This window comes from Zea mays, chromosome 1, assembly GCF_902167145.1.
Source record: "Zea mays cultivar B73 chromosome 1, Zm-B73-REFERENCE-NAM-5.0, whole genome shotgun sequence".
NCBI classification, from domain to species: domain Eukaryota; kingdom Viridiplantae; phylum Streptophyta; class Magnoliopsida; order Poales; family Poaceae; genus Zea; species Zea mays.
This window is the reverse complement of record NC_050096.1, coordinates 271099453-271168041: the sequence shown is the minus strand read 5'-3', so window position 1 is coordinate 271168041 and position 68589 is coordinate 271099453. Positions and strand designations below refer to the sequence as shown.

The 68589-nt window shown below is 48.7% G+C and overlaps 8 protein-coding genes across 12 annotated transcripts; 4 read left to right on the top strand and 4 right to left on the bottom strand.

The window, feature by feature from the left end:
* The first annotated feature begins 32420 nt into the window (after positions 1–32420).
* LOC100194078 (uncharacterized) lies at positions 32421–35555 on the top strand. Of its 2 annotated transcripts, NM_001349844.1 has the most exons (7): positions 32448–32564; positions 32635–32979; positions 33747–33861; positions 33979–34184; positions 34296–34323; positions 34908–35016; positions 35267–35543. In NM_001349844.1, the coding sequence occupies exons 2-7, from the start codon at positions 32689–32691 to the stop codon at positions 35346–35348; spliced, it is 831 nt and encodes a 276-aa protein (NP_001336773.1). In that variant the 5' UTR covers positions 32448–32564; positions 32635–32688; the 3' UTR covers positions 35349–35543. The 2 variants fall into 2 exon arrangements, with proteins under 2 accessions (XP_023157051.1, NP_001336773.1); XM_023301283.2 differs by having other exon boundaries at positions 32421–32979; positions 35267–35555.
* Positions 35556–47280: 11725 nt separating this feature from the next.
* LOC103643860 (DUF1764 domain protein) lies at positions 47281–48320 on the top strand. The gene has a single exon (XM_008667037.4). It carries the CDS (start codon positions 47410–47412, stop codon positions 47908–47910), a length of 501 nt encoding a protein of 166 aa, XP_008665259.1. The 5' UTR covers positions 47281–47409; the 3' UTR covers positions 47911–48320.
* A 1848-nt stretch (positions 48321–50168) lies between these two features.
* LOC103643861 (elongation of fatty acids protein 3-like) lies at positions 50169–51541 on the top strand. The gene has a single exon (XM_008667038.4). It carries the CDS (start codon positions 50533–50535, stop codon positions 51367–51369), a length of 837 nt encoding a protein of 278 aa, XP_008665260.1. The 5' UTR covers positions 50169–50532; the 3' UTR covers positions 51370–51541.
* A 512-nt stretch (positions 51542–52053) lies between these two features.
* LOC100276422 (uncharacterized) lies at positions 52054–52883 on the bottom strand. Its single transcript, NM_001364091.1, has 2 exons — positions 52816–52883; positions 52054–52682 (listed from the first exon to the last, which is right to left on the bottom strand). Exon 2 carries the CDS (start codon positions 52632–52634, stop codon positions 52464–52466), a length of 171 nt encoding a protein of 56 aa, NP_001351020.1. The 5' UTR covers positions 52635–52682; positions 52816–52883; the 3' UTR covers positions 52054–52463.
* Positions 52884–55750: 2867 nt separating this feature from the next.
* On the bottom strand, positions 55751–60684 carry LOC103643859 (uncharacterized). Of its 2 annotated transcripts, XM_020546885.1 has the most exons (3): positions 60201–60684; positions 59708–59912; positions 55751–56363 (listed from the first exon to the last, which is right to left on the bottom strand). In XM_020546885.1, the coding sequence occupies exons 1-3, from the start codon at positions 60324–60326 to the stop codon at positions 56260–56262; spliced, it is 435 nt and encodes a 144-aa protein (XP_020402474.1). In that variant the 5' UTR covers positions 60327–60684; the 3' UTR covers positions 55751–56259. The 2 variants fall into 2 exon arrangements, 1 of the variants encoding a protein (XP_020402474.1); XR_002749700.2 differs by lacking the exons at positions 59708–59912; positions 60201–60684 and adding an exon at positions 56721–57146.
* LOC100285719 (tRNA-specific adenosine deaminase) lies at positions 56172–59027 on the top strand. Of its 2 annotated transcripts, none has more exons than NR_174687.1 (8): positions 56172–56340; positions 56469–56919; positions 56994–57031; positions 57128–57194; positions 57312–57463; positions 57555–57660; positions 57864–57967; positions 58617–58994. NR_174687.1 is itself a non-coding variant. In NM_001350971.2 (8 exons), the coding sequence occupies exons 2-8, from the start codon at positions 56542–56544 to the stop codon at positions 58655–58657; spliced, it is 894 nt and encodes a 297-aa protein (NP_001337900.2). In that variant the 5' UTR covers positions 56172–56340; positions 56469–56541; the 3' UTR covers positions 58658–59027. The 2 variants fall into 2 exon arrangements, 1 of the variants encoding a protein (NP_001337900.2); NM_001350971.2 differs by having other exon boundaries at positions 57304–57463; positions 58617–59027.
* A 113-nt stretch (positions 60685–60797) lies between the features above and the next one.
* Positions 60798–62814, bottom strand: LOC100278309 (uncharacterized). Its single transcript, NM_001350972.1, has 3 exons — positions 62372–62814; positions 61555–61696; positions 60798–61049 (listed from the first exon to the last, which is right to left on the bottom strand). Exons 1-3 carry the CDS (start codon positions 62698–62700, stop codon positions 60966–60968), a joined length of 555 nt encoding a protein of 184 aa, NP_001337901.1. The 5' UTR covers positions 62701–62814; the 3' UTR covers positions 60798–60965.
* A 2269-nt stretch (positions 62815–65083) lies between these two features.
* Positions 65084–68374, bottom strand: LOC100217049 (phosphatase). 2 transcript variants are annotated; one of them, NM_001143421.2, is made up of 7 exons: positions 67657–68110; positions 67395–67558; positions 67237–67274; positions 67040–67127; positions 66711–66926; positions 66340–66405; positions 65111–65611 (listed from the first exon to the last, which is right to left on the bottom strand). In NM_001143421.2, exons 1-7 carry the CDS (start codon positions 67691–67693, stop codon positions 65411–65413), a joined length of 810 nt encoding a protein of 269 aa, NP_001136893.1. In that variant the 5' UTR covers positions 67694–68110; the 3' UTR covers positions 65111–65410. The 2 variants fall into 2 exon arrangements, with proteins under 2 accessions (XP_035820256.1, NP_001136893.1); XM_035964363.1 differs by having other exon boundaries at positions 65084–65611; positions 67040–67274; positions 67657–68374.
* Between the last annotated feature and the right edge of the window lie 215 nt (positions 68375–68589).

The following is a 68589-nucleotide window of genomic DNA, read 5'->3' as shown; positions in this document are numbered from 1 at the left end:
TCGCCCTATTCACCCCCCCTCTAGGCGACTTTCAATTGGTATCAAAGCCCGGTGCTTCATTAGAGCCTAACCGCTCGAAGTGATGTCGGGAGATCACACCAAGAGGGAGATGGAGACCGGCGACAAGCCCACTACAAGCCAAGGGAGCACTTCATCGGAAGAGTCCCGCACCAAGAGGAAGGAGAAGAAGAAGGACTCCTCCAAACGGAAGGAGAAAAGATCTTCCTCTTCTCACCACAAAGAGAAGAAGGAAAAATCTTCTTCTCACAAGTCGCATCGGAAAGGCGACAAGCACAAGAGGATGAGGAAAGTGGTCTACTACGAGACCGACACTTCATCAACATCGACCTCCGACTCCGATGCGCCGTCCGTAACTTCTAAGCGCCAAGAGCAAAAGAAGTTTAGTAAGATCCCCCTACACTATCCTCGTACATCTAGATCTACTCCATTACTTTCCGTTCCATTAGGCAAACCGCCAACCTTTGATGGCGAAGACTATGCTAGGTGGAGTGATTTAATGAAATTTCATCTAACCTCACTCCACAAAAGTATATGGAATGTTTTTGAGTTTGGAGCACAGGTACCATCCATAGGGGATGAAGACTATGATACGGACGAAGTGGCCCAAATCGAGCACTTCAACTCTCAAGCTACAACCATACTCCTCGCCTCCCTAAGTAAGGAGGAATACAACAAGGTGCAAGGGTTGAAGAATGCAAAGGAGATTTGGGACCTTCTCAATACCGCGCACGAGGGTGATGAACTCACCAAGATCACCAAGTGGGAAACGATCGAGGGGGAGCTCGGTCGCTTCCGTCTTCGCCAAGGGGAGGAGCCACAAGATATGTACAACCGGCTCAAAACCTTGGTGAACCAAGTGCGCAACCTCGGGAGCAAGAAGTGGGACGACCACGAGGTAGTTAAGGTTATTTTAAGATTGCTTATTTTCCTTAACCCTACTCAAGTACAATTAATTCGTGGTAATCCAAGGTATACACTAATGACTCCCGAGGAAGTAATCGGGAATTTTGTGAGCTTTGAATGTATGATCAAGGGCTCAAAGAAGATCAACGAGCTCGACGATCCCTCCACGTCCGAAGCACAACCGGTGGCTTTTAAGGCGATGGAGGAGAAGAAGGAGGAGTCTACACCAAGTAGACAACCAATTGACGCCTCCAAGCTCGACAATGAGGAGATGGCTTTAATCATCAAAAGCTTTCGCCAAATCCTCAAGCAACGGAAGGGGATGGATTACAAACCCCGTTCCAAGAAAGTTTGCTACAAGTGTGGTAAGCCCGGTCACTTTATTGCTAAATGTCCATTATCAAGTGACAGTGACAGGGATAATGACAAGAAGGGCAAGAGGAGAGAAAAGAAGAGGTACCACAAGAAGAGGGGAGGCGATGCCCACGTGTGCCGCGAGTGGGACTCCGGCGAGAGCTCCACCGAGTCCTCCTCCGACGAGGACGCCGCCAACATCGCCGTCACCAAGGGACTCCTCTTCCCCAACGTCGGCCACAAGTGCCTCATGGCAAAGGACGGCAAAAGGAAGAAGGTTAAATCTAAATCCTCCACTAAATATGAATCCTCTAGTGATGATAATGCTAGTGATGAGGAGAATAATTTGCGTACCCTTTTTGTCGATCTTAACATGCAACAAAAGGAAAAATTAAATGAATTGATTAGTGCTATTCATGAGAAGGATGATCTCTTGGACTCACAAGAGGACTTCCTTATTAAGGAAAACAAAAAGCATGTTAAGGTTAAAAATGCTTATGCTCTAGAGGTAGAAAAATGTGAAAAATTGTCTAGTGAGCTAAGCACTTGTCATGAGACCATTAACAACCTTAGGAATGAAAATACTAAATTAATTGCAAAGGTTGATTCTCATGTTTGTATTAATTCAACTTCCAATCCTAAAAATGGTAATGTTGATTTACTTGCTAGGATTGATGAGTTGAATGTTTCTATTGCTAGCCTTAGAAATGAGAATGAGAAATTAATTGCTAAGGCTAAAGAATTAGATGTTTGCAATGTTACAATTTCCGACCATAGAACTAAGAATGATATGTTGCATGCTAAGGTTGTAGAATTAAAATCTTGCAAACCCTCTACATCTACCATTGAGCACACTTCTATTTGTACTAGATGTAGAGATGTTGATGTCAATGCTATTCATGATCACATGGCTTTAATTAAACAACAAAATGATCATATAGCAATATTAGATGCTAAAATTGCCGAGCATAACTTAGAAAATGAAAAGTTTAAATTTGCTAGAAGTATGCTCTACAATGGGAGACGCCCTGGCATCAAGGATGGCATTGGCTTCCAAAGGGGAGACAATGTCAAACTTAATGCCCCTCCTAAGAACTTGTCTAACTTTGTTAAGGGCAAGGCTCCCATGCCTCAGGATAACGAGGGTTACATTTTGTACCCTGCCGGCTATCCTGAGAGCAAAATTAGGAGAACTCATTCTAGGAAGTCTCACTCTAGCCCTAACTATGCTTTTATGTATAAGGGTGAGACATCTAGCTCTAGGCAACCAACCCGTGCCAAGTTGCCTAGAAAGAAAACTCCTATTGCATCAAATGATCATAGCATTTCATTTAAGACTTTTGATGCATCTTATGTTTTGACTAACAAATCCGGCAAGGTAGTTGCCAAGTTTGTTGGGGGCAAACACAAGGGCTCCAAGACTTGTGTTTGGGTACCCAAAGTTCTTGTTTCTAATGCCAAAGGACCCAAAACCGTTTGGGTACATAAAGTCGAGAACTAAAATTGTTTTGTAGGTTTATGCATCCGGGGGCTCAAGTTGGATACTCGACAGCGGGTGCACAAACCACATGACAGGGGAGAAGAAGATGTTCTCCTCATATGAGAAAAACCAAGATCACCAATGAGCTATCACATTCGGGGATGGAAATCAAGGTTTGGTCAAAGGATTGGGTAAAATTGCTATATCATCTGACCATACTATTTCCAATGTTTTTCTTGTAGATTCTTTAGATTACAATTTGCTTTCCGTATCCCAGTTATGTCAAATGGGCTACAACTGTCTATTTACTGATGTAGGTGTTACTGTCTTTAGAAGAAGTGATGATTCAATAGCATTTAAGGGAGTGTTAGAGGGTCAGCTATACTTGGTAGATTTTGATAGAGCTGAACTCGACACTTGCTTAATTGCTAAGACTAACTTGGGTTGGCTCTGGCACCGCCGACTAGCCCATGTTGGAATGAAGAATCTTCATAAGCTTCTAAAGGGAGAGCACATTTTAGGACTAACAAATGTTCATTTTGAGAAAGACAGGATTTGTAGCGCATGCCAAGCCGGGAAGCAAGTTGGCACTCATCATCCACACAAGAACATCATGACAAATGACAGGCCACTGGAGCTCCTTCACATGGACCTATTCGGCCCGATCGCTTACATAAGCATTGGCGGGAGTAAGTACTGTCTAGTTATTGTGGATGATTATTCTCGCTTCACTTGGGTGTTCTTTTTGCAGGAAAAATCTCATACCCAAGAGACCTTAAAGGGATTCTTAAGACGGGCTCAAAATGAGTTCAACTTAAGGATCAAGAAAATAAGAAGCGACAACGGGACGAAGTTCAAGAACTCTCAAATTGAAGGCTTCCTTGAGGAGGAAGGCATCAAGCATGAGTTCTCTTCTCCCTACACCCCACAACAAAATGGTGTAGTAGAGAGGAAGAATCGAACTCTATTGGACATGGCAAGAACCATGCTTGATGAGTACAAGACACCGGATCGGTTTTGGGCCAAGGCGATCAACACCGCCTGCTACGCCATCAACCGGTTATATCTTCACCGAATCCTCAAGAAGACATCCTATGAACTCCTAACCGGTAAAAAGCCCAATATTTCATATTTTAGAGTTTTTGGTAGCAAATGCTTTATTCTTGTTAAAAGAGGTAGAAAATCTAAATTTGCTCCTAAAACTGTAGAAGGCTTTTTACTAGGATATGACTCAAACACAAGGGCATATAGAGTCTTTAACAAGTCCTCAGGACTTGTTGAAGTTTCTTGTGACGTTGTGTTTGATGAAACTAACGGCTCTCAAGTAGAGCAAGTTGATCTTGATGAGATAGGTGAAGAACAGGCTCTGTGCATAGCGCTAAGGAACATGTCCATTGGGGATGTGTGTCCTAAGGAATCCGAAGAGCCTCCACATGCACAAGATCAACCATCCTCCTCCACGCAAGCATCTCCACCAACCCAAAATGAGGACGAGGCTCAAGTTGATGAAGGAGAAGATCAAAGAGATGAGCCATCTCAAGATGACGACAACGATCAAGGGGGAGATGCAAAGGATGAAGACAAGGAGGATGAACAACCAAGGTCGCCACACCCAAGAGTCCACCAAGCAATCCAACGAGATCACCCCGTCGACACCATCCTCGGCGACATTCATAAGGGGGTAACCACTCGATCTCGTGTTGCCCATTTTTGTGAGCATTACTCTTTTGTTTCCTCTATTGAGCCACACAGGGTAGAGGAAGCACTACAAGATTCGGATTGGGTGATGGCGATGCAAGAGGAGCTCAACAACTTCACGAGGAACGAGGTATGACATTTGGTTCCACGTCCTAATCAAAATGTTGTAGGAACCAAGTGGGTCTTCCGCAACAAACAAGACGAGCATGGTGTGGTGACAAGGAACAAAGCTCGACTCGTGGCCAAGGGGTATTCACAAGTCGAAGGTTTGGATTTTGGTGAAACCTATGCACCTGTAGCTAGGCTTGAGTCAATTTGCATATTATTGGCCTATGCTACTTACCATGGCTTCAAGCTTTACCAAATGGACGTGAAGAGTGCCTTACTCAACGGACCGATCAAGGAGGAGGTCTATGTTGAGCAACCTCCCGGCTTTGAAGATAGTGAGTACCCTAACCATGTTTATAGGCTCTCTAAGGCGCTTTATGGGCTCAAGCAAGCCCCAAGAGCATGGTATGAATGCCTTAGAGATTTCCTTATTGCTAATGGCTTCAAAGTCGGCAAGGCCGATCCTACTTTATTCACTAAAACTCTTGACAATGATTTGTTTGTATGCCAAATTTATGTTGATGATATCATATTTGGGTCTACTAACGAATCTACATGTGAAGAATTTAGTAGGATCATGACAAAGAAATTCGAGATGTCGATGATGGGGGAGTTGAAGTATTTTCTAGGATTCCAATTCAAGCAACTCCAAGAGGGCACCTTCATTAGCCAAACGAAGTATACTCAAGATATTCTAAGCAAGTTTGGAATGAAGGATGCCAAGCCCATCAAGACACCCATGGGAACCAATGGGCATCTCGACCTCGACACGGGAGGTAAGTCCGTGGATCAAAAGGTATACCGGTCGATGATTGGTTCATTGCTTTATTTATGTGCATCTCGACCGGACATTATGCTTTCCGTTTGCATGTGTGCAAGATTCCAAGCCGACCCTAAGGAATCACACCTTACGGCCGTAAAACAAATATTGAGATATTTGGCTTATACTCCTAAGTTTGGGCTTTGGTACCCTCGGGGATCCACATTTGATTTGATTGGTTATTCGGATGCCGATTGGGCGGGGTGTAAGATTAATAGGAAGAGCACATCGGGGACTTGCCAGTTCTTGGGAAGATCCTTGGTGTCTTGGGCTTCAAAGAAGCAAAATTCGGTCGCTCTTTCTACCGCCGAAGCCGAGTATATTGCCGCAGGCCATTGTTGCGCGCAATTGCTTTGGATGAGGCAAACCCTGCGGGACTACGGTTACAAACTAACCAAAGTTCCTCTTCTATGTGACAATGAGAGTGCAATCCGCATGGCGGATAATCCCGTTGAGCATAGCCGCACTAAACACATAGCCATTCGGTATCATTTTCTTAGGGATCACCAACAAAAAGGGGATATCGAGATTTCATACATTAACACTAAAGATCAATTAGCCGATATCTTCACCAAGCCTCTTGATGAACAATCTTTTACCAGACTTAGGCATGAGCTCAATATTCTTGATTCTAGGAATTTCTTTTGCTAATTTGCACACATAGCACACAAGTATACCTTTGATCATGTCTCTTTTATATATGCTATGACTAATGTGTTTTCAAGTGTATTTCAAACCAAGTCATAGGTATATTGAAAGGGAATTGGAGTCTTCGGCGAAGACAAAGGCTTCCACTCCACTCTACTACTCACTCTTCGTCGTCACTCCGAGCATCTCTCCAACTTTGGTATAATCTTCACTCATTTATTTTATGACCAAAGGAGGAGAAAGTATTTCTTGGGCTCTAATGATTCCGTTTTTGGCGATTCATGCCAAAGGGGGAGAAAATATGAGCCCAAAGCAAAAGGACCGCACCACCACCTAATTTTAAAAATTTCGAGATTTTCAATTGGTCAATTTCAAATTGGTATCTTATTATGTTCTAAAGGGGGAGGAAGTAGTATTTCAAAAATGATATATCAAAACCCTCTTGAACACTAAGAGGAGAATCTCATTTAGGGGGAGTTTTGTTTAGTCAAAGGAAAAGCATTTAAAACAAAGGAAGAAAATTTCAATCTTGAAAATGCTTCGCAAAAATCTTACTCATTTACCTTTGACTATCTTGCAAAAAGTCCTTGAAAAGAATTTACAAAAGAATTTACAAAACAAAACTTGTGGTGCAAATGTGGTCCAATATGTTAAAAATAAAAGAAACAATCCATGCATATCTTGTAAGTATTTATATTGGCTCAATTCCAAGCAACCTTTGCACTTACATTATGCAAACTAGTTCAATTATGCACTTTTATATTTGCTTTGGTTTGTGTTGGCATCAATCACCAAAAAGGGGGAGATTGAAAGGGAATTAGGCTTACACCTAGTCCCTAATTAATTTTGGTGGTTGAATTGCCCAACACAAATCTTTGGACTAACTAGTTTGCTCTAGTGTATAAGTTATACAGGTGCAAAAGGTTCACACTTAGCCAATAAAAAGACCAAGTATTGGGTTCAAACAAAGGAGCAAGGGTCAACCGAAGGCACCTCTGGTCTGGCGCACCGGACTGTCCGGTGTGCCACCAGACATGTCCGGTGCACCAGAGGACTCAAACTTCGAACTCGTCACCTTCGGGAATTTCCAGAGGCGACTCCGCTATAATTCACCGGACTGTCCGATGTACACCGGACATGTCCGGTGCTCCAAGGAAGAGCGGCCTCCGGAACTCGCCAGCCTCGGGAATTTATTGAAGCTGCTCTACTATAATTCACCGGACTGTCCGGTGTACACCTGTCGGGGACCATAATTAGGGGTACCCTCAAGACGCCTAATTCTCAGCTGGTAACCCCCATCAGCATAAAGCTGCAGAGGCCTGATGGGTGCGATTAAGTCAGGGATCAGTCCATACGAGTGACTCGATCACGCTTCGCCCGAGCCTAGCCTCGGCCAAGGGCAGCCGACCTCGAGGGACTTCCGTCTCGCCCGAGGCCCCCCTTTTAACGGCGTACGCATCTCCGGCTCGCCCGAGGCCTTGACTTCGCTAAGAAGCAACCCTGACTAAATCGCCGCACCGACTGACCGAGTTGCAGGAGCATTTAACGCAAAGGTGGCCTGACACCTTTATCCTGACGCGCGCCCCCCGGCAGTGCCGAAGTGACCGCCGTCACTCCGCCGCACCACTGACCGGTCTGACAGAAGGACAGCGCCGCCTGCGCCACTCTGACTGCAGTGCCACTCGACAGAGTGAGTCTGACAGGCAGTCAGGCCTTGCCAAAGGCGCCATGGGAAGCTCCGCTCCGCCCGACCCAGGGCTCGGACTCGGGCTCAGCCCCGGAAGACGGCGAACTCCGCTCCGCCCGACCCCAGGGCTCGGACTCGGGCTAAGACCCGGAAGACGGCGAACTCCGCTCCGCCCGACCCCAGGGCTCGGACTCGGGCTAAGACCCGGAAGACGGCGAACTCCGCTCCGCCCGACCCCAGGGCTCGGACTCGGGCTAAGACCCGGAAGACGGCGAACTCCGCTCCGCCCGACCCCAGGGCTCGGACTCGGGCTAAGACCCGGAAGACGACGAACTCCGCTCCGCCCGACCCCAGAGCTCGGACTCGGGCTGAGGCCCGGAAGACGACGAACTCCGCTTCGCCTGACCCCAGGGCTCGGACTCCGCCCTGGCCTCTGCCGAACGACCTCCGCCTCGCCCGACCCAGGGGCTCGGGCTCGGCCTCGGCCACGGAAGACAGACTCGACCTCGGCTTCGGAGGAGCCCCCACGTCGCCCGACCTAGGGCACGGGCCCGCCACGTCAACGGGAAGCGCCATCATCATCCTACCCCGAGCCGACTCGGGTCACGGAGAACAAGACCGGTGTCCCCTCTGGCTAGCTCCGCCAGATGGGCAATGATGGCGCCCCACAAGCTCTGTGACGACGGCGGCTCTCAGCTCTCTTACGGAAGCAGGGGGACGTCAGCAAGGACTCGACCGCTCCGACAGCTGTCCCTCCGCCAGGCTCCGTTGCTCCTCCGACAGCCACGACATCACGCCAGCAGGGTGCCAAGATCTCTCCGGCTGCCACATTGGCATGTACTTAGGGCGCTAGCTCTCCCTCCGCTAGACACGTAGCACTCTGCTACACCCCCATTGTACACCTGGATCCTCTCCTTACGCCTATAAAAGGAAGGACCAGGGCCTTCTTAGAGAAGGTTGGCCGCGTGGGGACGAGGACGGGACAGGCGCTCTCTTGGGGCCGCTCGCTTCCCTCACCCGCGTGGACGCTTGTAACCCCCCTACTGCAAGCGCACCCGACCTGGGCGCGGGACGAACACGAAGGCCGCGGGATCTCCACCTCTCTCACGCCCGTCTCCAGACACCTCGCCTCTCCCCCCTTCGCGCTCGCCCACGCGCTCGACCCATCTGGGCTGGGGCACGCGGCACACTCACTCGTCGGCTCGGGGACCCCCCGGTCTCGAAACGCCGACAGTTGGCGCGCCAGGTAGGGGCCTGCTGCGTGCTGACGAACAGCTTCCCGTCAAGCTCCAGATGGGCAGTCTCCAGCAACCTCTCCGGCCCGGGACGGCGCTCCGTTTCGGGAGTCTTGAGTTCATGTCCTTCGACGGCAGCTACGACATGATACTCCTTCCACCGCCGCGCGACAACGACAATGGCGGCCGACATCCCGCCCGCCGGCGGCGGAACCGACGACATCTTCCCCGCGCGATGGAAGAACAACATTCGAGCTCGCCCCGTCCTCTCCCCCACCAACGGAGGAGGAGGCGGGGCAACCAAGGCCAAGCGGGAGGCCGCGCTTCGTCGGCTGTCAAGCGAATCGACGTCCCCAGCGCCCCGACGGAGGGCACGCCGGGCGTCGACCTCGCGTTCGAGACGAAGGCAAGCACCGTCCCCCCGCGACACGCTGATCCCGAGCAAGAAGACGACGCCAGCACGCTCGCGGAAAGCCTGCAGGACGTCGCCCTCGTACCTGAGATGACAGTGCAACCAGTCCCCGATGTGACTACGTCGCTCCGCGTCGACCAAAAGGTACTAACTAACTCCCATCTTACGTCATTTCGACTCGGCCTCGACCCGCCAAGCGACCTCGCTTTGGCGGGCGCTCTCATTGAGGCGAGTGCAACCCCACTGGGGTTTCGTATGCGGTCGCCTCGGGGCCGATTGACGGACGTCTCGACCTATGGGCCCTCTGGGTCCGAGGAAGATGACGATCCCAGCATCTGTTGGGGTTTCTCTGGACTTGGCAACCCTAGTGCCATGCGGGACTTCATGACCGCATGTGACTACTGCCTCTCCGAGTATTCCGACGGAAGCCGCAGCCTTGACGACGAGGACTGCGGCCCAAGCCGCGAATGTTTCCACGTCGAGCTAGGGGATCCCTCCGAAGGCAACCATCTTGGCATGCCGGAGGACGGTGATTTTCCTAGGCCGGTGCCTCGCGCCGACACCCCGCGGGAGCTAGCTGTGGTCCCCGTTCCGGCGGGGGGTCACGACCCACAGCTCGAGCAAGTCCGCGGGGCGCAGGCCAGGCTCGACGAGGGAACAGGGGCGCTTGAGACGATCCGCCGGGACGTCGGGCAGGTATGGGCGGGCCAACCCCCGGCCGGAGAAATACGTCACCTGCCCCAAGGTCTCCAGCACCGCGTCGCCAATGATGTCAGGCTCAGGCCGCCGCCCGCATCCAGCGGGGTTGGTCAGAACCTGGCAGCCGCAGCGATGCTCCTCCGCACGATGCCGGAGCCATCAACCACCGAGGGTCGGCGAATCCAGGGAGAGCTCAAGAATCTCCTGGAAGGCGCTGCGGCCCGACGGGCCGAGAGCACTGCCTCCCGGAGGCAAGGATACCCCTCGGAACCTCACGCCGCGACTTCCCGATTTATGCGGGAAGCCTCGGTCTACACCGGACGCACGCGCAACACCGCGCCTGCGGCCCCGGGCCACCTCGGCAACGAGCACCATCGACGCGACCGTCGGGCCCACCTCAATGAAAGGGTGCGCCGAGGCTACCACCCCAGGCGTGGGGGGCGCTACGACAGCGGGGAGGATCGGAGTCCCTCGCCCGAACCACCCGGTCCGCAAGCCTTCAGTCGGGCCATCCGACGGGCGCCGTTCCCGACCCGGTTCCGACCCCCGACTACTATCACGAAGTATTCGGGGGAAACGAGACCGGAACTGTGGCTCGCGGACTACCGCCTGGCCTGCCAACTGGGTGGAACGGACGACGACAACCTCATCATCCGTAACCTCCCCCTGTTCCTCTCCGACACTGCTCGCGCCTGGTTGGAGCGCCTGCCTCCGGGGCAGATCTCCAACTGGGACCTGGGACCTTCGGAGCTGCCGGCAACAGCCAGGAGAGTCGCTCCGGGACTACATCCGGCGATTCTCGAAGCAGCGCACCGAGCTGCCCAACATCACCGACTCGGATGTCATCGGCGCGTTCCTTGCCGGCACCACCTGCCGCGACCTGGTGAGTAAGTTGGGTCGCAAGACCCCCACTAGGGCGAGCGAGCTGATGGACATCGCCACCAAGTTCGCCTCTGGTCAGGAGGCGGTTGAGGCTATCTTCCGAAAGGACAAGCAACCCCAGGGCCGCCCATCGGAAGAGGCTCCCGAGGTGTCTACTCCGCGCGGCGCCAAGAAGAAGGGCAAGAAGAAGTCGCAATCGAAACGCGACGCCGCTGACGCGGACCTTGTCGCCGCCGCCGAGTACAAGAACCCTCGGAAGCCCCCCGGAGGTGCTAACCTCTTCGACAAGATGCTCAAGGAGCCGTGCCCTTACCATCAGGGGCCCGTCAAGCACACCCTCGAGGAGTGCGTCATGCTTCGGCGCCACTTCCACAGGGCCGGGCCACCCGCGGAGGGTGGCAGGGCCCACGACGACGACAAGAAAGAAGATCACCAAGCAGGAGAATACCCCGAGGTCCGCGACTGCTTCATGATCTACGGTGGGCATGCGGCGAATGCCTCGGCTCGGCATCGCAAGCAAGAGCGCTGGGAGGTCTGCTCGATGAAGGTGGCGGCGCCAGTCTACCTAGACTGGTCCGACAAGCCCATCACCTTCGACCAGGCCGACCACCCTGACCATGTGCCGAGCCCGGGGAAATACCCGCTCGTCGTCGACCCCATCGTCGGCGACGTCAGGCTCACCAAGGTCCTGATGGATGTGGGCAGCTGCCTCAACATCATCTACGCCGAGACCCTCAAGCTCCTGCGCGTCGATCTGTCCTCCGTCCGTGCAGGCACTGCGCCCTTCCACGGGATCATCCCTGGGAAGCGCGTCCAGCCCCTCGGACGACTCGACCTCCCCGTCTGCTTCGGAACGCCCTCCAACTTCCGAAGGGAGACCTTGACGTTCGAGGTAGTCGGGTTCCGAGGAACCTACCACGCGGTACTGGGAAGGCCATGCTACGCGAAGTTCATGGCCGTCCCCAACTACACCTACCTAAAGCTCAAGATGTCGGGCCCCAACGGGGTCATCACCGTCGGCCCCATGTACAAACACGCGTTCGAATGCGACGTGGAGTGCGTGGAGTACGCCGAGGCCCTCGCCGAGTCCGAGGCCCTCATCGCCGACCTGGAGAACCTCTCCAAAGAGGTGTCGGACGTGAAGCGTCATGCCGGCAACTTCGAGCCAGCGGAGACGGTTAAGGCCGTCCCTCTCGACCCCAGTGGCGACACCTCCAAGCAGATCCGGATCGGTTCCGGGCTCGACCCCAAATAGGAAGCAGTGCTCGTCGACTTTCTCCGTGCAAACGCTGACGTCTTTGCGTGGAGTCCCTCGGACATGCCCGGCATACCGAGGGAGGTCGCCGAGCACTCGCTGGATATTCGGGCCGGAGCCCGACCCGTCAGGCAGCCTCTGGCCGATTCGACGAGGAGAAGCGCAGAGTGATAGGCGAGGAGATCCACAAGCTAATGGCAGTAGGGTTCATCAAAGAGGTATTCCATCCCGAATGGCTTGCCAACCCTGTGCTTGTGAGGAAGAAAGGGGGGAAATGGCGGATGTGTGTAGACTACACTGGTCTCAACAAAGCATGTCCGAAGGTTCCCTACCCTCTGCCTCGCATCGATCAAATCGTGGATTCCACTGCTGGGTGCGAAACCCTGTCCTTCCTCGATGCCTACTCAGGGTATCACCAAATCCGGATGAAAGAGTCCGACCAGCTCGCGACTTCTTTCATCACGCCGTTCGGCATGTACTGCTATGTCACCATGCCGTTCGGTTTGAGGAATGCGGGCGCGACGTACCAGCGGTGCATGAACCATGTGTTCGGCGAACACATCGGTCGCACAGTCGAGGCCTACGTCGATGACATCGTAGTCAAGACAAGAAAGGCTTCCGACCTCCTCTCCGACCTTGAAGTGACATTCCGATGTCTCAAGGCGAAAGGAGTCAAGCTCAATCCTGAGAAGTGTGTCTTCGGGGTGCCCCGGGGCATGCTCCTGGGGTTCATCGTCTCCGAGCGAGGCATCGAAGCCAACCCGGAGAAGATCGCGGCTATCACCAGCATGGGACCCATCAAGGACTTAAAAGGCGTACAAAGGGTCATGGGATGTCTCGCGGCCCTGAGCCACTTCATCTCACGCCTCGGCGAAAGAGGTCTGCCTCTATACCGCCTCTTAAGGAAGACCGAGTGTTTCGCTTGGACCCCTGAGGCCGAGGAAGCCCTCGGGAACCTGAAGGCGCTCCTTACAAAGGCGCCTGTCTTGGTGCCCCCTGCTGATGGAGAAGCCCTCTTGGTCTACGTCGCCGCTACCACTCAGGTGGTTAGCACCGCGATTGTGGTCGAGAGGCAAGAGGAAGGGCATGCGTTGCCCGTTCAGAGGCCAGTCTACTTCGTCAGCGAGGTACTGTCCGAGACCAAGATCCGCTACCCACAAGTTCAGAAGCTGCTGTATGCTGTGATCCTGACGAGGCGGAAGTTACGACACTACTTCGAGTCTCATCCGGTAACTGTGGCGTCATCCTTCCCCCTAGGGGAGATCATCCAGTGCCGAGAGGCCTCGGGCAGGATCGCAAAGTGGGCGGTGGAGATCATGGGCGAAACAATCTCGTTCGCCCCTCGGAAGGCCATCAAGTCCCAGGTGTTGGCGGACTTCGTAGCCGAATGGGTCGACACCCAGCTACCGACGGCTCCGATCCAACCGGAGCTCTGGACCATGTTTTTCGACGGGTCGCTGATGAAGACGGGAGCCGGCGCGGGCCTGCTCTTCATCTCGCCCCTCGGGAAGCACCTGCGCTACGTGCTACGCCTCCATTTCTCGGCGTCCAACAATGTGGCTGAGTACGAGGCTCTGGTCAACGGGCTGCGGATCGCCATCGAGCTAGGGGTCAGACGCCTCGACGCCCGCGGTGACTCGCAGCTCGTCATCGACCAAGTCATGAAGAACTCCCACTGCCGCGACCCGAAGATGGAGGCCTACTGCGATGAGGTTCGGCGCCTGGAAGACAAGTTCTACGGGCTCGAGCTCAACCACATCGCTCGGCGCTACAACGAGACTGCGGACGAGCTGGCTAAAATAGCCTCGGGGCGAACAACGGTTCCCCCGGACGTCTTCTCCCGGGATCTGCATCGACCCTCCGTCAAGACGACGACGCTCCAGAGCCCGAGGCACCCTCGGCACAGCCCAAGGCGCCCTCGGCACAGCCCGAGGCACCCTCGGCTCAACCCGAGGCACCCTCGGCTCAGCCCGAGGCGTCCGCGGTTCAGCCCGAGGTACCCTCGGCCCCCGAGGGTGAGGCACTGGACATCGAGGAGGGGCAGAGCGGGGCCACGCCTGATCGAGATTGGCAGGCCCCGTACCTGCGATATCTCCGCCAGGGAGAGCTACCCCTCGACCAAGCCGAGGCTCGGCGGGTAGCTCGACGCGCCAAGTCGTTCGTCTTGCTGGGCGATGAGGAGGAGCTCTACCACCGGAGCCCCTCGGGCGTCCTCCAGCTATGCATCTCCATCGCCGAAGGTCAGGAACTCCTGCAAGAAATACACTCGGGGGCTTGCGGCCATCATGCAGCGCCCTCGAGCCCTTGTCAGGAATGCTTTCCGGCAAGGCTTCTACTGGCCAACGGCGGTGGCTGACGCCACTAGAATTGTCCGCACCTGCGAAGGGTGCCAATTCTATGCGAAGCAGACCCACCTGCCCGCTCAGGCTCTGCAGACGATACCCATCACCTGGCCCTTTGCTGTATGGGGTCTGGACCTCGTCGGTCCCTTGCAGAAGGCGCCCGGGGGCTACACGCACCTGCTGGTCGCCATCGACAAATTCTCCAAGTGGATCGAGGTCCGACCCCTGAACAGCATCAGGTCCGAGCAGGCGGTGGCGTTCTTCACCAACATCATCCATCGCTTCGGGGTCTCAAACTCCATCATCACCGACAACGGTACCCAGTTCACCGGCAAAAAATTCCTGGATTTTTGCGAGGATCACCACATCCGGGTGGACTGGGCTGCCGTGGCTCATCCCATGTCGAATGGGCAAGTAGAGCGTGCCAACGGCATGATTCTACAAGGGCTCAAGCCTCGGATTTACAACGGCCTCAACAAGTTCGGCAAGCGATGGATGAAGGAGCTCCCCTCGGTGGTCTGGAGCCTGAGGACAACGCCAAGCCGGGCCACGGGTTTCACGCCGTTCTTCCTGGTCTACGGGGCAGAGGCCATCTTGCCCACTGACCTGGAATACGGCTCCCCGAGGACGAGGGCCTACAACGATCAAAGCAACCAAGCTAGCCGAGAAGAATCGCTGGACCAGCTGGAGGAGGCTCGGGACAAGGCCTTACTACACTCGGCGCTGTACCAGCAGTCCCTGCGACGCTACCACGCCCGAGGGGTCCGGCCCCGAGACCTCCAGGTGGGCGACCTGGTGCTTCGGCTGCGGCAAGATGCCCGAGGGAGGCACAAGCTCACGCCCCCCTGGGAGGGGCCATTCGTCATCGCCAAAGTTCTGAAGCCCGGAACATACAAGCTGGCCAACAATCAAGGCGAGATCTACAGCAACGCTTGGAACATCAAACAACTATGTCGCTTCTACCCTTAAGATGTTTTCAAGTTGTTCATATACCTCGCACCCACGCAAAGTTTAGTCATCAAGGAAGGGTCGGCCTCACCTCGGCAAAGCCCGACCCTCCCTCAGGGGCTAAAAGGGGGGAGACCCCCTCTGCGTCGAATTTTTCCTCGAAAAAAGATCTCTTGTTAGCAGAATTTCTTTCGTGCTTTTTTACTACTTCGAAAAGCGGATCCTGGAAACGACGGAGTACACGTAAGCAGCCAAGGCTGACCGAGCCGAGGGACTCCTACGCCTCCGGGATATGGATACCTCACTCATCACCTTCTGCGATAAGTAACTCGTGTTCGGATAAAGCGACTCCGTGGACCGAACAAGTCTTCACGTTCGGAAGCTCTTCTGCCAAAGTGGTCCTTCAAGCTTTCTCGACTAAGTCGGAGACAGGGCCTCATGGACGGGCGAAAGTACGCGTAAGCGGCAAGGCCGACCGAGCCGAGGGACTCCCACGCCTCTAGGATACGGATACCTCACTCATCACCTTCCGCGAGAAGCAACTCTCGCCCACACAAACATCCCTGTTACCGACGGAAAGTCCAGATGCTCGGAACAAGAGGAAAAGAGACGCAGCTTTACAAGCGCAGCGAGGGTGTGTTTTCTGGCCTCAGCGGCCGCAGAAGGCACACGCTACAAGACAATCTGATCCTGCAGGCTCGGGTCTTCACGCTGGAAGGGGGCTGCAGCACCCTCGGCATCGACGACGCCTTCAGCGAGGTCCGACCCAGCCTCGGACGGCGACGCGGTCCAGGGACTTCTCCGGGAATCCGGCCCGAGCAGGCGGCTCGACCGGTTACCCCTGGGGCCTCGGCCAACCATCTTCCAAGGGCGCCAGCCCGACCCGAGGCCTCGGCTGATCGACTCCGGCGCCGGCCCCGCTGACGGGCAACCCGGCTAGGCTCCGGCCAACCAGGTTCCCATTTTCGAGCCAACTCCGCCTCTGTTTATACTGATATCGCTACCCCTGGCCTCGGCTCATCGAAGAGCGGCCAAGGGGTCCCTTTAACTAAGCTAGAGGAGCCTCAGACAACAAGGCCGATCGAGCCGAGGGACTCCTACGCCTCCGGGATACGGATACCTCACTCGTCACCTTGACACGGGGCGACTCATGCTTGGTGAAGCGGTTCAGATAATCGACAAGCGAGACTTAGTGCTCGAAAATAAAGAAAAAACACGGCTCCGTGCCGAAATTACATACATGTTCAGGCCTCGACAGCCACAATGAACAAAAACACTGGCATTCGAAGTGCCATTACAAACGGAACTCCGGTTCCCCCTCCGCAGGTACGAACAACCCCACTCCATGGGGGAAGGCCTGCGGAGCGATAGAAGACTGACGAGCGGCTCGCCGCCGCCCGTTCTGATTACGACGACAACCACCCCCGCCCCGGGCGGCGAAGCGGCTTCGGCAGCAGCTTCGGGGCAGGTGTTACGACAGGAGGGCTCTCACCCGCATAGGACGAGAACCAGCCATTCAGGCCGGGAGACGGAGACCCAGGGCTACTGGCGCCCTAGCTGAGTGACGGCGGCCTACCTATCCCGGCATGGCTGGAGGAAGTCCCCGTGAGACTGAAGGATGCCATTCTCCCCCAGGCGTCGGGGGAAGAAAAGGGCAGCCGACCCATGCGGGGGCAGCCCCCCGACTCGCCTCATCCTCCATCTTGGCCTGGATGACGAAAATCCTTGAGGCCGAGGGAGGGGTAGAGGCCGCAGCCTGGCTCGCTTCCCCCACCATCAAGCCGGAGGTCACCATCTTGGGTGACCGCCGGTGGAGGGGTGCGGCCGGGCTGCATGATGAAAATCCTTGAAGCCGAACGATGGCTGAAAGGTACCAACTCCCACGGAGTTGCGTTCCTCCAACGAGGAGGCGGAAAGACGGCGGATACCCCCCATCCGGGGGCTTGGAAGATGGAAAGACACGACGCATAAGGGAGGAAGAAGACATGGTTGCCTTCCGAAAGGGGTCGCCCTCCTTTTTAAAGGCGACTCTCCCTACGTGCGCCCCCAAACGCCACGGGCCGAGTCATCTCCAACACGCTCCAAGGCCCTTCCCTGCGGCGCGGGGGCTGGGTCTCGCATGTCATGCAAACCGGCTCAGAGCAGAAGAAGCCAAACCGCCGCGCGTGGTGCACGCAACCGCCCAGCGGTTACAAGCGACCCCCCACTTTTGCCCAGACCAACGGGCGGAAGGGGCGGGCAGCCATGCAGGCGGCGTGCAACCGCGCCAGGTGGACGCGCTTCTCCGACTTCGGACACGCTAGCTTGGAGGCCCAGGCCCACGCGTCACGCAACCAGCGCGCCAGTTGCTGCATGCAAGCAACCGCACCGCCACTTGTACCACCGTCGCACCTCTTCGGTTGCGGAGCCTATGCCGCGACTCGAGGCGACCCAGCGCACGACCCAGCAGCGCCAGCCTGGCGCAACGGTCAATGCGGTCGAAAGTGGGCCGGCAGTAATGACGGTGGCAGGCGGGCGGGAGCAGCGGTCACGTCGTCAGCCAGGCTCACGTCCCATCCAGGGACAGCAAGAGAGCCTCCTCCCACGGCGTGAAGACGGTGCGCCCGTGACCCGTTCCTCGAACGGCTCGCGCACGCGAAACGGCCGCCCCGCCAACCACTCGCCCCGTCGCATTAACTCCGCGGCGGGACAGGCGGCGCCTCTGGCAGGAGAAGCGGACGACGCTTCGCCTTCGCCGTAATAACCGCGCCAAAAAAGGTACGCCACATCGTTCGATTTCGTATCCTTTTCCTTTTTCCTCTTTCTCTATCTCTTGCAACAGGGACCGGGAAAGGGGGATACCCCGAAAAGGATCCTTCTCTGCGAAGGAACCGGGCTCTGAGCCCCCCTACTGATCAGAGGTTCGAAGGCTGGCCCTCCGAAGGGTTCAACAGTCGCCTCAGATCGCGTGGGCCCGACACCCACTACTGGTCAGGGGTTCGAAGGCCAGCCCCCCGAAGGGCTCCATGGCCGCCTCAGGCTACTCGGGCTCCGCGCCCATTACTGATCAGGGGTTCGAAGGCTGGCCCCCGAAGGGTTCACAGTCGCCTCAGACGCCGAGCGAGGGATGACCGGGGGTACGTTCGATACATAACCGAGGCTCGGGCTGCGCTCCCGAGGTACCCTAGGACATTTCTGAGACCAGCGGGAACGATCTTGTAACGGAATCCCATCGGAGGGAGGCATCGAGCCCTCGGACCCCGTCGCCAGGGGACCGGGTCCGGCAGATCACCCACAGGTACTTTTGGGCGTGCCTCTGGGCCCCTAGCCGACCCCCAACGAACGGGGCACAGACGTCCACTCGGATCACCCGCTTGCAGCTCACCGGAGACACCATGTTCGGTGCCCATCGAGGGTAACATGGCGCTCTCCCCCCTCCTCCTTGCGGAAAGGCGACGCAGGGGCGTATGTAAAAAAGCCGAGTCTGTCCCTGATCGTCCTCTCGCCCTGTGCGGAGGCTCGGGGGCTGCTCTCGCAAACCCGGCTCCGGCCAGACCGTTGACAGCGTCAACATACCAGCCCGAGAGCTTGGGCCCCGACCGTGCACCCGGGCTACGGCCAGTTCGCATGAGGGAACAACCAGACCAGCCGAAGCATTACGCAAGGCATTAAGACCTCGAAGGAGTGAAACCACTCCTCCGAGGCCTCGGGGGCTACACCCGGCGGGTGCGCTCGCGCGCACCCACCGGAACAAAATGCAACCGAGAAAGGCTGGTCCCCTTGCAAAAAAGTGCGACAAAAGCCTCCAAGCGAGTGCTAACACTCCCTTCGAGGCTCGGGGGCTACTGTCGGGGACCATAATTAGGGGTACCCTCAAGACGCCTAATTCTCAGCTGGTAACCCCCATCAGCATAAAGCTGCAGAGGCCTGATGGGTGCGATTAAGTCAGGGATCAGTCCATACGAGTGACTCGATCACGCTTCGCCCGAGCCTAGCCTCGGCCAAGGGCAGCCGACCTCGAGGGACTTCCGTCTCGCCCGAGGCCCCCCTTTTAACGGCGGACGCATCTCCGGCTCGCCCGAGGCCTTGGCTTCGCTAAGAAGCAACCCTGACTAAATCGCCGCACCGACTGACCGAGTTGCAGGAGCATTTAACGCAAAGGTGGCCTGACACCTTTATCCTGACGCGCGCCCCCCGGCAGTGCCGAAGTGACCGCCGTCACTCCGCCGCACCACTGACCGGTCTGACAGAAGGACAGCGCTGCCTGCGCCACTCCGATTGCAGTGCCACTCGATAGAGTGAGTCTGACAGGCAGTCAGGCCTTGCCAAAGGCGCCATAGGAAGCTCCGCTCCGCCCGACCCAGGGCTCGGACTCGGGCTCAGCCCCGGAAGACGGCGAACTCCGCTCCGCCCGACCCCAGGGCTCGGACTCGGGCTAAGACCCGGAAGACGGTGAACTCCGCTCCGCCCGACCCCAGGGCTCGGACTCGGGCTAAGACCCGGAAGACGGCGAACTCCGCTCCGCCCGACCCCAGGGCTCGGACTCGGGCTAAGACCCGGAAGACGGCGAACTCCGCTTCGCCCGACCCCAGGGCTCGGACTCGGGCTAAGACCCAGAAGACGACGAACTCCGCTCCGCCTGACCCCAGAGCTCAGACTCGGGCTGAGGCCCGGAAGACGACGAACTCCGCTTCGCCCGACCCCAGGGCTCGGACTCCGCCCTGGCCTCTGCCGAACGACCTCCGCCTCGCCCGACCCAGGGGCTCGGGCTCGGCCTCGGCCACGGAAGACAGACTCGACCTCGGCTTCGGAGGAGCCCCCACGTCGCCCGACCTAAGGCACGGGCCCGCCACGTCAACGGGAAGCGCCATCATCATCCTTCCCCGAGCCGACTCGGGTCACGGAGAACAAGACCGGTGTCCCCTCTGGCTAGCTCTGCCAGATGGGCAATGATGGCGCCCCACAAGCTCTGTGACGACGGCGGCTCTCAGCTCTCTTACGGAAGCAGGGGGACGTCAGCAAGGACTCGACCGCTCCGACAGCTGTCCCTCCGCCAGGCTCCGTTGCTCCTCCGACAGCCACGACATCACGCCAGCAGGATGCCAAGATCTCTCTGGCTGCCACATTGGCATGTACTTAGGGCGCTAGCTCTCCCTCCGCTAGACACGTAGCACTCTGCTACACCCCCATTGTACACCTGGATCCTCTCCTTACGCCTATAAAAGGAAGGACCAGGGCCTTCTTAGAGAAGGTTGGCCGCGCGGGGACGAGGACGGGACATGCGCTCTCTTGGGGCCGCTCGCTTCCCTCACCCGCGTGGACGCTTGTAACCCCCCTACTGCAAGCGCACCCGACCTGGGCTCGGGACGAACACGAAGGCCGCGGGATCTCCACCTCTCTCACGCCCGTCTCCGGACACCTCGCCTCTCCCCCCTTCGCGCTCGCCCACGCGCTCGACCCATCTGGGCTAGGGCACGCGGCACACTCACTCGTCGGCTCGGGGACCCCCCGGTCTCGAAACGCCGACAACACCGGACTGTCCGGTGTAACAGCGGGGCAACGGCTATTTCGGCGCCAACGGCTACCTGCGACGCATTAAATGCGCGCGCTGCGCGCGCAGAGGTCAGGCACACCCATACTGGTGCACCGGACACTCTACAGTACATGTCCGATGCGCCACCGGACATCCAGGCGGGCCCAGAAGATAGAGCTCCAACGGTCGAACCCAACGGCTTTTGGTGACGTGGCTGTCGCACCGGACATGTCCGGTGTGCACCGGACTGTCCGGTGTGCCATCGAACAGACAGCCTCACCAAACGGCTAGTTTGGTGGTTGGGGCTATAAATAACCCCAACCACCCACCATTCATAGCATCCAAGTTTTCCAGCTTCCAACCACTATACAAGAGCTAGCATTCATTGCAAAGCACACTAAAAGAGATCAAATCCTCTCCCAACTCCACACAAAGCCTTAGTGACTAGAGAGAGTGATTTGTAGTGTTCATTTGAGCTCTTGCACTTGGATCGCTTCTTTTTCTTTAGCATTCTTTCTTGTGATCAAACACTCACTTGTAATTGAGGCAAGAGACACCAATCGTGTGGTGGTCCTTGCGGGAAGTTTGATTCCCAAGTGATTTGAGAAAGAGAAGCTCACTCGGTCCGAGAGACCGTTTGAGAGAGGGAAGGGTTGAAAGAGACCCGACCTTTGTGGCCTCCTCAACGGGGAGTAGGTTTGAGAGAACCGAACCTCGGTAAAACAAATCCGCGTGTCTCACTTCATTATTCGCTTGCGATTTGTTTTGCACCCTCTCTCGCGGACTCTATTATATTTCTAACACTAACCCAGCTTGTAGTTGTGTTTATTTTTGAGAATTTCAGTTTCGCCCTATTCACCCCCCCTCTAGGCGACTTTCAGAAGTCCATAAAGGACATGGTCTCTTTCCACCCTTTCCTCACTCAAGTGATCACCAAGATCAAACTTGAGCTCAATTTCTCTTTGCTTAATGGTGAGACAGTCTCTACAAGGCTCTCCATAACTTAGAGACTCTTGTCTGCTTTATAATCTTGGTGGGAGCTTGAAAGGGAAATGTGCCCTTGGGCCATTTCTAAGTATTTTGGTGATTGAGTGTCAACACAAGTGCTTAAATGTGAATCAATACCCATGGATGAACAAAGTGCAAATCTAGAGCAAAGGTATGTTTCTAAGTTTTAGTACAGTGGTTTTGTGTACTAATATACTTGTCTAAGTATTAGAAACAGGAAGAAGAAGAAGAAGAGAAGAAAGTTGGCTGTGTACAGCCAACAGGCTGTTTCGGTCTGGGGCACCGGACTGTCCGGTGGTGCACCGGACAGTGTCCGGTGCGCCAGGCTATCTCGGCCGAAGAGGCCGCTCTCGGGAATTTGCTGACGGCGTACGGCTAAAATTCACCGGACTGTCCGGTGTGCACCGGACTGTCCGGTGAGCCAACGGTCGGCCAGGACCAACGGTCGGCCGCGCGATCAGCGCAGGACACGTGGCCGAGCCAACGGTCGGAAGGGGGCACCGGACTGTCCGGTGTGCACCGGACATGTCCGGTGCGCCAACGGCTCCCGCATCTGCAACGGTCGGCTTCGCCATTTAAGGAAAGGAATCGGGCACCGGACACTGTCCGGTGTGCACCGGACTGTCCGGTGCGCCCGACGACAGAAGGCAAAGATGGCCTTCCAGATTTGTTCTCAACGGCTCCTAGCTGCCTTGGGGCTATAAAAGGGACCCCTAGGCGCATGGAGGAGAACACCAAGCAACTCTTGAGCATTCTTGATCATCCACACTCAGTCTTTGCGCATCCATTTGTGATTCTAAGTGATTCGAGCTCTGTTCTTGTGAGAAACTGTGAGATAGTCTTTGAGCTCGAATCTTGGCCGTGTGTGTGCGCGTTTCGCTGTGGATTTGTGTGTGTTGCTTCCCTCCCTCACTCCGTGCTTCTTTGTGAATCTTAAGTGTAAGGGCGAGAGACTCCAATTTGTGGAGATTCCTCGCAAGTGGGATAAAGATAAGCAAGGCAAAATACTGTGGTATTCAAGTGGGTCTTTGGACCGCTTGAGAGGGGTTGATTGCAACCCTCGTCCGTTGGGACGCCACAACGTGGAGTAGGCAAGTTTTGTACTTGGCCGAACCACGGGATAAATCACCGTGTCTCCTCTGTGTTGAATTCTCTGTGATTGTCGTATTGTGCAAGATCTTCTCTTTAGCCACTTGGCAATTATTGTGCTAACCTCTAACAAGTTTTTGTGGCTATAAGTTAAGTTTTTACAGGATCACCTATTCACCCCCCCCCCCTCTAGGTGCTCTCAATTGGTATCGGAGCCGTTCTCTTCACAAAGGGACTTACCGCCCGAAGAGATGGATCCTAAGGGGAAGGGAATCGTGATCAACGACAAAGAGAAGGAATCCTTCGTCAATGAGCCGAAGGACGACAAGCCTACCGACTCCGGCTCGGGGCATAGACGGAAGGAAGGGAAGAAGAAGAAGACAAGGCGCATAAAGGAGATCATCTACTACGACGATAGTGATGAGTCTACTTCTTCCCAAAAGGATGATGACAACGACTACAAAAAGACGGTCAATTCGAACTTTTCATTTGATTATTCTCGTATTCAACATAGTTCGAATTCGCATTTGCTTTCCATTCCTCTTGGCAAACCTCCACACTTCGATGGGGAGGACTACGGATTTTGGAGTCACAAAATGCGTAGTCACTTATTCTCTCTCCATCCAAGCATATGGGAGATTGTGGAGAATGGAATGAAATTTGATAGCTCGGATAGCCCTATGCTTATAAATGAACAAATTCATAGAAATGCACAAGCTACTACTGTTCTCTTAGCGTCTTTGTGCAGGGAAGAGTACAATAAGGTGAGTGGCTTGGACAATGCCAAGCAGATATGGGACACCCTCAAGATCTCTCACGAGGGGAACGACATCACCATGCTCACCAAGATGGAGTTGGTGGAGGGCGAGCTTGGACGATTCGCCATGATAAGGGGAGAGGAGCCAACTCAAACTTACAACCAGCTCAAGACTCTTATCAACAAAATAAGGAGCTACGGAAGCACACGTTGGACGGATCACGACGTCGTCCGCCTAATGCTCAGGTCCTTTACCGTTCTTGATCCTCATCTCGTGAACAATATTCGTGAGAATCCCAGGTACACGATGATGACGCCCGAGGAAGTACTTGGAAAATTCGTGAGCGGGCGGATGATGATCAAGGAGGCAAGATACGTCGACGACGCATTGAACGGTCCACTCCATGAGCCTCAACCCATTGCTCTAAAGGCAACGAGGAGCAAGGAGTCGCTTCCTAGCAAGGTGGCGCAAGTTGAGGCGGCCGGGCTCAATGATGAAGAGATGGCTCTCATCATCAAGAGATTCAAGACGGCGCTAAAAGGTCGAAAGGGACAGCCAAGCAAGGCCAAGACCAAAGGAAAGCGATCATGCTTCAAATGCGGTAAGCTTGGTCATTTTATTGCTAACTGTCCCGAAAATGATAGTGACCAGGAGCAAGGGAAAAATGGGAAGAGAGAGAACAAGAAGGCTTACAAGAAGGCCAAAGGCGAAGCACACCTTGGAAAGGAGTGGGATTCGGATTGCTCTTCGTCCGACTCCGACGACGAAGGACTCGCCGCCACTGCCTTCAACAAATCGGCTCTCTTCCCCAATGAGCATCACACTTGCCTCATGGCAAGGGAAAAGAAGGTAATCACTCGTAATGCTAATACTTATGAGTCTTCTAGTGATGATGAATCTAGTGAGGATGAAATTGATTACTCTAGTTTATTCAAGGGATTGGATAGAACTAAGATAGCTAAGATTAATGAGTTGATCGATGCCCTAAATGAAAAGGATAGAACCTTAGAGAAACAAGAAGACCTCTTATATGAAGAACATGATAAATTTGTTAGTGCACAAAATTCACTTGCTCTAGAAGTTAAAAGAAATGGAATACTTTCTTGTGAACTTTCTACTTGTAATGAAACCATTTCTTCTTTAAAAGGTGAAATTAACGATTTAATTGCTAAACTAGAAGTAGCAAGTAACTCGTATGTTGAAAATATTACAATTTGCACTAGGTGTAAGGATTTTGATGTTAATGCCTGTAGTGAACACTTAGTTTCAATTTCAAAACTAAATGATGAAGTGGCTAGTCTTAATGCTCAACTTAAGACTAGCAAGAGTGAAGTTGATAAAATAAAATTTGCAAGGGATGCCTACACAGTGGGTAGACACCCCTCAATTAAGGATGGTCTTGGCTTCAAGAGAGAAGCCAAGAACTTAACAAGCCATAAGACTCCTATCTCCACCAAGGAGAAAGGGAAGGCTCCTATGGCTAATAGTGTTAAGAAGAATCATGCTTTCATGTACTATGATAGGAGATACTCTAGAAATGCTTTTAGAAGTAATGATGTTTTTGATTCACATGCTTATGACTCTTATGCTATGACTGCTTCTAGTTCTCATGTTATGCATGGTAGAAATGTGTTTAGAAGAAATGTTGTTCACCAAATGCCTAGGAGAAATGTAGTTCATAATGCTCCTAGGAAAGTAGTGAATGAACCTTCCGAAATTTATTGTGCTCTAAATGCTTCCTTTGCTATTTGTAGAAAGGATAAGAAAATTGTTGCTAGAAAGTTAGGGGAAAGATGCAAGGGAGATAAAACTTGCATTTGGGTTCCTAAAAATATTTGTGCTAACCTTGTAGGACCCAACATGAGTTGGGTACCTAAGTCCCAAGCCTAAATTTGCCTTGCAGGTTTATGCATCCGGGGGTTCAAGCTGGATTATTGATAGCGGATGCACAAACCATATGACGGGGGAGAAGAAGATGTTCACCTCCTACGTCAAGAATAAGGATTCCCAAGATTCAATTATATTCGGTGATGGGAATCAAGGCAAGGTAAAAGGGTTAGGTAAAATTGCGATTTCTAATGAGCATTCTATCTCTAATGTATTTTTAGTAGAGAGTCTTGGATATAATTTGCTATCTGTTAGTCAATTATGTCATATGGGGTATAACTGTCTATTTACAAATGTAGATGTGTCTGTCTTTAGAAGAAGTGATGGTTCACTAGCTTTTAAGGGTGTATTAGACGACAAACTTTATTTAGTTGATTTTGCAAAAGAAGAGGCCGGTCTAGATGCATGCTTAATAGCTAAGACTAGCATGGGCTGGCTGTGGCATCGCCGCTTAGCACATGTGGGGATGAAGAACCTTCACAAGCTTCTAAAGGGAGAACACGTGATAGGTTTGACTAACGTGCATTTCGAAAAAGATAGACCTTGTGCAGCTTGTCAAGCAGGTAAACAAGTGGGAGGAGCGCATCACAGCAAGAACGTGATGACCACTTCAAGACCCCTGGAGCTGCTGCATATGGACCTCTTTGGACCTGTCGCCTATCTGAGCATAGGAGGGAGTAAGTATGGTTTAGTTATTGTTGATGATTTTTCCCGCTTCACTTGGGTGTTCTTTTTGCAGGATAAGTCTGAAACCCAAGTGACCCTCAAGCGCTTCCTCAGGAGAGCTCAAAATGAGTTTGAGCTCAAGGTAAAGAAGATAAGGAGCGACAACGGGTCCGAATTCAAGAACCTTCAAGTGGAGGAATTCCTTGAAGAGGAAGGGATCAAGCACGAGTTCTCCGCTCCCTACACACCACAGCAAAATGGTGTGGTAGAGAGGAAGAACAGGACGCTAATCGATATGGCGAGGACAATGCTTGGAGAATTCAAGACCCCCGAGTGTTTCTGGTCGGAAGCCGTGAACACGGCTTGCCACGCCATCAACAGGGTCTACCTCCATCGCCTCCTCAAGAAGACTTCGTATGAGCTTCTAACCGGTAACAAACCCAATGTATCTTACTTTCGTGTATTTGGGAGCAAGTGCTACATTCTAGTGAAGAAAGGTAGAAATTCTAAGTTTGCTCCCAAAGCTGTAGAAGGGTTTTTGTTAGGTTATGACTCAAATACAAAGGCGTATAGAGTCTTCAACAAATCATCGGGTTTGGTTGAAGTCTCTAGCGACGTTGTATTTGATGAGACTAATGGCTCTCCAAGAGAGCAAGTTGTTGATTGTGATGATGTAGATGAAGAAGATGTTCCGACGGCCGCTATACGGACCATGGCGATTGGAGAAGTACGGCCACAGGAACAAGATGAACGAGATCAACCTTCTTCCTCAACTATGGTGCATCCCCCAACCGAAGATGACGAACAGGTACCTCAAGTGGAGGCGCTTGATCAAGGGGGAGCACAAGATGATCAAGTGATGGAGGAAGAAGCGCAACCGGCACCTCCAACCCAAGTTCGAGCGATGATTCAAAGGGATCATCCCGTCGATCAAATTCTGGGTGACATTAGCAAGGGAGTAACTACTCGATCTCGATTAGTTAATTTTTGTGAGCATTACTCCTTTGTCTCTTCTATTGAGCCTTTCAGGGTAGAGGAGGCCTTGCTAGATCCGGATTGGGTATTGGCCATGCAGGAGGAGCTCAACAACTTCAAGCGCAATGAAGTTTGGACACTGGTGCCTCGTCCGAAGCAAAATGTTGTGGGAACCAAGTGGGTGTTCCGCAACAAACAGGACGAGCACGGGGTGGTGACGAGGAACAAGGCTCGACTTGTGGCAAAAGGTTATGCCCAAGTCGCAGGTTTGGACTTTGAGGAGACTTTCGCTCCTGTAGCTAGGCTAGAGTCCATTCGTATCTTGCTAGCATATGCCGCTCACCATTCTTTCAGGTTGTACCAAATGGATGTGAAGAGCGCTTTCCTCAACGGGCCAATCAAGGAGGAAGTGTACGTGGAGCAACCCCCTGGCTTCGAGGATGAACGGTACCCCGACCACGTGTGTAAGCTCTCTAAGGCGCTCTATGGACTTAAGCAAGCCCCAAGAGCATGGTATGAATGCCTTAGAGACTTTTTAATTGCTAATGCTTTCAAGGTTGGGAAAGCCGATCCAACTCTTTTTACAAAGACATGTGATGGTGATTTGTTTGTGTGCCAAATTTATGTCGATGACATAATATTTGGTTCTACTAACCAAAAGTCTTGTGAAGAGTTTAGCAGGGTGATGACACAGAAATTCGAGATGTCGATGATGGGCGAGTTGAACTACTTCCTTGGGTTCCAAGTGAAGCAACTCAAGGACGGCACCTTCATCTCCCAAACGAAGTACACGCAAGATCTGCTAAAGCGGTTTGGGATGAAGGACGCCAAGCCCGCAAAGACTCCGATGGGGACCGACGGACACACCGACCTCAACAAAGGAGGTAAGTCTGTTGATCAAAAAGCATACCGGTCAATGATAGGTTCTTTGCTTTACTTATGTGCTAGTAGACCGGATATTATGCTTAGCGTATGCATGTGTGCTAGATTTCAATCCGAACCTAAGGAGTGTCACTTAGTGGCGGTGAAGCGAATTCTTAGATATTTGGTTGCTACGCCTTGCTTCGGGCTCTGGTATCCAAAGGGGTCTACCTTTGACTTAGTTGGATACTCAGACTCCGACTATGCTGGATGTAAGGTCGATAGGAAGAGTACATCGGGGACGTGCCAATTCTTAGGAAGGTCCCTGGTGTCATGGAACTCTAAGAAACAAACATCCGTTGCCCTATCCACCGCTGAGGCCGAGTACGTTGCCGCATGTCAGTGTTGCGCGCAACTACTTTGGATGAGGCAAACCCTCCGGGACTTTGGCTACAATCTGAGCAAAGTCCCACTCCTATGTGACAATGAGAGTGCTATCCGCATGGCGGAGAATCCTGTTGAGCACAGCCGCACAAAGCACATAGACATCCGGCATCACTTTTTGAGAGACCACCAGCAAAAGGGAGATATCGAAGTGTTTCATGTTAGCACCGAGAACCAGCTAGCCGATATCTTCACTAAGCCTCTAGATGAGAAGACCTTTTGCAGGTTGCGTAGTGAGCTAAATGTCATAGATTCGCGGAACCTGGATTGAATTGTAGCATACATGTACTTATGCTTTTGATCATGTTCCTTTTTGCATTTTGTTGCTTATTATGGTGCTCAAGTTGTACAAACACTCCCTGGACCTCACAAGTCCGTTGCAAAGTGATGCACATGTTTAGGGGGAGATGTGTTACAACTTGACCCTTTGAGACTAACCATGTGCTTGAGTTTGATAATTTAGTCTCGAAGGAGGATTGAAAGGGAAAAGGTGGACTTGGACCATGAAAGACTTCCACTGCACTCCGATGAGAGGGTAACTAATTCCAAGTTCATCTCATGAAATCTTATTGCCATTTGCTCTTAATTGAAGACTTTGGTGAGGCAATGGGGTTAAAAGGCCAAGATTGATCCCGTTTTGGTGCTTCATGCCAAAGGGGGAGAAAATAAAGGCCAAAGTGATAAATGGATCAGCTACCACTTGAGAGATTTTGAAAATAGTAGAATAGAGTTTTTGTTGTGTCAAAAGGCTTTTATTATCTCGTATTGTCTCTATTGTCAAAAGTTGGCTTCTTGTGGGGAGAAGTGTTGATTATGGGAAATAGGGGGAGTTTTTGAAATCTTTGATCAATCTCTTTTGGAATGACTCTCTTTATGCCTCAACATGTGTGTTTGACATAGAAATAGAGATTTGAGTTTGATTTGCAAAAACAAACCAAGTGGTGGCAAAGGATGATCCATATATGCCAAAATTGAATCAAAACCAATTTGAGTTTTTATTTGAAGTGATTTTGCACTTGTTCTAGTTGCTTTATGTTGTGTTGGCATAAATCACCAAAAAGGGGGAGATTGAAAGGGAAATGTGCCCTTGGGCCATTTCTAAGTATTTTGGTGATTGAGTGTCAACACAAGTGCTTAAATGTGAATCAATACCCATGGATGAACAAAGTGCAAATCTAGAGCAAAGGTATGTTTCTAAGTTTTAGTACAGTGGTTTTGTGTACTAATATACTTGTCTAAGTATTAGAAACAGGAAGAAGAAGAAGAGAAGAAAGTTGGCTGTGTACAGCCAACAGGCTGTTTCGGTCTGGGGCACCGGACTGTCCGGTGGTGCACCGGACAGTGTCCGGTGGTGCACCGGACAGTGTCTGGTGCGCCAGGCTATCTCGGCCGAAGAGGCCGCTCTCGGGAATTTGCTGACGGCGTACGGCTAAAATTCACCGGACTGTCCGGTGTGCACCGGACTGTCCGGTGAGCCAACGGTCGGCCAGGACCAACGGTCGGCCGCGCGATCAGCGCAGGACACGTGGCCGAGCCAACGGTCGGAAGGGGGCACCGGACTGTCCGGTGCGCCAACGGCTCCCGCATCTGCAACGGTCGGCTTCGCCATTTAAGGAAAGGAATCGGGCACCGGACACTGTCCGGTGTGCACCGGACTGTCCGGTGCGCCCGACGACAGAAGGCAAAGATGGCCTTCCAGATTTGTTCTCAACGGCTCCTAGCTGCCTTGGGGCTATAAAAGGGACCCCTAGGCGCATGGAGGAGAACACCAAGCAACTCTTGAGCATTCTTGATCATCCACACTCAGTCTTTGCGCATCCATTTGTGATTCTAAGTGATTCGAGCTCTGTTCTTGTGAGAAACTGTGAGATAGTCTTTGAGCTCGAATCTTGGCCGTGTGTGTGCGCGTTTCGCTGTGGATTTGTGTGTGTTGCTTCCCTCCCTCACTCCGTGCTTCTTTGTGAATCTTAAGTGTAAGGGCGAGAGACTCCAATTTGTGGAGATTCCTCGCAAGTGGGATAAAGATAAGCAAGGCAAAATACTGTGGTATTCAAGTGGGTCTTTGGACCGCTTGAGAGGGGTTGATTGCAACCCTCGTCCGTTGGGACGCCACAACGTGGAGTAGGCAAGTTTTGTACTTGGCCGAACCACGGGATAAATCACCGTGTCTCCTCTGTGTTGAATTCTCTGTGATTGTCGTATTGTGCAAGATCTTCTCTTTAGCCACTTGGCAATTATTGTGCTAACCTCTAACAAGTTTTTGTGGCTATAAGTTAAGTTTTTACAGGATCACCTATTCACCCCCCCCTCTAGGTGCTCTCAGAGCTTAACTCCAAATCACAATGATCACATCACACTCCACACTTCATCTCAACACAAGTGATCAACCAATTTTCTCTCAAAGGATGTCTCTCACTAAGCACACTACTCAATTTGAGGCACTTGAATCATTTGGATGTATTGTTCTAGCTTGTATGTTTTATTTATTTGTTCATGGATTGCATATCAACATGTTGGTGTCGTATTTATAGGCTCCTAATGCTCATATAGATGTTTGAAGTCCACTACTAAAGTTGCACAGATTCTAGTCACCAGACACGTCCGACGTGCACCGGATATGTGAAAGAGAAATGTGCCCTTGACCTATTTCTAAGTGTTTTGATGATTAAGTGTTCAACACATCACTTTGGTCTAGCATGCCTACTATAAATATGAGCACAGACATAAAGAAAGGCAAATTGAGAAGTATAGAAGCACATTGCAAATCCTATTGAAATGGAAGAACAAAGGTATGGACTCAACACTTAGTCAATTGTTTTAGTTGCTAACAATGCTCATCTAAGTGTTAGGAATCTCTCCAAGTCAAGACAAATTAGAGTAAGGTTGCGCCAGCCTGGGCGCACCGAACTGTCTCTGATGCTCCTAAACCCCCTTAGCTTGGCTTCATTTAAACTTTAGTCTCTGGATTAAAGGAACCAAACATGCCCTTAGTCTATCTATTTTTATTATATTTTAGTTTCTAAATTGACAAATACAGAAAACTAAAATAGAAGCAATTTAGGGACTAAAGGGACTAAAATAGAGGGACTAAAAATTAGTTTCTAAAAACCAAACATACCTTAATCTAGATAAGTCTAAGATTGAGCGGTTATGCACACCTATAAAACCAATGTTAGATCTCGGGCTTAGAAATGTTTGTGGGACGCACCCGGACGTGACTGAATGCCCAATTTATGCACACCTACACATTGTCTTTAACTGTATTTATTATTCAGAATCTCAGGATTGTATTATGCAGTCTACTTGTCTTTTGTATTTTGAATACCGAACTGAAGTCTCAGTTCTTTGGGCATGTACAACCCCATTTAATTTGGGGTCTCTTGAGAGGTCTCTAAGGAGCTAAGTGGAAAAAATACAAGAGACGAGAACTAGTATCTTCACAATTCTCTATACATGTTGTCTCTTAACTATACTTATGATACTTAATCTCAGAGTTGTATCATACAATACTTAATCTCAGAGTTGTATCATACAAGGAGGTTCAGAGTTAGCAATGACTAATATGTAAGCAATCATTAGATGTAAATGTGCCAGCAACTCTCTTGGTTCGTTAGATCTAGATATAGTCGTATGTGTAATCATGGCTTGTTAGAGCAAGATGCTGGCGTGAGGATTTAAACACTAAATATGAGATATATATCTATATGTAACGTACCAAGATACCTTGCATATTACTCGCATATGAGTCGTTGCCTCGCAGTTTATATCCCTACTGTTTCGGACTTTCGGGTTTTGGCCGACACCCGACAATCTTAACATCAAACTCGTCGTCCACGCCTCCTCGGCAAGGTTGCGTACGGCGTGGCCCTAAGGTTCATCTCGCCGCCTCCCTCAACCTCTTGATTCCGCCTCCCTCAACCTCTTGATTCCGCCTCCCTGAAGGCATACCAGCGGGATCAAGCTATTTTGCTGGCCAACCGAACGGTCAAGCCGACGATGACGCTCGGATCGGCGGCACACAAGATCCCGCTGGAGGTTGCGCACACCCTCGTCGAGATCGCCGAGGTCGCGCGCTACGCCTACCACCACCGCCCCGGCCGCCCTGCAACCCACGAGGGGGACCCGACTGCGCCGCCCGCAGGGGCTGATAGCAGCGGGGGCACCAACGAGGATGCCGCGCGGCTGCTGGAGGAGAACGCCATGCTCCGCGCCCGACTCGCAGATGACCTCGCGCTCCTGCGTGAGCTCCACGGCGCGCCCTGCGTCTCCAAGGAGTGCCCTCCTGATGTAAGCATACTTCCTACCTCTGACATATGTTGGCATGACTATCAATTTTTTTTCCCGTAACGCCCCGTTTGGATCTTTGGGGTTGAATTTCATTATAATAGTAGTAATTTAGACAAAGATCAATTAATATAATATGGTTTTATACGAAATATTTGTATATTATTATTAGCAATATATGAGAGATATTTATGTGCTACATTTTTACTATAGAGGTCTCTTATATCTGATCTTTGGAAAGTGGTGAAATGTCAAATTCTAAGCTAAATAGACTACTTTATTAAGTAAATTCCAATTCTTCCAAATTCAATAGATACAAACGGCCCTAATGGAAATCGACAATATTTTATACAATTATTGTGGTTACAACGGCATGTATGTTGACAATTCGATCCGCTAGGACTAAATCGTGTCCCAAAGGATGTGAGCCTTATTCTTGTCTATAAATTAATTCGTAGTGTATCAATGTGATATTGAACTTCTGTCCCAAAGGATGTGAGCCTTATTCTTGTCTGTAAATTAATTCGTAGTGTATCTATGTGATATTGAACCTCTGAGTCTGAGGGTTACAACCATCAATTCATCATGATACATTAACCTTACGGTGTGACACTTTCTAATATATCAACTGGAGTATTGCAGATAAGAATAAACAAAACATAATTAGAATTGATTTTGTGTATTCTCATGCCTTTTCCACTTTATAATTACATGTTTCTTGTATATTGGTTTGATTTTTTGTTGCTCATCGATATTATTTTACGATGTAGCTATACAACCGATTGATGGCGGCGGTCAACAATGTTAGCTTCCTTGCTCATCTCGAGAAATTACAGGATGAGTCAGCACGTCAACTTAATGAACTAACTTCTGGCGACATGACAGGTTCATTCCTCGTTAAGTATTGTGAAGTTTGTTTCTAGACTACATTTTATGGTCACTGTTGGTTCTTCTAATACATTTTGCGAAGTGCTATTCCATTTTCTGCTTCAATGGAACTAGAGGTGGAAGCTGCAGACATTCCGGACAAAGCGGGTAACGGGAAGAAAGGATTGTGGGTCTTGGTCCCTTGTGATACAGCTGGAGCTAATTTGGAGGAAATTAGTGGGATTGATGATGAAAATTATGTCATAGTAAATGAAGACGATATAGTCGATGGTATTGCCGCCTTTGTTGCTAGGTGCATTCTTGAAGATCCAAAATCCAAGGTACTTACCTCTTTAAGACTTTTTTAGATGCTATCAATGGTTGATGAGCATTCTCATTAGCATCTCTAATTTTCTATGATGTCTAACTATTTCTCATTATGTTCCCTCCAGTCGTTATCGCCAATGCAGCTCCAAAAGGGTTCGTCTATCCTCCATGCAACCATGCTGCACTCAAACATTGCACCGTTAAATAGCTAGCTGTCTGGGTTTCTGGGGTTCATCATTTCTGAATAGTTACATAAATTCTCAACTCCGCTACTATATATCTTACTATGCATTGATGATGATTGTAGCCTTTTGTTTTATTTATCTAGTTTTCTGATTACTTGATGATATGTGAGATATAGTGTATTGTACAAGATGTTAATCCTTATGGTACCTGAGAGTGTACACCTATGGTGTATGATGGACAACGTTGCTAAGTTTTGCCACTGTTTAAAGATCCATTGCTGCTTTGACGAGGTTGCATATGTGATGATTGATTAAGTTGATTTTAAGATTGCTATTTGATGAAGTTGTACTGTGTAGGACATGTTGGGTACTTTTTTCTTTCAATTTCTCATTAAATTAACCCCACTGGGGGTGTAACATGAATATTAGACAGTATACATGAGGTTGAACTTTGTATTTTTTTACTCGCCAACATCAGTTTCTTATTCATGGCTGAGCTTGAGCTGTGTTCATGTGCAATCTGATATTTTGTTGGATTTAACTTGTAAGCAGCTGTTGCAAAGGCATTAGATAGCATGAAAGCTCGATGGAGATGGTCAACCTTTTGGGAGGCTGGACAGATTATATATATCTTGGCTACTTGGGGCATCACATTAGCAGGGTAAAACTCTCATCATTCATGTTTGCAGTTGCACTTCAAAAGTTTATCCCGCTCTACCTCTCTTTTTGTTTTTGTTGTATCATTGCTCAAAACTTATATTTCTCTTTGCCTCAACTGCCTTCTAATGTACTGTAGCTATGTGCTTAAGTGACTTGGAAAAAATACTCCCTTTACATTTACAAACGTAAATAATGTGCGCAAAGCATGTTTTGGTGGTTCTTTTCACTGATACCTTTTGAACTGGATGCAGGTTGTACAAGAGCCGCCATGTCCTGAAGGTGGCAGCAAAGGGTGCTGCTGTGTCTGCCAGATTTGTTATGAAGGCCATTTGAGTGTAAGAGGCACTCATGTGGGATCAGCAATTTGCAAAATGTAAATACAAAACTCGTCCCGTCAGTTGTGCATATGGTTGTGGCATGTTTATCATGATGAAGTTATGATCATCCAGACATGAAAAACTGTTTCATTTATTTTCGTTGTATGGACGGTGGTGTGATTGCAGAAAAAAAAAAGATACATATGTGATTACTTGTAGGATCGATACTCGGGCCATGTTTGTTTCCCTCCTAAATTATACGGAGTATAAGCTAGACTATGGAGCTAGACTATGGTGCAAAGGTAGTCCTAAATTATACGGAGTATAAGCTAGACTATGGAGCTAGACTATGGTGCAAAGGTAGGAGGGTAAAATATCAATTCGAAACATAAATAAGCTAGTATTAGTTCTAGCAGGGAAACAACACACCCTCAGAAGATGAGTTACGATCAAACTTGCATGTTTGGCATTCTGCTGTTGTTGGCTGCAGTTCCCCTTAGGGTTTGTTCGGTTAGGGGTAGATTGAGGGGGATTAAATCCCCTTCTATACAAATTTAAATAGAAAGAGATTTAATCCCCTCCAATCTCCCTCAAACCCCTTCAAACCGAACAAGCCCTTAGTGGTTACTGTGGCAGCAGCTGATGTAGCCGCAGGACTGGCTCCAGCGAATGGGGCCTCGACGTATGCTAGAGTTGGGGCATTAGTTTGGACTTTAATTTACATGGAAAACTCAACATATATGTATTTTTTTGTTTTAGTATTAGAGAGGTGTGTTCCCTCGTGCTTGTCAGATTTCTTATACTGATTCTGTTTTTTTTATTTGTTGCCGTTTAGTTTAAAAATAAACCAGCGTGTGGCAAATATTTAAGAACGGAGGTAGTACTAGTCTGGTTTCTACTGTTTAGTGAAAGGGAATTAGGCTTACACCTAGTTCCTAAATAATTTTGGTGGTTGAATTGCCCAACACAAATATTGGACTGACTAGTTTGCTCTAGTGTATAAGTTATACAGGTGCAAAAGGTTCACATCTAGCCAATAAAAAGACCAAGTGTTGGATTCAATAAAGGAGCAAAGGGGCAACCGAGGGCACCCCTGGTCTGGCGCCACCGGACAGTAAACAGTACCTGTCCGGTGCACCAGGGGACTCAGACTCCAACTCTTCACTCTCGGGAATTCTCGGAAGCCGGCGCGCTATAATTCACCGGACTGTCCGGTGTGCACCGGACATGTCCGGTGCTCCAAGGAAGCTCGGCCTCCTGAACTCGCCAGCCTCGGGTTCGCGCGGCAGCCGCTCCGCTAAAATTCACCGGACTGTCCGGTGTGCACCGGACTGTCCGGTGTGCCAGCGGAGCAACGGCTCTCTGCGGCGCCAACGGCTCCCTGCGCAGCATTAAATGCGCGCGCAGCACGCGCAGATGTCAGGGCTGCCCATACTGGTGCACCGGACATTAAACAGTGCATGTCCGGTGTGCACCGGACACCCAGGCGGGCCCACAAGTCAGAAGCTCCAACGGCTAGAATCCAACGGCAGTGATGACGTGGCAGGGGCACCGGACTGTCCGGTGTGCACCGGACTGTCCGGTGCGCCATCGAACAGAAGCCTCCAGCCAACGGTCAAGTTTGGTGGTTGAGGCTATAAATACCCCAACCACCCCACATTCATGGCCATCCAAGTTTTCCACTTCTCAACCACTTACAAGAGCTAGGCATTCAATTCTAGACACACCCAAAGAGATCAAATCCTCTCCAATTCCACACAAACCCTAAGTGACTAGTGAGAGTGATTTGCCGTGTTCATTTGAGCTCTTGCGCTTGGATCGCATTCTTTCTTTCTCTTTTGCTCTTGTGATCAACACTCAATTGTAACCGAGGCAAGAGGCACCGATTGTGTGGTGGCCCTTGCGGGGAAGTTTTGTTCCCGGTTGATTGAGAAGAAGGGAAGCTCACTCGGTCCGAGGGACCGTTTGAGAGAGGGAAGGGTTGAAAGAGACCCGGCCTTTGTGGCCTCCTCAACGGGGAGTAGGTTTGCAAGAACCGAACCTCGGTAAAACAAATCCGCGTGTCACTCTCCTTATTTGCTTGCGATTTGTTTTGCCCCCTCTCTCGCGGACTCGTTTATATTTCTAACGCTAACCCGGCTTGTAGTTGTGTTTATATTTGTAAATTTCAGTTTCGCCCTATTCACCCCCCCTCTAGGCGACTATCAATTGGTATCAGAGCCCGGTGCTTCATTAGAGCCTAACCGCTCGAAGTGATGTCGGGAGATCACGCCAAGAAGGAGATGGAGACCGGCGAAAAGCCCACTACAAGCTACAGGAGCACTTCATCGGAAGAGTCCCGCACCAAAAGGAGGGAGAAGAAGAAGAGCTCCTCCAACAAAGGGAAGGAGAAGAAATCTTCTTCTCACCACAAAGAGAAGAAGGAAAAATCTTCTTCCCACAAGCCGCATCGGAAAGGCGACAAGCACAAGAGGATGAGGAAGGTGGTCTACTACGAGACCGACACTTCATCAACTTCTACCTCCGACTCCGATGCGCCCTCCGTCACTTCTAAGCGCCAAGAGCGAAAGAAGTATAGTAAGATCCCCCTACGCTACCCTCGCATTTCCAAACATACACCTTTACTTTCCGTCCCATTAGGCAAACCACCAACTTTTGATGGTGAAGATTACGCTAGGTGGAGCGATTTAATGCGATTTCATCTAACCTCGCTCCACAAAAGCATATGGGATGTTGTTGAGTTTGGCGCGCAGGTACCATCCGTAGGGGATGAGGACTATGATGAGGATGAGGTGGCCCAAATCGAGCACTTCAACTCTCAAGCAACAACCATACTCCTCGCCTCTCTAAGTAAAGAGGAGTATAACAAAGTACAAGGGTTGAAGAACGCCAAGGAGATTTGGGATGTACTCAAAACCGCGCACGAGGGAGATGAGCTCACCAAGATCACCAAGCGGGAAACGATCGAGGGGGAGCTCGGTCGGTTCCGGCTCAACAAAGGGGAGGAGCCACAACATATGTACAACCGGCTCAAGACTTTGGTGAACCAAGTGCGCAACCTCGGGAGCAAGAAGTGGGATGACCACGAAGTGGTAAATGTTATTTTAAGATCTCTCATTTTTCTTAATCCCACTCAAGTTCAATTGATTCGTGGTAATCCTAGATATACTAAAATGACCCCCGAGGAAGTTATCGGGCATTTTGTAAGTTTTGAGTGCATGATAGAAGGCTCGAGGAAAATCAACGAGCTTGGTGAGCCATCCGAAGCTCAACCCGTTGCATTCAAGGCGACGGAAGAAAAGAAGGAGGAGTCTACACCAAGCCGACAACCAATAGACGCCTCCAAGCTTGACAATGAGGAGATGGCGCTCGTCATCAAGAGCTTCCGCCAAATCCTCAAACAAAGGAGAGGGAAAGACTACAAGTCCCGCTCCAAGAAGGTTTGCTACAAGTGTGGTAAGCCCGGTCATTTTATTGCTAAATGCCCTATATCTAGTGACAGTGACCGAGGTGACGACAAGAAGGGGAGACGAAAAGAAAAGAAGAGGTATTACAAGAAGAAGGGCGGCGATGCCCATATTTGTCGCGAGTGGGACTCCGACGAGAGCTCAAGCGACTCCTCCGACGACGAGGACGCCGCCAACATCGCCGTCACCAAGGGACTCCTCTTCCCCAACGTCGGCCACAAGTGCCTCATGGCAAAGGACGGCAAAAAGAAGGTTAAATCTAAATCCTCCACTAAATATGAATCCTCTAGTGATGACAATGCTAGTGATGAGGAAGATAATTTGCGTTCCCTTTTTGCCAACCTTAACATAGCTCAAAAAGAAAAATTAAATGAATTGGTTAGTGCTATTCATGAAAAGGATGACCTCTTGGATTCCCAAGAGGATTATCTAATTAAAGAAAACAAGAAGCATGTTAAGGTTAAAAAGGCTTATGCTCTAGAAGTAGAAAAATGTGAAAAATTATCTAGTGAGCTAAGCACTTGCCGTGAAATAATAGACAACCTTAGGAATGAAAATGCTATTTTAAATGCTAAGGTTGATTCTCATGTTTGTGATGTTTCAACTTCCACTCCTAGAGATAATGATGATGATTTGCTTACTAGGATTGAAGAATTGAACATTTCTCTTGCCAGCCTTAGAGTAGAAAATGAAAAGTTGATTACTAAGGCTAAAGAACTAGATGTTTGCAATGCTACTATTTCCGACCTTAGAACTAAGAATGAAATGTTGCATGCTAAGGTTGTAGAACTTAAATCTTGCAAACCCTCTACATCTAATATTGAGCATGTTTCTATTTGCACTAGATGTAGAGATATTGATGTTAATGCTATTCTTGATCATATGGCTTTAATTAAACAACAAAATGATCATATAGCAAAATTAGATGCTAAAATTGCCGAGCATAACTTAGAAAATGAAAAATTTAAATTTGCTAGAAGTATGCTCTATAATGGGAGACGCCCTGGCATCAAGGATGGCATTGGCTTCCAAAGGGGAGACAATGCCAAACTTAATGCCCCTCCTAAAAATTTGTCTAACTTTGTTAAGGGCAAAGCTCCCATGCCTCAGGATAACGAGGGTTACATTTTGTACCCTGCCGGTTATCCCGAGAGCAAAATTAGGAAAATTCATTCTAGGAAGTCTCACTCTGGCCCCAATCATGCTTTTATGTATAAGGGTGAGACATCTAGCTCTAGGCAACCAACCCGTGCCAAGTTGCCTAGAAAGAAAATTTCTAATGCATCAAATGAACATAGCATTTCATTTAAAACTTTTGATGCATCTTATGTGCTTACTAGCAAATCCGGCAAGGTAGTTGCCAAATTTGTTGGGGGCAAACACAAGAGCTTCAAGACTTGTGTTTGGGTACCCAAAGTTCTTGTTTCTAATGCCAAAGGACCCAAAACCGTTTGGGTACCTAAAGTCAAGAACTAAAATTGTTTTGTAGGTTTATGCATCCGGGGGCTCAAGTTGGATACTCGACAGCGGGTGCACAAACCACATGACCGGGGAGAAAAAGATGTTCTCCTCATATGAGAACAACCAAGATCCCCAACGAGCTATCACATTCGGGGATGGAAATCAAGGGTTGGTCAAAGGTTTGGGTAAAATTGCTATTTCACCTGACCATTCCATTTCCAATGTTTTTCTTGTTGATTCATTAGATTACAACTTGCTTTCTGTTTCCCAATTATGTCAAATGGGCTACAACTGTCTTTTTACTGATATAGGTGTCACTGTCTTTAGAAGAAGTGATGATTCAATAGCATTTAAGGGTGTGTTAGAGGGTCAGCTATACTTAGTGGATTTTAATAGAGCTGAACTCGACACATGCTTAATTGCTAAGACTAACATGGGTTGGCTCTGGCATCGCCGACTAGCCCATGTTGGGATGAAGAATCTTCACAAGCTTCTAAAGGGAGAGCACATTTTAGGATTAACAAATGTTCATTTTGAGAAAGACAGGATTTGTAGCGCATGCCAGGCGGGGAAGCAAGTTGGAGTCCATCACCCACACAAGAACATCATGACGACCGACAGGCCGCTTGAGCTACTCCACATGGATCTATTCGGCCCGATTGCTTACATAAGCATCGGCGGGAGTAAGTATTGTCTTGTTATTGTGGATGATTATTCTCGCTTCACTTGGGTATTCTTTTTACAGGAAAAATCTCAAACCCAAGAGACCTTAAAAGGATTCTTGAGACGGGCTCAAAATGAGTTCGGCTTGAAGATCAAGAAGATTAGAAGCGATAACGGGACGGAGTTCAAGAACTCTCAAATTGAAGGCTTTCTTGAGGAGGAGGGCATCAAGCATGAGTTCTCTTCTCCCTACACTCCACAACAAAATGGTGTAGTGGAGAGGAAGAATCGAACTCTATTGGACATGGCAAGAACCATGCTTGATGAGTACAAGACACCGGACCGGTTTTGGGCCGAAGCGGTCAACACCGCCTGCTACGCCATCAACCGGCTATATCTGCACCGAATCCTCAAGAAGACATCATATGAACTCCTAACCGGTAAAAAGCCCAACATTTCATATTTTAGAGTTTTTGGTAGCAAATGCTTCATTCTTATTAAAAGAGGTAGAAAATCTAAATTTGCTCCTAAAACTGTAGAAGGCTTTTTACTTGGTTATGACTCAAACACAAGGGCATATAGGGTCTTTAACAAGTCCACTGGACTAGTTGAGGTCTCATGTGACGTTGTGTTTGATGAAACTAACGGCTCTCAAGTAGAGCAAGTTGATCTTGATGAAGTAGGTGAAGAACAGGCTCCATGCATAGCGCTTAGGAACATGTCCATTGGGGATGTGTGTCCTAGGGAATCCGAGGAGCCTCCAAATGCACAAGATCAACCATCATCCTCCATGCAAGCATCTCCACCAACTCAAAATGAGGATGAGGCTCAAGTTGATGAAGGGCAAAATCAAGAAGATGAGCCACCTCAAGATAATGGCAATGATCAAGGGGGAGATGCAAATGATCAAGAAAAGGAGGATGAGGAAGAACCAAGACCGCCACACCCAAGAGTCCACCAAGCAATACAACGAGATCACCCCGTCGACACCATCCTCGGCGACATTCATAAGGGGGTAACTACACGATCTCGGGTTGCTCATTTTTGTGAACATTACTCTTTTGTTTCCTCTATTGAGCCACACAGGGTAGAGGAAGCTCTCCAAGATTCGGATTGGGTGGTGGCGATGCAAGAGGAGCTCAACAATTTCACGAGGAATGAGGTCTGGCATTTAGTTCCACGTCCTAACCAAAATGTTGTAGGAACCAAATGGGTCTTCCGCAACAAGCAAGATGAGCATGGTGTGGTGACAAGGAACAAAGCTCGACTCGTAGCCAAAGGGTATTCACAAGTCGAAGGTTTGGATTTCGGTGAAACCTATGCACCCGTAGCTAGGCTTGAGTCAATTCGCATATTATTAGCCTATGCTACTTACCATGGCTTCAAGCTTTATCAAATGGACGTGAAGAGTGCCTTCCTCAATGGACCAATCAAGGAAGAGGTCTATGTTGAGCAACCTCCAGGCTTTGAAGACAGTGAGTATCCTAACCATGTTTATAGGCTCTCTAAGGCGCTTTATGGGCTCAAGCAAGCCCCAAGAGCATGGTATGAATGCCTAAGAGATTTCCTTATTACTAATGGCTTCAAAGTCGGCAAGGCCGATCCTACACTCTTTACTAAAACTCTTGAAAATGACTTGTTTGTATGCCAAATTTATGTTGATGATATTATATTTGGGTCTACTAACGAGTCTACATGTGAAGAGTTTAGTAGGATCATGACACAGAAATTCGAGATGTCGATGATGGGGGAATTGAAGTATTTTCTAGGATTCCAAGTCAAGCAACTCCAAGAGGGCACCTTCATTAGCCAAACGAAGTACACTCAAGACATTCTTACTAAGTTTGGGATGAAGGATGCCAAACCCATCAAGACACCCATGGGAACTAATGGGCATCTCGACCTCGACACGGGAGGTAAGTCCGTGGATCAAAAGGTATACCGGTCGATGATTGGTTCATTGCTTTATTTATGTGCATCTCGACCAGACATTATGCTTTCCGTTTGCATGTGTGCAAGATTCCAATCCGACCCTAAGGAATCTCACCTTACGGCCGTAAAACGAATCTTGAGATATTTGGCTTATACCCCTAAGTTTGGGCTTTGGTACCCTCGGGGATCCACATTTGATTTGATTGGTTATTCGGATGCCGATTGGGCGGGGTGCAAAATCAATAGGAAGAGCACATCGGGGACTTGCCAGTTCTTGGGAAGATCCTTGGTGTCTTGGGCTTCAAAGAAGCAAAATTCGGTCGCTCTTTCCACCGCCGAAGCCGAGTACATTGCCGCAGGTCATTGTTGCGCGCAATTGCTTTGGATGAGGCAAACCCTGCGGGACTACGGTTACAAATTAACCAAAGTCCCTTTGCTATGTGATAATGAGAGTGCAATTAAAATGGCCGACAATCCCGTCGAGCATAGCCGCACTAAGCACATAGCCATTCGGTATCATTTTCTTAGGGATCACCAACAAAAGGGGGATATCGAGATTTCTTACATTAATACTAAAGATCAATTAGCCGATATCTTTACCAAGCCACTTGATGAACAATCTTTTACCAGACTTAGGCATGAGCTCAATATTCTTGATTCTAGAAATTTCTTTTGCTAAGCTTGCACACATAGCTCTTTTGAATACCTTTGATCATATCTCTTTTATATGCTATGACTAATGTGTTTTCAAGTTTATTTCAAACCAAGTCATAGGTATATTGAAAGGGAATTGGAGTCTTCGGCGAAGACAAAAGGCTTCCACTCCGTAACTCATACTTCGCCAACACTCCGAGCAACTCTCTCTTCTTTGGGGGAGAAATGAGCATCAAAGAAAAGAACTTCATCCCTGGGGAAGAGAGTAAAAGCTCAAAAGCTTCGCTTTTTGGTATAATCTTAACTCATTTATTTTATGACCAAAGGGGAAGATAGCACTTAGAGGGCTCTAATGATTCCGTTTTTGGCGATTCATGCCAAAAAGGGGGAGAAATGAGCCCAAAGCAAAAGGACCGCACCACCACCAATTTCACCACCACCAATTTCAAAAACTTAGTGTTTTCAAAGAAGTATTTATCAACTGGTATCCTATTGTGTTCAAAAGGGGGAGAAAGTAGTATTTCAAAAATGGTATATCAAAACCCTCTTGAACTCTAAGAGGTGGATCTCTTTTAGGGGGAGTTTTGTTTAGTCAAAGGAAAAGCATTTGAAATAGGGGGAGACAATTTCAAATCTTGAAAATGCTTTGCAAACTCTTATTCATGTACCTTTGACTATTTGCTAAAGATCTTTGAAATGGATTTACAAAAAGAATTTGCAAAAACAAAAACATGTGGTGCAAACGTGGTCCAAAATGTTATATAAGAAAGAAACATTCCTTGCATATCTTGTAAGTAGTTATATTGGGTCAATTCCAAGTAACCTTTGCACTTACATTATGTAAACTAGTTCAATTATGCACTTCTATATTTGCTTTGGTTTGTGTTGGCATCAATCACCAAAAAGGGGGAGATTGAAAGGGAATTAGGCTTACACCTAGTTCCTAAATAATTTTGGTGGTTGAATTGCCCAACACAAATATTGGACTGACTAGTTTGCTCTAGTGTATAAGTTATACAGGTGCAAAAGGTTCACATCTAGCCAATAAAAAGACCAAGTGTTGGATTCAATAAAGGAGCAAAGGGGCAACCGAGGGCACCCCTGGTCTGGCGCCACCGGACAGTAAACAGTACCTGTCCGGTGCACCAGGGGACTCAGACTCCAACTCTTCACTCTCGGGAATTCTCGGAAGCCGGCGCGCTATAATTCACCGGACTGTCCGGTGTGCACCGGACATGTCCGGTGCTCCAAGGAAGCTCGGCCTCCTGAACTCGCCAGCCTCGGGTTCGCGCGGCAGCCGCTCCGCTAAAATTCACCGGACTGTCCGGTGTGCACCGGACTGTCTGGTGTGCCAGCGGAGCAACGGCTCTCTGCGGCGCCAACGGCTCCCTGCGCAGCATTAAATGCGCGCGCAGCACGCGCAGATGTCAGGGCTGCCCATACTGGTGCACCGGACATTAAACAGTGCATGTCCGGTGTGCACCGGACACCCAGGCGGGCCCACAAGTCAGAAGCTCCAACGGCTAGAATCCAACGGCAGTGATGACGTGGCAGGGGCACCGGACTGTCCGGTGTGCACCGGACTGTCCGGTGCGCCATCGAACAGAAGCCTCCAGCCAACGGTCAAGTTTGGTGGTTGGGGCTATAAATACCCCAACCACCCCACATTCATGGCCATCCAAGTTTTCCACTTCTCAACCACTTACAAGAGCTAGGCATTCAATTCTAGACACACCCAAAGAGATCAAATCCTCTCCAATTCCACACAAACCCTAAGTGACTAGTGAGAGTGATTTGCCGTGTTCATTTGAGCTCTTGCGCTTGGATCGCATTCTTTCTTTCTCTTTTGCTCTTGTGATCAACACTCAATTGTAACCGAGGCAAGAGGCACCGATTGTGTGGTGGCCCTTGCGGGGAAGTTTTGTTCCCGGTTGATTGAGAAGAAGGGAAGCTCACTCGGTCCGAGGGACCGTTTGAGAGAGGGAAGGGTTGAAAGAGACCCGGCCTTTGTGGCCTCCTCAACGGGGAGTAGGTTTGCAAGAACCGAACCTCGGTAAAACAAATCCGCGTGTCACTCTCCTTATTTGCTTGCGATTTGTTTTGCCCCCTCTCTCGCGGACTCGTTTATATTTCTAACGCTAACCCGGCTTGTAGTTGTGTTTATATTTGTAAATTTCAGTTTCGCCCTATTCACCCCCCCTCTAGGCGACTATCATTTAGCTTTACTACTAAAGCTGTTCTTTAAACAATTTTACGAGCAGCTTTTTAGGTGACTTTTTAAACAGCTTCACAAGCAACTTTCTAGTTGTTTTAAAAAAATGTTTGGCAAAACAACTTCACTAAGAGTAAGGGAGCATCAAAATTGTTTGGCAAAATAGCTTCACTGAAAAGTTTTTTTTTTGAAAAAAACATCCTGTACTAGTCGTCTGGCATTGAAGGTCGCTGCAGACTGCACAGTGAAGTAGGTTGTGCCGAGTGCCGACTGTCAGTCTCCTTGGACTCTTGGCCAGGTCGAATAGTTATGAACACCTTATGTAAACGTGTTAATATTTGTTTTGTCCCAAGAGATTAAACCCGGCCATTTCCATTATTTTTTTATAGAAAAGTTCTCAAGGGCCAGTTTGGTTCCATGTGACTGTAGCCCCTCTTTTTTAGTCCCTTAGTGTCAAACACAGAGACTAAATAAATGACACTATAAAAATGTCCTGTAATTTAAAAACGAGTATATTTTATATGGTTTAAGGCACAAAAAAATATTCTACTCCAACAGTAAAGCCCTAATTCTTAATTATAGGACAAACCACTAGAGTATATTATATTTGAGGCACTTGAGAAGGTGACCTATATGATTTTGACAATTTTACAAAAATGAGGCACTGTTGGAGTAGTTTTTCCTGTGTAGAGTTCTATATTTCAATTTGAGACACTAGTTTGAAGCATTGTTAGAGATGCTCTTAGAGGGTGATTAAAACTAAATAAAGGACTAAATCTTTTTAGTCTTTAGTCCTTTAGAGGGTGACTAAAAGGAACTAAAGAGTCCCTCCCTTTTAGTCCCTTACTACCAAACACAAGAACTAAATAAGGGACTAAATCTTTTTAGTCTCTAATTCTATAGGGACTAAAAGGGACTAAAGCTCATTTTAGACGGCCCTCGCCTCACATTAGAGCATCTCCAAGAGCTCTCCATAAAACGACTCCTCAAAATCAGTTTTAAGGGATATCTAAATAATAAGTGGGAGTAAATTTTAATCCTTTCTCCAACAGGTCCCTTAAAGCAGCAGTTTGTTTCTGGGGAGCCCAAAAAAACCCTCATTTGTAGCTACAAATGAGGGAGTTTTAAGGGCTATGAAAAAGTTGGGGGCGCTTTAGGGGAACTGTTGGAGACATGTTTTTGTGTTTTTCCCAAAAAAATAGATTTAGGGGAGACTTCTGGGGAGCTTTTGGAGATGCTCTTAGTTGCTTGCAAGAAGGGGGGTATTTTTGTCTTTGTTCATCTGTTTTAATGGTGTTTGATCTCCTTTAGTTTCTTAAACCAAACAGCATGAGGACTAAAGTTTAGTTAATGACTAATTCAACCAAATAGGCCCTAACAATTTTAACATGTTTCACTGAGGATTTCTTTACAGGGTGACAATTTCTTAGTTTCAAGCTAGAGCAGGCCAATGCCAGCGATACTGCAAGGCCCTAGAATGCATAATTGGGCCAAGCTGGTTAGGCAGCCGTAGACTAGCTCAACACAAGAAGTGGGGCCTGCCCACTCCTAGCTAGGCCCACTAACTTAAGCCTAATCTATTTTGGCTCTTCAGTTTCCAAATCGTGTGCCTTCCGTTCGCAAACCCTTCTCGCTGCCTTCTGCATCCACGACGACGCCTGCGGCGGCGCTGGCAAAATCCCACTGCGATGGCCACCAAATCCCACGAGAACAAGAAGCCTACTGCCTCCAAGCCGTCTGTCAACCCCAAGTCCCCTTCCTCCGACAAGAAATCCAAGCCGCCGAAGCCCACCGAGGAGCAGCGGGAGCAGGTGCCGGCGGTCAAGAAGCCGAAGAAGCAGAAGGTGAGGGACGAGATCGATGAGATCTTCAGCGCCGCAAAGGCGGGAAAGAAGCGGAAGCCGCCGCAGCGGGAGGAGGCTGAGACCCATGGGGACGGGAGGAAGAAGCCCAAGGAGAGGGCCGGGGGGAGCAGCAGCAAGAAGAAGAACAACAAGGCGTCGGGGAGTAAGGGCAAGGGTCGGGTAGCTGCTGCTGACGACGACGAGGAGGAGGAGTTCGAGGAGAAGCGGCCGCGTCGGCGCACTGCGGACGGACTCGCCATATACTCGGCCGATGAGCTCGGGTTCGGCAAGGCCGACGCCGGTGGCACCCCGATGTGCCCGTTCGACTGCGAATGCTGCTTCTGAGCTCTGAGTTTGTCGGCTGCCGCCTTCCCTGCCGGAGGTGATTTGCACGAGGCTAATTCCAGTGTAGTTGTACTTGATGAATTCGGTGGCGTGTCCGCTTACATCTGTGCTCTGATGAAATGGAAATTTTGATCCTGAAATTCAGAGTCAATGCTTACTGACTGGAGCATTAAGAATTTATTATGTTGACACATCTAGAGCTTGTTGTTTGTTGATCAGCCGTAGCTTAATACCTAGCGTTTCAGTGCAACACAATTTGCCAAGTATGTCATGTATCACTGAGCGTGTTTTTGTGGGCATTGCATCTGACAAGCTCGTCCTTTTCCCCAGTGCGGTAAATGCGGTTTTTCTTATCTGGCTGAAGAATATGTTCCAATGGGAGGATCAACTCAGAAATGCGGTTTTTCTTATCGTGCGATACTGTCTGTGCCTGCTGCTTGATTGCTTTGAGAAACAGAAAATGTATATCAGTGCCCAGGGGAATGGGATGCCAGATGCCCAGATTACACAAGACAAATCTTGAAGGCTTCTTGTTGGCTCTGTCGATACATGTTTTATGGTGATTTTGCTTACATTCTTTCTGGGGCATGCCTCCCACTGATAAAAATTTAGTATGTGTTTTCTCGTGCCGTGAAACAAAAAAGAAAGAAATTAGGCAGAAGTAAGCCATGCTTATAAACTTCGCTTATTGTGTGGTGGAATGGTAGTATCCAAGTATCACTAGCACTATGCAGATCGACTGAGTCAGCATGGAGAAGATAGCAGGCGTATACGCCCCAAACTTGCATGTAGGGTTCTTGCTTCTTGGAGGCTTGGACTGAATTCCGAATTTTTTGTATTTTGACCATTTTTCGGAAAAAAGAACATGTTTGGACCCTAAAAAATTTTAATAGCATTTTTGGACCCTTTGCTCGGCGCCATAGCCTATGGCGCCGAGGTAACACAGCTCGGCGCCATAGGTTATGGCGCCGAGGTACGTCATGCGTCGGCACAACCCGGACGCCGTGGCGTCGACGTGGCACCGAGCTCGGCGCCACAGATCTTGGCGCCGAGCTCGGTTGTGTTATTAACATATTTGTTGCAGACATGAGCACAAAGCCCATCTAGCCCACTTGGTAGAGCACAAGGCTTCTTATCATGTGGTCGTGGGTTCAAGCCCCATAGTTTGCATTTTTATTTGTTTTTTTGTTTATAATTCACAATTAATTTCTTTAAACTTTCTTAATGGTCTCGGATAGACAAATGATGGTTCATAGGTGACGGTAGTAAAATTTGCTGATTTGTACTGAAGGTTGATAAAAATATAAAAAATTATTGACAGTGAAAGTATTTTCTGTATTTCTGTGATTTCTATAGAAACCAATATAATGGTGGAAATGCCCGCTGGGGATATCGTTTTAGTTTTAGTTTTTGACAAGTGGATGTGTAATTAATATGTGATCACGCGATCTGTTGTTTCGTGCTTCTTCGCTTTGGTACTATCATTTTTAATTTTGGATTTTAAATTTTGAAACGGGTTCCCATTATTGTCCTTGTGTGTTTGATTTATGTGATTTAAGTATTTTTCATAATATGCGTGCACACGCCTTTATGCAGTTCAGGTAGCGTTTCAATGATACACATGGCCCCTTTTTAAAGGACATCGCGCGACATAGTAATTGGTTAGTGAGGCAAATGCATGCTAGTTACACTACAGAAAATATTGATCGCCATCAGCTCGGAAGGACCCCACGCCGCCACGTACCGGTGGTTTTTTACCTTTAATTTGTTATTGGTGATCAACGATGTACGTACGGTTACCATGACCTAAGTAGCAGTTACCTCACTTACCAATTATATTTTTATCCTCGATTAATTTTTATCAACCTTCAGTACAAATCAGCAAATTTTACTACCGTCACCTATGAACCATCATTTGTCTATACGAGACCATTAAGAAAGTTTAAAGAAATTAATTGTGAATTATAAACAAAAAAACAAATAAAAATGCAAACTATGGGGCTTGAACCCACGACCACATGGTAAGAAGTCTTGTGCTCTACCAAGTGGGTTAGATGGGCTTTGTGCTCATGTTTGCAACAAATATGTTAATAACACAACCGAGCTCGGCGCCACAGATCTGTGGCGCCGAGCTCGGTGCCACGTCGACGCCACGGCGTCCGGGTTGTGCCGACACATCACGTACCTCGGCGCCATAACCTATGGCGCCGAGCTGTGTTACCTCGGCGCCATAGGCTATGGCGCCGAGCAAAGGGTCCAAAAATGCTATTAAAATTTTTTAGGGTCCAAACGTGTTCTTTTTTCCGAAAAATGGTCAAAATACAAAAAATGGGACTGAATTTTGCAGCATAATCGGTCGTTGTTCAGCCCGTGCGTTCCCGTGGAACAGCAAATTTTGAAACGGACTGGATGCGGCCGCTGTCCACCGTCACTGTGATGAGTGCCAACGGCCCAACGCGGCCCTTGCGCTTCCCTCCCGACCAACCGCCTCGACCTTGCGCAAGACGTGGCACGTCGAACGCCACAAGGACTCAGTCCACACTCCACAGGGAAGGAGGGAGCAGGAGAGGTAGGTAGCCAAGAAGATCGGTTCCAGCGGCAGGCGCGAGCGAGGCGTGACCGATGGCGGCCGCGTCGCTGCTGAGCCGGGCGCGGTGGCTCCTGGTGGAGCACCCGGCCGTGGCCTCGTTCCGCTGGCAGCCAGGCCGCACGGTCGGCGCGACGCCGTCCTTCGCGGCCGCCGTCATCTGCGGCTACCTCGCCGCGGTGCTCGTCCTCCGCCGCCTCGTCCTGCCCCGCCTCCCGGCGCTGCCTCCGCCGGCGCTCCGCGCGCTCTCCGCCGCCCACAACGCGGTCCTGCTGGCGCTCTCCGCCGCCATGGCCGGCGGGTGCGCGCTGTCGACGGCCGCGACGGCGCCGGCGCCGCGGTGGGCGTGGGCCTTCTGCTTCCCGCCGCGGGGCGCCACGGAGGCGTCGGGGCCCGTCTTCTTCTGGGCGCACGTGTTCTACCTCTCCAAGGTGTACGAGCTCGGCGACACGCTGCTCATCCTGCTCGCCCGCCGCCCGCTCACGCTGCTCCACGTGTACCACCACGCGCTCGTCGTGGCCATGTGCTACCTCTGGCTCGCCACCCGGCAGTCGCTGATGCCCGTCGCGCTCGTCACCAACGCCGGCGTGCACGTCGTGATGTACTCCTACTACCTCTCCTGCAGCGTCGGCCTGCGCTGGCCCGGGCGGTGGAAGCGCGCCGTCACGGAGCTGCAGATCGCGCAGTTCCTCTTCAGCTTCGCGGCCTCCGTGGTGATGCTGTGGCTCCACTTCGCCGCTGGCGGCTGCGAGGGGATGGCCGGCTGGGTGTTCAACGCCGTCTTCAACGCGTCGCTGCTCGCGCTCTTCCTCAACTTCCACGGCGCCGCCTACAAAGGCGCCGCCAAGGCCAACAAGGGTAAAGCGGAATGACGCGGCCGACAAGCTTTAATTTGCCGGCAACCAAAATCCTCGTGAGATTTAATTGGGACCAATTGTTTAATGTTGCTTCTTCGCCAAATTATTACTGATACGAAGTCTGTCTGAAATAATTGTTCGAAAAAGAATGGCATCGATCGCCCTTGAATTATGGGTGAATTTTCCATTTTCTCATCTGTCCAAAAATAGTTACGAATCATACCCTACGAAGAGAGAGAGAGAGAGAGAGAGAGAGAGAGAGAGAGAGAGGTATTCATCGGATGAAAGAAAGCCTTTGGATCAAATTCTGCCTACCATTTGACGCCGTTGCCGATAATGGTGTCACTCCAGTTTACGAATGGAACCCGTTACTCTTCTCTCTGTAGGTGTGTGGCGCCAATTTTGCATCATCGTTCGCATCATCACGACCTAGAATGTACCGCGAATATACAAAGCACAACGCAATGGAAAAGGCAGCCTCAAAATACTACTACGCGGACGAGAAAAGAGTCAATTGATGATACACTGAGGCGTGCAGTGCAGCCGAGAAAAGTCCACCATTTCGGCACTTCTGGGACCTTCTCTCTTATCATGGAGGCCACGTGGCGAGATTCTAGGAGAAGTTGGAGCCCCTTCTATTAAAAAAACCAAGAGAAACACTATTTTACAGCTTACCCCAAAAAAGAACCCATGAACAAGTTTTTCCAAGGAAGAAAACCGTGTCCATCTCTTTTCATATGCACCACTGCTCTGCGATCCACGAAACCCGTAACAAAAAGGCAGGAGGTACAGCACGAATTACATACATGGAAAATAGAAGCATGAGACGCGGGAGATCGAAGCTCTAGACTGACTAATTTCTCTCTCTTCACGCTTACGCAATTTGCGCCTCGGATCATGCGCGGTTCTTCTTATTCTTTTTTTTCCTAGAGAGAAATAAATTAGCTAGCCATCCACCAAAAACCGAGATGATTGTCTTTTTTCACAGAACGTACGTAGCGCTGCAAGACTCCACCGATCCACCCTCCAAGAGGGGGGAGAAGAAACGAAAGAGGGGGAGGGAGAAGAAAGCTTCAATTTTTGCCACCTCTGCTGCTACGATCGTCGAGCTAGAAGCTGCTGGGCGCCCGGCCGGAGAAGGCCATGGCGAAGAGGAGGATGACGAGGTAGAAGAGGATGACGACGAGCTTCATCTGGAACATGGCGAAGAAGAGCTTCACCATGAACACCAGCAGCAGCGCGTCGAATATGATCGTTATGGCCACCTCCAGGGGCTCCATTGCCGCCGCCGCCGCCGACCAGACCACCAGCAATCAAAGCTCTCCTCTCTATGGGACGAACCAAGAAAACAGAAAACAAGAGAGTAGGAATCGGTAAAGCTGGACGGGATCGGTGGGCTGAGTCTGAGTGAGGGTGGGGGAGAGAGGGCGAGGGGAGAAACCTGCGGAGCAGACGACGCACCTGGAGTGGAGACTGGTGAAGGCGACGCGTTTTCCGCTTCAGTGACGCTGCTTGCCTAGCCTTGCTTTGGTCCTTTGGCTTGGGGTCGGTCGTCTCGTCGCTTGATTGCGCGAGGGTTGTGGCCAGACGGCGACCGGGTGGCGAAGGCTCGGAACAAAGGAGAGCGGGCCCGCCGACGTGAACCACCGAGCCAACAGGGTGTCAAGCCGCACCGGCCGGCACCCGCGCGTACAGTACACAGCGCGGCGGACGATGGATCACCTGCCACCGCCACCGACTAGGCTAGCCTGCACGGTTCGCTCCGTGCTTCAGTAGTACGACAACGCAACAACGCAACAGCACACGGATTGCCGTTCGCTCATGATGACTAGGATTGAGGGGTGTTTAGTTTCCGAGGGAGGTCCATCCCATGTGGCATGTGAGTTCGAGACCGATTAGGGCTTGTTCGTTTACATCGGTTTGCACCCGGAATCGTTCCGGCTAATCAAAATTTATATAAATTAGAGAAGTAATCCGGCTCGGAATCATTCCGACCCACCAATCCGACACAAACGAACAAACCCTTAATCTGCAAGAGAAAAAAGACGAGTGGACATTAGAATATAGTAGAGTTAGGTTTGCCGTCCACCTCGGTGTGGCTAAGGTGCATCACAAAGTCACGATTGCACACAGGTTAGGACCTGCAAACTGACTGAAATTTTGGTTTCTGCTTAGAAGCTAGTCACTTTTTTTAGCTTCTAAGTGGCTAAGCTTTAGTCATTTTTTTGTTTTAGCTCCCGGGATCCAAACAGACCCTTAGCAATTACAATGCGAAGATTTTGAGAAATTAGTGCTTTGGATGGCTTAAGGCTATAGTAGGACACAATGGAATTCAGAGTGCTTGGTTGGGTTTCTACTGCTCCAATACAGTTTTCAAGTATATAAGAAGAACTCTGAGTGTATCAGAACCATCGAGACTAAGTAATCTGCAAGAGTAACGATTGGTCTCCTTTTAACAGTAGAGACTACATATGTAAAGATCAGTTTGCAGCTAACAATTCGCGTTTCAAGAAATTAGTGTTTTGGAGGGCTGTAATGGTTGGGACACAAGTGCCTTCAGTGTTTCAGTGCTTGGTGGTGTCTAAGACAGCTTTCAGGTCTGGAGGACTAAAATAACGAGCACAAAGAAACAATACAATTATACAAGTGGAGCATGTTGCGCCAACAAATCATAGGGCGGGAATGTGTGACAAAATAGTAGCCCAGGGAATGGATTTGGCGTGTAATCAGACTATTTCTTTTATTAATATAATGACATGCAGCTCTCTCAAGGAAAAAAAAAGAAAGCAAGAAACAATCATGGAGGTTTAAACCGGAATTCCTTTAGCATGTTATGATTCAATTTAACCATCAATATAGCTGTTAGAGCAACTCCAAGAGACTATGTATATGGTTTTGTAAAAGTAAATTTAGCTAATATTAAAAGAAAATTGTATCCAATAGACTTTGTAAACGACTCTTCAAATTTAGTGGCTCTCTGTTTCTCCATCTTCGCTCTCCATTTTTGGATAGCATGCTTCACTCTCTATTCAGTCCGTAGGTTTACCGAGTCTGTTGGATTAACCTACACTTTGTCTTTAAAATCTATTTTAGAGAATAGCTAAATCAGTAAATTTGGCTAGTCTTTTTAGCTAATCTCTTGGAGTTGCTCTTACACGTACAGTAATTACCACACTACAGACTCATTGGCTAACCATAAAATTTTACTGCAGAATCCAGAATATGTAAAAAAAAAAAATTTCCGCTCCCCTTGCATGTCTTCTTATCAACAAGCATACATGTAGGCTAACAAGAGATCTTTTCTATATTTACCAAGCCTTTTAACTGAAAAAAAAGACAAGTACTTTCAGACTGGACTCGTTAAATTAAGTTAAACAAGAATGTATGAATTATCTTTGTTGACTTTTCATTTCTTTTCCTTTTCTTCTCTCTTTGTTTAGTTGTTAGTTTTTGACTTTTTGTTCCTTCTTTTTCCCTTTATTAGTTTCTTAGTTTGCCTTTTGTTTTCCTTCAGACTTTTTCTACCTTTATTTACCCATTCTTTTTCTTAAAATAATAATGGCAGGCAGCTGTACTCCGTTTCAAGAAAAAAAAATAGTTCTTGCATAGGAAAATTCATCTCATCAGTCACTGATTTATGATCAAACAACAGAATATAGATCCAGCGCAATGATATGCAACTGATTTCCGTGGTAAATGATGCAGCAAATTGGGGAGATCTTCCAAAACTTCATTATACAAATTCTTGAAACACTATTTGTAGTGTATTTACATCAAGTGGAGCATCACCACAGAGGTTCCGGGTAAAGATACAGTTGACAGATTCAATTTTTTGGAAAGGGGAGCTGTAGTTTGTCTACTGTCCTTCTAAAGCTGGTTCAAATCATGCGAGCTATCTTGCGCTGACAAAAGTTCCTGGAACTGAGTGAAGTAGTGTCATGGCAATAGTGTTAAAAATAAGTACTCGATTGCAATAATGTTAGAGCATTATTCCCCACCATGAAACCATTCATGACCAATCCAACAGAATTTGCTGATTGCTACTGTTTAAAAGAGGATATCCTTGAATATATGTGCAAGTCACTAGAGAACCGGGATTTATTTGGTGACGAAAGGATTCACGAGGGAGGAAACCTCTTACAATTCAAAATTTAAGAGCAAACAGTTTTCTTCCAATGGATCTCTTACGATTCTCTGGTCACTAAACCAGCCCTGAGAAAGTTAATTATTCACCAACTCTATTCTGCTACTTTACCTTCCTGAAAGTTTAGAAGACACAGGAATCCTCATTTGCTCAGAAATTAGAACTGTCCCCACTGCTCACCAACCACCACAACAAACTCAAGCAAGCAGTAAGTTCCCACATCATCAAATCCAAGATCTCATAATTTTCCAATGACAAAAAATGCTTCCCTTTCTAAAAAAAAGCATGATATTGTCCCCTTAACCAGCTACACCCACTATCTTTACAAAGGGTAGCAGTCCCTTGCATCAGTACACTCATCTCAGCAGCATCTTTCCGATTACCACAGGATGCATACGGGGGCGGAAGGCCCGTATGGACAGATATGGCCCATGCCATCCTACGGGTGTCAATAAGCTCTAAATTTTACACTACAAGATTTAATAATCGGATTAGATTAGAATTAGACCATATTTCTATTCATTTTTGAACTAAAATTTATTTAAGGTTCTATCATTTTGTGAGGAAGCATTTAAATCACAATTCATTACCACGCCTAGCCATACCCCATACTTAGACCCAGCCTATTAACAGAGACTAGATTAACACTTTGGCCTTGCATAGGCGCAGTCGCCCGCTTCTCACCCTGGTGTCGCCGGCAGCCTGGCCGCCGTTCACCCGATTCGCGCTTCCACGAGACCGCCGTTCACCCTTTCCGCTCCCTAGCCGCCGTTCACCCGATTCGCGCTTCCACGAGACCGCCGTTCACCCTTTCCGCTCGCTAGCCGCCGTTCACCCGAATGGTCAGTCCTGTTCCTGAAATACACTGTATAATTTATCAATTTAGTGCAAAGCTTAGTAGTTGCTGACTGAGGCAGATAACCGGATACTATCATCTCGGGATCTAACATACGTACTACTATTTTTTCAGGCCAACTAGTGAATTCCCTCATCCTTTTTCTCAGCCTGCTGGATATAGAGGAAGTCTGCATTGTTTTACTTGCATGCTTTATGAAAAAAGAGAGAATTATTCCCGAGCCAACCCACTCAAGCCAAAAGCAGGCCCAAAGGGTATAGGCCGACTCCCAGGCCTCCCGCTCCCCTGTCTAGCGCCGCCGCGGAGACGCTCTCCTGCAACGCCTGAGCGAGAGCGACAGCCGCCGCCGCCGCCTGACGCCCCTACCTCGACGGTCGACGCATCACGGCCGTGCGTTTCCCCAAGCTGCCGAGCATCGTCCAACTCTGCTGCTCCAGCACCCTGGCGCCAGCGGCCAGCCAGACCGTGCGGCCACTTCCCCGCGTTCGCTTACAGTAGAAATTTGATTCCTCGCTCCCAGGCCCGCAGGATGGCACCGGCTTTTATGGAGCTAGCACTCGAGCAGGTACGGCTGTTAATCGTGCTCGCTTTGCAGCTGTAGCGTGTATAATTCTACCTTCGGCTGGTTGTTTTTTGTAGGCTAAGTTTGCGCTGGATAACCTCGAGGTCCCTGTTGGGTAGGTTCTCGCTCATTCGCGATAGTCGGTCACTGATTCATATTTTGCTAATCGCATGGTTGCATCCTTGTTAATTAATTCCCTCGCGCATGTTAGGTGTGTGATTGTGGAGGACGGGAAAGTGATTTCCTCTGGGAGCAACAAGACGAATGCCACCCGGAATGTGAGCTATACTTTCTTTCTCCTTTTAACTGGATAAGTGTTAAGATGTTTCTTTCATGTGTTCGTTTGGCCAACTCATATCATTATGTTATGACTTTCCATGTTGCAAGGCTACCAGACATGCTGAGATGGAAGCTATTGATGTCCTGCTTCGGGAGTGGCAGAGCATGGGTCTTGATCAGCCACAGGTCGCGGAGAAATTTGCAGGATGCGACCTTTATGTCACGTGTGAGCCCTGCATAATGTGCGCGACGGCATTGTCGATAATTGGTCTGGAATTTTTATTGTCTACACTCTCCTGTTAAACTGTTTATCTTCATAGGAATTTCTAATCTTGACTTGCTGTGCTTTCATTGGCTAGGGATAAGAGAAGTATACTTTGGTTGTGCCAACGACAAATTTGGTGGATGTGGATCAATCATGTCATTGCACAATGGTGCTGCTTCGTCGTCAGATGAATTATCAGGGTAAGTGGAAGACAATACGGAACATCTTGTCAAAATGATTGCTTATTCGTGCTGTCACTTTTAGTATGTTGCAGGACGCTATCATGATTTCTGCAAAGTTGGACCTGCTTGATCTCTCTGTTTTTGATGCTTTTGGTACATAGTTTTAGGCACTGACAAATTGTACCTGCAAACATTACCTTGCATGTTTGTTTGTTTGTTAGGAGCCAAGCCTCTACACCAAAAGGTTTCAAATGCACTGGAGGGATCATGGCTGAAGAAGCAGTTGCTCTTTTTAGGTGTTTCTACGAACAAGGAAACCCAAATGGTTTGTACTTTTGCATGCACGTATTATTATGCAATGATTTGTAGAATTTTGCATCTGCATTTCTCATGCAGGTCTCAAGTTATGATAATATTACCTTGTGTTGCTTATTTTGATTCTGTATGATTTTATGGCACACAGTAAGTACAATTTCATTAAGCCTCTTATGACTACACAGCAGGGTTGAAAATTTTGGCAAAATTTCACGAGTTTCGGTAATTTAAAATCCGTTATTTTATACTAATACATGGGTTAAATAACTCAAGATTCATATTTTTTATTGCTACTCGATAAATGTGTAGTCATAAACATTGATAATATTTTGTTTGGATCTAAAACTCTAAATCATACTTCATGTGTATTTTTCTAAAAAACAGCAAAAAATTGGTTAAATTTCTCGAATTTTGGGGTGGCTGAAAAACTATCGAGAACCATATATTGGTGTTATCGGAAGAAAAACTAGCGTATGTATACAAATTCTTACACCAAAAGGCATGGTTAGGGTAACAATCATTTTGCATATTCAGTTAAGTCATTTTGCATACTGGTTTCGTACAGCAGCAAGGACATTTTTTATGTCATTTAAGCTTATGTTAAAGTTTTTCTTTGTTTAAGCTTCTGATAAAGTTATTGTTCTATGTACATGTTTCAGCCCCAAGGCCTCACAGACCAGTACGAATGCCTCAACAATAATTGGTTTGTTTTCCTGGACTACAATCATAACGCAAAAACTTCAGGAGTGCAGACATACAAACTTACTGTAAAACTTGTTTAGGATTCTTTGTATGCTTTAGTGTGACGCATGTATGCTATTTGATAGTGTCTTTTTAGTCTGGGAGCGCAGCCACATTTCTTGATCGGACCATGCAAGTTGGTCGATTTAAAAGGATCTGTGACAGAAGAGTTTGCCAGTGTCCGCAAAATCAGCATTATGCAATTGGAGTAGATTGTTTTCATCATTTGCAATCTTGAAAGAAATATTCTGTAATGATGTAGATACACTGCAACGTCATTGACTCGTGATATGGTATGCTTTTCTTTGTACAAAATACTATTTAGAGGTACTTCCATGCTTAGCTCTTTGAAAAATACAAATTTGACAGAATAATTGTTTAAATTGCTTGCACCTTCAAGCATTTTAAAATTGATACAGTTCCTTTACAAAGCATTGAAACACCAGTTGACCACTTTTACTGGTTCTGGAAAATTTCTTGCATCATGTATGTTATTCAATAAAAAGAAGATAATCAGGACAACAATGCCTATATTTCATAGATGCATGTGCATTGCTACGGTTTCTGTACATTAAATTGGTAAACTTTGTTCTAATAAAGCACAAAAAAATATGTATGTTATGTTGGTTAGATGAATGTAAATCTGGAGCTAACAACTATGACAATGTGCGAAGTTGAAACCAAATATGACAATGGAGTCATGTGCAGGAGTAAACCGTGTAATATCATCATAAACAATTACTACCTCCGTTCATAAATATATGAAATATATGATACTGTTGATTTTTTGAAAAATTTGATCACTCGTCTCATTCAAAATATTTTTTAAAAAGTCAACGGTGTCATATATTTATGAACAGAGGGAGTAGAAAATATAGCCCTTACAAGGATAATGCATCAAGATAGAAACAAGAGATTTAGGAAGTAAGACAAAACTAAAATCAACTTGACAAGGGAAAAAATATGAAAATAGCTTTTCAAGGATCAGAGTTTCTGGATCACCTCTCACCTGAACTTCCAAGTGCTTGTACTTTTGTGAGGCAACGTAGTTCATTTTGAAATCTCTGGATCTCATTTTGCAGTACCACTTGAAACCTGACTGAAGCTGCTAGATCTGACTGCAATTGTTCAATGCCTAGTTCCTTGGACACAAGCTTCTCCTTTAGAACCCTACTTATCATAGCTTCCTCTCTTAGCTTAATTTCAATGGCATCCTGTACAAAAGAAAAATACAAGAGATGTGGATTGATTTAGCTTCCTATTCTAGCTTTCGGCTTGAATTACCAAAGCTAGTATATTATTCCAGCAACTTCTATGCTACGAAAATGTATTTTCATATTCAACAAAACAGATACTACACTAGAATTATTTTACAATGAGTTGCAAGAAAATGTTTGTCATGTTATCTAAATGGAACTCATAACTATTAACAACACCTAAACATAAGAAACCAAAAGATAGGCCACATAATCTGGATAACTTCTCTTGTCCTGAAAGGTTACCTTCAGTTCTCTTCTCTGTTCAATCTCTTCTTCGTTTTGCTTCTCAGTCAACAAAGATTTGATCATACACAGACTCTGTTTTGCATTGTCAATTCCTGCTAGCTCATCATGATTTGGTACCTTCATGGCTACTAGTGCATCAACGTCTCAACATCACTGTTGTACTAGATGGCTAGTAATAGTCAGACTATAGTTTATGACACAATAGTTTAGTAGCGGAGTATCACAGAGTTTGCAACTACGACATGTCCATAACCTGATCACTGAACATGTTAGAAGGAATTTTAAGGTGATATTGTAATATGTATATTTTTATTTACTTGTTGTTTAATATGAATAATTTTAGATGTATATTGGGTGTTTATATTGGTAACATTTATATATATAAGTAACTAGAAGAACCCCTAATTTAAATCTTGCTCTGGACTCCTAAAATGTCATGACCCTGCCGGCGATGGCCGGGGCGGCCGTGTCTGCCCCATGTGGACTTCGCTCTCTTTAAATTATGCGCGATTGTGGGCTGCACAGCTAGGCTGGCTGGGCCAATTGGTCCAGATCAGTAACACAAAGACGACGATATGAACAAAGCAAGCACATGACATGATTCCATGGTATTGTTGCAATTTCTGGCGAATACATTTACAGACAAATCGTGCTAGTACGTGCCACAGCGTGCGGTCATTTCTAAATATCACCCTCAGCAAGGAAATGCTAGACACAACACAAGAGAGTTATGCACTCTACAAGCAGCGCCGCCGTAGATCCTCACTGGATTTTCTCCATCCCGTAGGTATCTTCAGCTCCACTGGCTACATTTCTTCTTCTCTCTGCTATCATCTCGGTGTATGCCTGAGAGAAGGCACCACAGGGTCAGTTGTTAAGAACAGGGTGAGGCGGTTGCCGGTTAGGCCAAAGGTATTTGACATGGAAGAAATGCTTCATTGGCAGGTATGCTGCAGTTAGAGGTTGGAGCTGGTAACACAGACGATGCTCCTGACCACTAATAGCCATCTCAAGATATGGAACTAGAAGCTTTGGGAGCCAGCTCAGCATTCCAAGTTTTGGCATGGATGATGAGTAGTGGCTACCCTATAATTTGTATATGGCAAACTAAGGTAAATCTGCATTTATTAAGTCCATTTGCAGTTTGAAAACACCATATGCCAAATACAATACTGGGTCTTTTTTAATAAAGCTATGTCAGAGGACATGGTGTAATGAGTTGCTTAAGTGATACTACCTCCGTTCATAAATCTATGACACCGTTGACATTTTTCAAAAAACTTTAATCAATCATCTAAAAAGCGAAAATGTAGAACAGAAATTAAATTATTAGATAAAATGATGTGCAAACCTTAGGGTACGAGTAGAGAAATATGTACCACCATGCGGATATTACAAAAGAAACCCCAGCAGTAATTACAACAGATTGGATAAGCACCCAACTACAGGCAACGGCACCAGTTCCCGTAAGCAATATTGTCCAAGGCTGACACCTGAAAAAGGGGAAAATATAGTTGTCTTGATTATAACACTTTGAGCATAGAAGCTAAGCTTATAGAAGAAACGTTATCTTCACATATGGCCAAACTCGTGATGTTTGGTAAAAAATGGCAACATGAGAAGAGGTGTGGAAAAATCTAATAGCTCCTTTTTAGACTGTAGGGCACCATTCTCACAGCTATGGCCATTAGTTCATGATGACCTTTGGAAGCTGAATGATGTTATTGTGTACAAGAAAGACAGGCAATAAAAATTATCATCAATTACATCATCATGCAAACAAAAAAAAACTGAAAGGGCTAAATCATGGAGCTGACACTAGAACATAATTTGGTGAGCTATTCATTTAAATAAATATATAAGTTCAAAAGAGATTTATCTATTGTGTTAGTACACACGACATTCAAAAATGGTTGGCAGAGCCAATGTTGATAATAATAGTAAAGTAATTTAGAATCTTTTTTTTCTTTTAAACGAACAAGCAGGAGGAACAATTTGGAATCTAGCTACATCTGACAATAAACACAGCTACGATAACAAATTTGGGCAATCTCTACGATATGCGTTGGAAACAACCCATGCTACACCATCATAATCTTCGCCAATTTTGATCAATGCAGCGTCCAGCAAGAAACAACTACGGCTACGGAGGAGCAAAGGGAACGGACCAGGCAGGCTTGGTGTCCCAGACAGAGTCGTACTCGAGGGACAGGTAGTTGAGGTACCCGTCCATGTCGTCCACCACCCCGTCCTCATCAAAGAACGCCGCCGCGCCGTTCTTGCCACTCTCCCCCTTGCCCCCACCGCCGCCGCCACCTACCCGCGCCACGCCGCCGCGCCTCTGGCTCCTGCCGCAGAGCTGCAGCCTTGTTTGTGCACCGGTGGCAGCACATGATGAGAGGAAAGGGGAAGGCGCGAAGGCCGCGGTCGCGTCCGCGCGGGCGCCGCATGGGCAGCGCGGCGGCGTGGATGGGTAGAGCAGGCAGAGCGCGCCCATTTCTTGGCTTGTGCTAGCAGTACGGCGTCGGCCTCCTCTTCCTAAGCTGCTCCCGTCCGGCGGCTGACGATGCTGCGGTTATGGCCAGTGTTTGCTTTGATTTCCTGGCAAATTTTTGTGCCGTACATCATCTTTGCAATTAAAAGTTTTTTGGCAGTTCGAGGTTCCGGCCCAATAGAAAGTAAATAAAGCCCTGGTATTGGAGATGGCCTGTTTGGAGCCCACATGGTCATGACGGTCTAGTATGCAAAATCAGCACCAACGCCGTTTGTTAAAAAAAAAGAAAAAATCGGCTTCTGGAGACCTTGAGCATCTTCATCAGAACTATTATTTTTCCTTCCTATAATTAGTTATAGGAGGTCTGCCTAGGATATAAGAAACTTTTGCTCCAACTGATTATCAAAGTCTCGTCTTAAGAGTATTGAGTATCTACAAGAGAGCCGTATAATTGAGTCCTAAAATTTAAAATAGGACCCAATAAGTTGGATGGTTCAACTAAATTTTATGATCCAACAATGAGTCATATAATCATTGATGATTGTGTTGATCTTCGTTCTATGCATCGTTTGGTTCCCATCTGATACTGCATACTGCATTTTGCAGAAAGAAGTCTCCCATTTATTTAGGCCCCCATTAGAATACAGGAATTTTAGGTAATTTCTACATAAATTAGTTTATTTTCGCAGGAAAAATATAAGAAACAGAAAGAAAAAAACTGCATTGCAAAGGGGGGCCTAGAGGAAGTTGGTGGTGGGGTTTTATATCTCGTAAAAGATTTAGGATAATATTTAGGTATATAAGATCGAATAAGAAATCTGTTATAGCTGTGATATTTTATTTCGTATTTAAGAGATAAGGGAGAGTACAAGAGATATGATGAAGATGCTCTAAATTAATCTTCTATAAATTTACCTAAATTTCTAAGGAAAGGTATTATCAATGTTACGCACGATACCAAGCTAGTATTATTCGTGAGATATGTATTCCTAGTACTACTTATTTAGTGTTATAGATGTTGGTCTTTTTTCCCGTTAAAGTTATTTAAATTTGTAAGTATTTGACTTAAAATAGTTGTGCAAGCTGAAAGTGTAGAAACGTCTATCATTGTGGTCTACTTGGACGGCGGAGTGACTTTTGTTCCAAGTTCTAATGATAGAACGACTGTTTTTTTTATGTTAGACAGTTAGAATGAAGCTTTTTTTTTGTTTTTCCAGAGTGAAACATAACGAAGCGACTTTATCTTGTATTTGATTCAAGAGCGAACATAGCGTCTTACGTGAGGGCTTGTTCGGTTACACCAATCCAGAAGGGGATTGACCCTTCTGGATTGTAATCCCCTTCTGGATTGGTGTAACCGAACATGTCCTGAGGGCTTGTTCGGTTCTACCTCAATCCATATGGATTGAGGGGGTTTCAATCCCTAGTAAGTCAAAATTCTCTCCAATCCGTATCAATCCCCTCCAATCCATATGGATTGTAAATAACCGAACAAGCTCTGAATGGGACGAGGGAGTAGCCGGTAGCGTGTCATTATGCCCTGTCGATTTTAGTGAGCCACTGAGCCGCTAGAATAGATGGAACATCTATAAAGAATATCCTTATTTTTGGAAGCTGCCAGATGCAGCAGCTACGAGAAATATTTTTAAAAAAAATTTAAGCGGCCCGGTTATACACAGAATCGAACTGCTCTAGAACCTGTTTGACGATGGCAAAATAAATACATGGTGGACCTGGACATGCATGTGCACGCTCAAGCTCAACATCTCCCACACCGATTTTGACGATGGCAGCAGCAGCCATCAGAAACGCGCGCGCACATACTCCAGACGTCCAGGGTCCAGGACGCGACGCCCACACACTGATTTTACTGGTACACGACAGACAGACGGACAGAGGCTCCGAGCAGAAGGCTATCGGGATGCAATCGGGCGGACAAGAACCGTGACTGACAGTTGTATCCCTCTATACGATCCGGCTAGGCACGCTATCAGAGCCGATAAGGCCAGGTCGTCGTATCCCTCGTCTGAGCTGAGCGTGGCGCGCGTGCGCCCTCGCTGTCGCGCCGACGCGACGATGACTTGGTGGCGACGGCGACCGCGACGTGATCCGCGAGGGTGAGGCCGACCGTGTGGATAGCGACGACAGCGCGAGGGTGACGGACGGAGAATAGACAAACATGCATGCGTGGCGACCGTTGCCAGCCAGGAGATCGATGGCGTAGTTTATTGAAGTAGAACGCACGCAACGACGCACCTCATTCCATCTGCAGCCGTCCGCGTCATCGCCCACCCGCCGCGCGTGTCGCGCACCGCATAGACGTATGAATCGATGAAGCTAGCACGCACGCACGCACCGATTCGTGCTCCACAGTCACACAGAATCATTGGTTAAAACCGCTGCTCGGGTCTCTGCAGCTAAACACGGTTTGTTATTCTTATCATCATGTAAAATACGTACAACACATTGCATGACTCGTCATGCTCATGCACGCACTTGGGCTGCAGCTGGTGGTGCCTGCTTTACATGCACGCGCGCACCGACGGGCGACCGGTGGTGCTGATCAGAAATGTACACGCCTTTCAGCCTGTGAGGCAGGCAGGCAGAGAGAGAGAGAGAGAGAGAGAGAGAGAGAGAGAGATATTCACACACGCACGCACGCACCCGCTGATTCTGATTGGGGGTGGGGAGCTAGGGACGATGAGGTTATATATTAGGCGTGGATGGACGTGGGCTGGATGATGATGGAGTCCAGGTCGGACGTCGTCGACCTCACCACGCTCACGGCCGGCACCGGCAGCTTGTCGGAGGAGCGTTCAGCGGCCTCGCCCCAGATCTCCGGGATGGCCCGCCGGAGCGCGCCGATGCTCTCCACCGCGTAGTCCGCTTCCTTGCTCCTCGCCCTCTTGCCAACCTGGTGTGCGGGAAACAGCAGAGAGATTGACGAATGGATCAACGCATGCACTGCTAGCTGTATGATGGTTGTTAGTTAATAACTGTGTGTATGTATGTATGATGGTCGACGAGTACTGCTGTATCGGTCGTTACATCGACGTGCGTGGTCGCCCCCAAGGGCAGACATGCAACGTGCGTGCTGACGTGACGGCCGCAACCACGCACGACGCACCACTGGTATGGTATGGTTTGGTATGCCACGGGTACAGTGCATATGGAAACGTACGCGCCAGCTAGCTCCCCCCGGACGATATTTGTGGCCGAGCGACAGGAGCACGTGGATTGGGCCGTCCATTTCGGGAGAAAAAATTGGGTCCAATTGCCACGCACGCTAGGCACAGTCAGTAGAGCGCCAATCATCTATATTGATGATTAATGATGATGGACGGCCACTATAAGCGCGTAGGAGCAAATAAGAGCAGTCCGAATTATGGAGGACAGCCCAATCTCCGTGGCGTCGGTATCGACGGCACGGCGCCGAGTGGGGGAGGGGGAATCCATCACCGTCACCGTCGGGTGGTGCCGTGGTGCACTGGTGCTGGTGGGTAGCAAAGTCTAGTACGCACTCCATAACTATCGCGCGGTGTGGTGTGTCATGTGTGCCACCACCTGACGATCCACCAACTACCACACGTACGCCAAAAAGGTGTTGGAGAAGAGAACGGTGAGGATGGTTGTGTTACGTACCAGGGCGGTGCGGAGGCCGAGCGCTTTCCCCGCGGCGATGTTCCTCTCGCTGTCGTCCAGGAACAGCTGACAGACCAAACAATGTCAGTAATATACGACGGATATAATAATAATAATAATAATAATAATAATAATAATAATAATAATAATAATAATAATAATAACAACAACAACAACAACAACAATAATAGTAATATTAATAATAATAGTAGTAGTAATAATAATAATAATAATAATAATAATAATAATAATAATAATAATAATAATAATAATAATAATAATAATAATAATAATAATAATAATAATAATAATAATAATAATAATAAGAAGAAGTGAGCGAGCAGTGACTGGCCGGGCCAGCTATCACGTACCGTCCGGCGTGGGTTGGAGCCAGCGGCGCGCAGCCCGGCGACGATTGCGTCCACCGCCGGTTTGAGCACCACGGCCGGGCGCCGGTCGCCACCGTCGTCGCCGAACAGGTGCGGGTTCATGGTCTCGAAGCACACGACGGCGTCGAAGGCGGCCTCGTCCACGCCCAGCCGCTCCAGCGCCCGCTCCATGTGCGCGCGGTCCGAGTTGGTGAACAGCTGCGCGGGCATCACAATTTCACATGGTTAGCTAGCTGTAGCTGCTGGTAGGGTCGTGTCCCAAGTGAAGTGAAGTGCCTCGCTTCCATCTGTTCTGTTCTGAATATACGCACCACTTTGCGCTGCGGGATGCTCTGCAGCAGCCGCGCCAGCTGCGGGTCGCGCGCGATCCTGTCGTACGGTAGCCTGCCGTGCACGTAGCTGCAGGTGGAAGTGCAAGAGAAGCGGATTAACAAACCCCCGACAGTTTCCGACGAAATGCACTGCACTTGACTCCGCCGCAGTTTTTTTTTTTTTTTTGCGTGCTGACCTGTGGTACTCGTCCGGGTGCACGTCGTAGCCGAGCGCCTGCGGGAATCGAAAACAAGAACACGGCACGTCGTTCGTTGTACCCAGTCGTCAGAATCCGGAACACACACGGTCGGAGAAGCTTATTAGTTAGTATTTGTCGGAAACGTCGTCACGTACGATGAGCCCGGCGAGGGAGCTGCCGTGCGCGCGGAAGAGCTCGGCGCGCGTGGCGGCGGCCTCGTCGGCCGACACGCCGAGCTTGGCCTGGAGGAACTCGTCGATGTTGCGCCTCAGGGCCGCGCCGATGCCGGTGTCGCCCGGGTACAGGGTGTCGTCGAGGTCTGCGCCGGCGCGCGGGCCACGGCAGCGAGTTACATATTGTAAAACCATCGACAGCGGCAACTAAACTGCATGCGAGCTGGCGGCGGTCGACGCTCACCTAGGAGGACGCAGTCGAAGGGGGACGTCGCGGCCATGGCAGCCTGGCAGGCGAGGACGAAGCGTGGAACAGGGGAGGTTGCCGAGACGGCAGTGGGAGTGAAACTGGAACCGAACCGCGTCGATGTGAGCAGAACGAGAGAGAGAGAGATCGGAGGGAGAAGGGGGCCGAGGCGTGGCTTTTAAATAGAGCGTCGGGCGAGGCGCGGGTGCCGCCGGCCGCGTGGACCACGGGGCAAGCAAGCGCGCGCGGCAAACCTATCCAGCAACGTGCGTGCGTGAAGCACGCTACAACCCGGAGTAGGAGCAGTTTTTAGCGCGGCCTCGTGTTCCTTGCGCCGCGAGCTCTGCTCAACGTACGCGTCCACGCTTGCTTGCGCGAGTCCCGCCTTTTTTGCCATCGGCTTCGCTGGAGCCTGGAGCTGCCTGCCAAGCCAGCCACGACGCTGCCGCGGTCGGCGGTGGCCGGTGGCTGATTGGTGTTGGTGCCTTATATTCCTTGCCAGCCAAACGGCTCTGTGGCTTTGTGCGTGGAGTGATTTTGAGTGGAGCTGGGATGACCCGACAGATCGTTTTTAATTTGGTCCACGGAGGAATGGCCAAATATCTAGGATTACATTCGAGATACGTGGCGGTAAAAAATAAGGATGTTCAATTTCAAGAGGCTAAATCAGCATAAATGCGAAGAGTTCAGAAGATTAGTGGCTCGGAATTCTGAGCGAGTTCGATTCTTGTGGGGGTCTATTCGTAACATGTCCGATCGTTCTGCCTGGATTGTCAACTGTGGAACCTAATCTAGTTCGAGCATTGCTAGTTCGAACCTTTGCATCGACCTTCTACCCCTTCCAGGAATCGGCAAAGTTCTAAATTAGACCTATATACATAATATACTTGCGAAACTATTGATAATATGTTATAAAAATAAAGGCCAAAA

Coding starts and splice junctions, on each gene's coding strand:
- LOC100194078 (XM_023301283.2), top strand. CDS start 32,689: ATGACGCTCGGATCGGCGGCACACAAGATCCCGCTGGAGGTTGCGCAC. Junction 34,185..34,295: donor TTGAAGATCCAAAATCCAAG/GTACTTACCTCT, acceptor TGTTCCCTCCAG/TCGTTATCGCCAATGCAGCT. Junction 35,017..35,266: donor TGGGGCATCACATTAGCAGG/GTAAAACTCTCA, acceptor AACTGGATGCAG/GTTGTACAAGAGCCGCCATG.
- LOC103643860 (XM_008667037.4), top strand. CDS start 47,410: ATGGCCACCAAATCCCACGAGAACAAGAAGCCTACTGCCTCCAAGCCG.
- LOC103643861 (XM_008667038.4), top strand. CDS start 50,533: ATGGCGGCCGCGTCGCTGCTGAGCCGGGCGCGGTGGCTCCTGGTGGAG.
- LOC100276422 (NM_001364091.1), bottom strand. CDS start 52,634: ATGGAGCCCCTGGAGGTGGCCATAACGATCATATTCGACGCGCTGCTG.
- LOC100285719 (NM_001350971.2), top strand. CDS start 56,542: ATGCTTTATGAAAAAAGAGAGAATTATTCCCGAGCCAACCCACTCAAG. Junction 57,195..57,303: donor AGACGAATGCCACCCGGAAT/GTGAGCTATACT, acceptor CCATGTTGCAAG/GCTACCAGACATGCTGAGAT. Junction 57,968..58,616: donor CGAACAAGGAAACCCAAATG/GTTTGTACTTTT, acceptor TACATGTTTCAG/CCCCAAGGCCTCACAGACCA.
- LOC103643859 (XM_020546885.1), bottom strand. CDS start 60,326: ATGAAGGTACCAAATCATGATGAGCTAGCAGGAATTGACAATGCAAAA. Junction 59,913..60,200: donor AACAGAGAAGAGAACTGAAG/GTAACCTTTCAG, acceptor TCTTTTGTACAG/GATGCCATTGAAATTAAGCT. Junction 56,364..59,707: donor ACAAGCACTTGGAAGTTCAG/GTGAGAGGTGAT, acceptor TAAATTATACAG/TGTATTTCAGGAACAGGACT.
- LOC100278309 (NM_001350972.1), bottom strand. CDS start 62,700: ATGGGCGCGCTCTGCCTGCTCTACCCATCCACGCCGCCGCGCTGCCCA. Junction 61,697..62,371: donor TGGGACACCAAGCCTGCCTG/GTCCGTTCCCTT, acceptor CCCCTTTTTCAG/GTGTCAGCCTTGGACAATAT. Junction 61,050..61,554: donor TTCTCTACTCGTACCCTAAG/GTTTGCACATCA, acceptor GCCTTCTCTCAG/GCATACACCGAGATGATAGC.
- LOC100217049 (XM_035964363.1), bottom strand. CDS start 67,693: ATGGCCGCGACGTCCCCCTTCGACTGCGTCCTCCTAG. Junction 67,275..67,394: donor GCTCCCTCGCCGGGCTCATC/GTACGTGACGAC, acceptor CGATTCCCGCAG/GCGCTCGGCTACGACGTGCA. Junction 66,406..66,710: donor GCTCCAACCCACGCCGGACG/GTACGTGATAGC, acceptor TTGGTCTGTCAG/CTGTTCCTGGACGACAGCGA.